The sequence below is a fragment of the Erythrolamprus reginae genome, chromosome 2, assembly GCF_031021105.1.
Source record: "Erythrolamprus reginae isolate rEryReg1 chromosome 2, rEryReg1.hap1, whole genome shotgun sequence".
NCBI classification, from domain to species: domain Eukaryota; kingdom Metazoa; phylum Chordata; class Lepidosauria; order Squamata; family Dipsadidae; genus Erythrolamprus; species Erythrolamprus reginae.
Genome location: NC_091951.1, coordinates 56,578,731 through 56,650,819, shown reverse-complemented (window position 1 = coordinate 56,650,819; position 72,089 = coordinate 56,578,731). Strand labels below are relative to the sequence as shown.

The 72,089-nt window shown below is 39.0% G+C and overlaps 1 protein-coding gene across 1 annotated transcript; it reads right to left on the bottom strand.

Moving 5' to 3' along the window:
- Nucleotides 1–32,342: 32,342 nt before the first annotated feature.
- On the bottom strand, nt 32,343–60,302 carry KBTBD8 (kelch repeat and BTB domain containing 8). The gene is made up of 4 exons (XM_070738183.1): nt 60,104–60,302; nt 52,473–52,728; nt 48,185–49,299; nt 32,343–36,937 (listed from the first exon to the last, which is right to left on the bottom strand). The coding sequence occupies exons 1-4, from the start codon at nt 60,117–60,119 to the stop codon at nt 36,474–36,476; spliced, it is 1,851 nt and encodes a 616-aa protein (XP_070594284.1). The 5' UTR covers nt 60,120–60,302; the 3' UTR covers nt 32,343–36,473.
- Nucleotides 60,303–72,089: the final 11,787 nt, after the last annotated feature.

Sequence of the window (72,089 nt, the reverse complement as noted above, 5' to 3'; positions counted from 1 at the left end):
TAATCAGAGTTGTGTATGCCTCTTCCCTTGGTGGTGGCATTGTCTTTTGTTTCTTCATCCATCAGATTGATTACTAGTCCTAGCAGACCTTCTTCAAGTTCTGTGTAATATAGAATTGTTTACCCATTTGAACCTTGCACTTGAAAAACTCCCTTTTTCCTGTCTCCCTAAGAGGATTAACTCCTAGGACAGGAAAAACAAAAGGCCTGGGATCAAGTTTAACCCAAGAAAACAGGAAAACAAAACCCAGGGCAATCAGAATCACATCAAAACCCATCAAGCTGCAGGAGCTTCAAAGGGAAATTAAGCGTAAAAAGCTCAGAGTCAGATCACAAATCTGCTTGCAAGCCAGGAACGCTCCAGCTGTGTCACTACTTTTCTTGCCTTCCCGAATTAAAGGATCCCTTTTTTTGGTAGCTGGCTTCTGTGTGTATTTCTTCTCAGCATAGGTGACTGCTTCCCAGCTGGAAAATGAACCAGGGGAATTTTCTCCTAACATACATTTCGTAATTTGGTTTAACTTAGTGGCTCTTTGTTTCTTGGACAGTTAAATGCATATTTGCTTGTGCTGATCATTGAATTATTTGATAGCTGACTTTTTTAAAAAAATAAACTTTATTGATTTTCTTAAAATTGACAAACATACAAGCACACATTTAACATAAAATTGGGGTTGCAGATACCCCGCTTGTTCAAGAAGTCAAATTGCATTACAGAAAAAAGAATACTGTACATTATTAATATGTTAAGTCAACCTATTACTTTAAGTGAAAAGAAGAAATTTTATATTACCTTATTATGAAAAACAAAACAAAACATAAACTTCATATCTAAGCAAAGTACAAACACAAAAATTAAATCCTAACCATACTACTAATATGCATTTTTAATTCTTCTTTTTGTCTATCCATGATAGCTGACTTTTCAATAGTCTTTGTTCATTGTGGCTTCGTCAAAGATAATTTTAGAATATAATTTTTTTTTTAAAAAACCCAAACTTACAAGTACTTACTGATTTTGAATGTAACAATTTGGATCTTGCTGATTTTATCTGTGTTTGTTTCTTTTTCCTAAATTGATAAATTAAAGCATTTCCCAGTTAATTTGCACATTCAAAATTCTTCTGTTTGGCAGACTTTATTCTCTACTGTAATTCTTCAGTTTCTATTATGTTGAATTCTTGTAGAGTTTCTTGCAATTCTATCCCTAATTCTTTGTTTGGGTTAGTTTCACGCTTTTCTTCCTGTTCTCTCTTTTTGGCACTTAGTCCTTCTTTTTATTTGTTCATTTTTGCCTCTAATTGCAGTCATTAAAATGAATGTATTACCAAAGATAAACTATTTGTTCTAGGTAATGCTAGTTAATAGTTTCCAAAAGAGTTTTATAAGAATGGCAAGAATTTTTCAGCAATTTTATGTGAAATGGTAAAAAGTAAAAAATTAAATTAAAAACCCCCCTACCTGATTCAAAAGACAGAGGTGGTGTGGCTCATCCAAATTTTAAATTTTTATTATAAAACAAGTTGCTTGTAATGCATAATAGAGTGGATGATATTCCAAAATATTAGAATGTCAGTATTGAAAGGACCTGGCCTAGCAATGGACTTCACAGAAATTTATGTTACAGAGATACAAGAAGAGGGGGGGGGGAATTAAAAGAATATACTATCAGACCACTCTTGATAAGAGCATGGAATCTCTAAGGAAAAGAGGTCAGTTTCACAATCAGCTGCGTTAGAGAAATTTTATTTGTTTGTTTGTTTGTTTGTTTGTTTATTTATTTATCAGATTTATAAGCCTACATACAACAATAAAATAACTACAAAAGTTAAAAATATCCCAAAATACATTATTAAAAAAGACTACAAAATTTAAAATCTGATATAAACAAACATGCAACCATCCGTCCTTTATACTACAGGTCAGAATGGTATACACATCGTTCAAGGGCCCCAGGTCTGCTGGCATAAGTATGTTTTCAAAGCCTTTCAGAAATTCCAGTAAGAAAAATATTATTATATATGCAGACATAGGGCCTACTCAAATTTAATGAAATGATTAAAGATACAGCAAAAATAATTCAGTGAAGTCTGGAACAGACCATGGAAGGATGTGACTGAGATGTTTACTTAGTATGGGAAGTTGGAAAATATATGAATACTATCTATATAAACTCCTTATTTAGACATGACCCAAAGAGAAAACTAACTTAAAAACTGTATTACAACTATATTGTTGTAAGCTGCCCTGAGTCCCATTTGGATTGGGCGGCATAGAACAGTGTTTTTCAACCTTTTTTGAGCTGCGTCACATTATTCACATTTACAAAATCCTGGGGAACATTGGGGGGGGGCTAAAAAGCATTTGGACCAAAAAAACCTCTATCTTCCTTCCTTTCACTCTATTTCTCTCCCTCTCCCTCTTTCTCTCTCTTCCTTCCTCTTTCTTTCCCTCTCTCTCTCCATCGCTCTTTGTTCTCCCTTCCTTCCTCTCTCTTTTGCTCTCTTTCTCTCTCTCTCCCTCCTTCCATCCCTCTATGTCTTTCCCTCACCCTCCTTCCCCCCTCTTGCTTTCTCTCTCTCTCTTGCTGTCTTTCTCTCTCTTTCTCTCTCCCTCTCTCTTTCTCTCTCTCTCTTTCTTGCTATCTCTCTCTCTCTTTTGCTTTCTCTCTCTTTCTCTCTCCCCCCTCTCTCTCCCTCTCTCTTTCTCTCTCTCCCTCTCTTGCTGGATGGATGGATGGATGGACGGACGGACAGACAGACAAAAACGTTGATATAAAATGGATGCATTTTTTGGAAAAACTAAGGACCAAATCTATAAAATGTACTCCAAACTGCAATATAAAAGAAAATGGGTACAAAATGTTTTACAGATGGCACACAACAGTAACCTACAGGATATTAAGTCATACAGTAATAAATGTTGGAAATGCCATGAAACAGAGAGGTTGTGGGTTTTTTACCTCAGGTGGTGAATATGCAAAAAACTTCAAAGGTACTGGAAAAAATATACATAGTACAATACATAGTACAGAAAGTTTTGGAAGTTAAACTTGAAATTGAATCACAAGAGGGTTTTTTTACTACCGTAGGTATAATACTAGAATAACCAAATGCTTTATTGCTCACGCCCAGCGGCGGGTTCCACTTACCCCCATACCAGTGTGCTGTGCACAAGTCCTGCTGATTCGGGTAGCTTCTGTGCCTGTGTCCGCATCCCCTCACATAATTTGCTTCTGCGCATGTGCAAAAACATGCCAAAATCTGCATGCGCAGAAGCAAAAAATTGCCAAAGTTGCATGAGCATCCCCTCGCAAGAGTTTGTTTCTGTGCATGTGCAGGAAGCAAAAAAAGGCCCCAAAATTCAGGAAAAAAGATGACACCGCCCAACAGACCAGTGAAGACGGTACCGGTGCGGTCGTACACAAATTGTGCAGCGTGGCGGCTGCTACCGGAATAGAGCTCTGGGGCGTACCAGTAGCAACCCACCACTACTCACTGCAATTTCTGTGTTGTCTTTGCGACTATACTGTAGTAAGATCTGTGTGTTCAAGTGATGGTTTATGTATTTGTAAGCTAGAGAAGTAAGCTTATAATATTATATAAGAGATTAGAACTGCCCCCACCCTCCCTGTCTTTCGTAAACTACTCAAGACTCATTTATGCCGCCAGGCATGGGGGAGTCAAGATATTCCTTCCCCATAGGCCATTACAAGTTATGCATGGTATGTTTGTGTGTATGTTTGGTTTTATTATAAGGGTTTTTAGTTGTTTTATTAATTGGATTTCTACATGCTGTTTTTATCATTGTTGTTAGCCCCCCCGAGTCTGCGGAGAGGGGCGGCATACAAATCCAATAAATAATAATAATAAAATAATATATCTATTGAGATATAATGACTGATTTAACTGAGTAGGACTGCTTCTTGACTAAGATATTTGCTAAAGTAAATTATATTTTATACAATTCATGTATCTGTATTGTATTACTGTATTATTACTCGTATATCTGGGCTACCAGCTGGATATCTGCAAGACTGCCATGTTTCCTCTGTGTACATGTATCTTTGACCATTCAGAGATAACTCTGCACACACCTTAACAACCCCAATATACACAAGAATCTAATCATCTAAAGTTCAGTATTAAATTGACATCAGATAAGTGTCAGGGGAAATCAAGAGTTAGATCATTTGTAGAAATGTAATGACTCTAAACTGATGATGTGCTTAACAGCTCTGCCTATTCTGCTACATTTACTGAGATATATGCTCTGACCAGTGAGAGCAAATTTTGATCAATAGTAGAAGACAAATTCAATCATGATGCTATTGGGAACTTAAACTTGGAAAACATGAAGGAATGGCAAAGTTAACATCATTAATCACAATCCTTTATATACAATATTTTTGTTTCTTTTTTTAATATGCATAAACAATGACAAGTAGACACAGTGCAGTGGAAACTATAATGTTAAATATTAGCCTTCAGACAGAAACCTTTACTACATAACAAATAATTTAAAATATATTGCTGCATCTGATGTAAAATTAAAACAACTTTATGTTTAACAACATTAATATTTTAGAAATTATAGCTAAGATTGATATAAAGTTATTGTTTTTCTTTAGCATTGAATATTTGAATTACCCAAGCATTAAAGTGTTAATAATCTCCAGTAAACATTTTATAAATAGCACAGGATTCAAAGAATCTAATTTATTTCTCTACATACAATTTTAAAACTAGGAAAAACAAGATTTTTGTTTTTCAGTTTGCTGTGTTGAATTGAGAAATTTTGTTTTACAAAATGAGATTGTTTTATTTTGGAAAACCCAAAAAGGTAGACAATAGTTGCGTCTCACTCACCTCCTCCATATGTCGTGGAACACATAATAGATGATACCCATGCGACTTGACTATAGGATATATTAAAAACCGCCTGGAGTTCTTTGTAGTAGATTGTCAAAGCTTTAGGGAAAGAGTAAGCAAATCCAGCTGAAATGAAAGCTCCAAAAACGACCACCCATCCATATCCACCATCAGGAGGGATATAGCTCAAGTCTTTAACTGGAGAAGACATGGCCAGATTATCGTTGACAGTTGAAGACAACTAGGAAGAGAAGTGAACAAAATGAATGTTTTTCTCCTGAACATGATCTCACTCTTTATAAAACATTTAAACAAACTAGATAAAAAAGGATATTTTACACATCATAAATATGCAATCACGCTCTCTAAAGATAAGAACCAAAGTGGACAACATGCTTCAGAGTTTACTTCTATTTTTGCTATTTTAACAGACTCTAGAAGATTCCATAAATATTTTAGATCAATATTTTTTCTCCCTTTTGTGACATTTTAGCTAATACTGTACATTATTTTCTACATATATATAATGAGGACCTGGATTGTGGGGGCAATGTGCTGGCTCTGTTAAAAAGTGCTATTGCTAACATGTTGTAAGCCGCCCTGAGTCTAAGGAGAAGGGTGGCATAAAAAAATTGAATAAATAAATAAATAAATTACGTAATATAACATTCATGGCTGAATAGAAAAGCTGGGCAATTTATGAAAGTATTTTGGATTCGCATTCAAGACATTCAGACGACATACATAATTCTGGAGGTACAAGATATACAGTACATCTCTTCAACTCACCTCAATATATTCTTTTGCAGTAGTGTACTAAGCTGGATAATTTTGTCCCTCCTTCATGAAAATCACTGCTTTCGCTTAGAGGAAACCAAATGTACCCAAATCATAAAAGCCAGAACTATAAATCACACAGATTTATCTACAAGCTTCCGGTTAAGAATTCTCATCACCTTTCTGCTAACTCCCCCATCCCCATCAACCAACAAAGTAGAAATTTCTACTTAAGTTTCTCATTCCCAGTCTCCTGCTGGCACGTATGCTTTTACCTGTTTAAAACTATGAAAATTAAGATTCAAAGCAAACACAGTTAGGACAAGGGGCTTCTGCTTCATTCACATACCTAATGGGACTGTCACCATATCTCCTACCTTGAAATGCTCTTCCACTGAAGTGTCCTGGAATCTCTCTTCTTCTGCTTTCACCTCTTAATATGACTTTCTCTTTAAGGGCAAATGCCTTTGTCGAGTTTTCGAACAGCAGTAAAAATGTCTTGTGGGTCTGTATGATCCTGGCTTAAAAGGATAAGCCCATTGCATAAACAGCAGGTGATCAACCCTACAAAACTTCAGATCTTAGGACTGAGCACTTAAAATTACAGGAGTCTGGAGGAGGGTATCGAACAATCTCCAGAAACAACAGCAGAAAGTTCCTAAAAAGTTCCCGAGAAAGTAAGTCAGCAATTCTTATAAGGTTTGAGAGACGTTCTTCATAACCTGGTGCCAAGATCTTGAGTTGGATCCGGAAGCCATAGATGCTGTTACAAAACTAATATTTTTTTTTATTAGGTGGTTGAAGTTTTAAATGGAACTTCTTAGGAGCAAGTGCAGGTTCTTCCTCCCAAGTGATAAAGATGACAAACTGAAAGGGATGGTCACTTTTGCTTCAACTATAAAGTACAAAACCCCCCAAAATAAATAGGGCATGTATTAGGGTGGTGGTCTTCTTGTCAGTTTTACATTGTAAAAAAAATTGTGGTGTTTTAATTCAACTTTGAATCTTTATGAACTAAAGAATCGCCTTTAGCAAATACGATATTTGTTTAAGAGAGCAAAGGAGTTTAAAGATCAGTGCTTTGTCTCATATCTTTGCCAATCTTTTTATTGCACTATTGTATGTAGAATAGCAATTAAACAATTTTATAGTATGCAAAATGTGAACGAACTCACCAGCCAGAGTTTATACTGTAATGGGAAGTAGAATAAGACAGAGGTTTGATTTTGTATAATAAAACAGTTTTGCGGGAGGGAGGGAAACAAAGAGTTTTTGTGTCTGATATTAAGAGGGGTGGGACCCTAACAAATGGAATCAGAATTAGAGAAGTCCTGTGGCTGTACCTAGATTAAAGTTCAGGGTGATAAAAAGGGGTTTTATAAATGTGGTAAACCTGGGTACTTAACTGAGAATTGTGAGATGTAAGTGCCCAAGACCTGTCTGAAAAGTTCCAGCTTATCTGTTTTACGAGAACCTCTAGGAAAGTAAATGATCATTCCAGGAAGAGTAAATAGGAGTAATGTGAATTATTTAGTTTGCCTTTGTTGGTAAAGGCAGTCCCTATAGTGGGTGAAGAGGTAGGCAAGGAAGAGCTCAAAAAGTTGCTATAGAGTAGAAATGTCAAACTCAAGGTCCACGGGCTGAACCTGGCCTGTGGGGTGCTTAAATCTGGCCTGTGGGGCCAGCCTGGAATATCAAATGACTGGCCCACAGTGCTTCCACCGGTCAAAATAGGCCACTGGGGGGGGGGGGGGAAGGGATCACGTGCAGTCCCCATGTGACACGTTTTTGGCTTCCAGCAGTATTTCTGGACTCTGGGGAGTTCATTTAGTTTAGTTTAGTTTAGTTTATTTAGATTTGTATGCCGCCCCTCTCCGAAGACTCGGGGCGGCTAACAACAATAAAAAACAATGTAACAAATCTAATATTAAAAAGTAATCTAAAAAACCCCAATTTAAGAGACCAATCATACCAACAAACATACCATGTATAAATTCTATAAGCCTAGGAGGAAGGGAGAAAAATTTTTCAATTCCCCCATGCCTGACAACAGAGGTGGGTTTTAAGGAGCTTGCGAAAGGCAAGGAGGGTGGGGGCAACTCTGATATCTGGGGGGAGCTGGTTCCAGAGGGTCGGGGCTGCCACAGAGAAGGCTCTTCTCCTTGGTCCCGCCAAATGACATTGTTTAGTCGACGGGACCCGGAGAAGGCCAACTCTGTGGGACCTAACCGGTCGTTGCCTCTCCAGTGTCAGGTAGGCCAAAAACGGGTTGTGTTGGGGCCTTCCCAGGAACTGTGGGAAAAAAAGAAGGGGAAAAATGCATCTTGAGCCTGTCTCAAATGTTTACCATGACCACGCCCATCTGGCCATGCCCCCCATGACCACATTCATCCCTGGCCACCCACCCACCCATTGGCCCTCCGAGGTCAAATACAACCCTGATCTCAATGAAATTGATTTTGACACCTCTGCTATGAGATTTTTAAAAACTTTTTGATTGGTTTATCAGAATACCAAATACAAAGAGAAATTCAAAAAAGTAAGGTAAAACTAGGGAGGGAAGGAGAGAGAAAATATGGTGTAAGGAGGGAAATTTATTTATTTTATTTATTTGTTTTGTCAAGTACGTATTGGTGGCATAGTTCCCTCTAAGCTGAGCAGTGAGCAATCGCTCACTTAAAAATCATCATCAACTCAGAGTTTTTCAAACCTGCCCAGAAGCCGAGAGGGAAAGAGTGAGAGGGAAGGAGAGAGAGAGGAAGAGAGGAAGAGAGAGAAACAGATAGGAAAAAGAGAGGAAGGAAAAGAGAAAGAAAAAGAATGGGAGTAAGGAAGAGAGAAAGAAAATCAAAATCTAGTTTGAAACTAGCTCAACTATTTAAGTGGCATTTTGATATTGATAGAGTTGCCCTATTATGAGCTCACTGTTATAGACACACAGTACAGTATTTTATTTTGAAATTCTCTGAGGCAAAACAGGGTGGGTTTTTAATTTGTTTGTTTGTTTGTTTGTTTGTTTGTTTATTTATTTATTATTTCTGTGCCACCCAGTCCCGAAGGGACTGCCGCTCAGACACTATACTTTTCCGCCCACCCCCCAAAAAAATTAGAGGGAACACTGATTGGTGGTATGCAAAGATATAATAATATTTATGTAGATGATACTAGTAAAAAAACCCATTAGAACAGGGGATGGAAGGCACACTGGTGCACTTATGCACATGCCTGACTGACCTCTTAGGAAAGAAATGGAAAGAAAAAGGCAACAGTTTCCAATTCAGTTTAACACAACAGTATGTACAAGTCATTTCTATAACAATAAAGCTAATTAGCAAAAATAAAATTAAAGTTCCATTTTTTTCCATTTCAAGCACCAAATCCGGAAGCAATTTCAAAATAGAAACAAGGTTAGATATATTATCTTCTTTGGATAAAAGAATCAATTTGACCATCTCTCTTTCTCTTTGTTGTGGAGAATAATATATGCTTCTGTTAACTCATTAAACTTTATCATAATTCATATTAAGAGAATCCTCTATATTATTTCATTTTTTTTTACCCAAAAGGGGAAAAATTCAAATCTCTCCTTCAAGTTTATTCTCATGGAATAGATCTTTTTCTTCTCTTGTTTTCAAATTTAATCAATAGTACTTTAGAAACTTTGGAAATTATTCAGCATTATTACATAAAAAGACAGAAGACATGAATTTACAAACTCATTTTATACCTACAAAAGTTATCTTAGAACTTTCTTTCGATACATGTATCAAACTTATAAAAATCCATCCTAACTAATTAAGTCATTAAATTTAAGTCACTCCCTCCAGTTTATCTTCACAGGATGAAATCTTTGTCAGTGTTCCAAGTAACATCCGAGAAATAAATAAGAGTCCAAGGTTTCACCTTCTTCAAAGTTCCAATTTATTATCAGGGCCATGTTAACACAACTGGGGAAACCAAATCTAAAATCATGAGAATATCTCCACCCAAGTTAGAGTTCATTTTCTTGCATCTCCCGCAAGCCCATCCCATGAACTATACATCTTCTGCCAGTGTATCCTGTAACATCCAGCAGCTTCCGGCAAGGTGCTGAACAAAAGCTGACCTTAAGGACATACAAGGAATATGTCATGGCACGCAGCCACACACACACATATCCAGGGGTAGGCTACTGCCCAGACCAGGGGGGGGTATGCAGTGGGGTAGTGAAAATGGAGCTCTACTCAAGAGCATCCAATTTGCACTGAAAGATGTTGAAAGAAAATGTAGGGTAGGGCGTCCTGCATAAGCCACGCCCACAGTATAGTAGTAAAAATTTTGGTAGCCCTTCTCTGCACAAATCCCATGTTCCCACATCAAGAAACATTCCAAAAGAGCATAGCATGATGTGGCAGGCCAAAACCTCCAAGCATTCTGACTTCAGCCTGACAATCTTTTTACAGTAGTACCTCTAGATACGAGCTGCTCCACATGCGAGTATTCCAAGTTACGAGCCGAGACGCGAGCGAAATTTCTGTTCGACACCCGAGCTCAAATTCGGGATACAAGCTGAGCTTCCACTAGGTGGCGTAAGAATCCCTTGCTTCCAGTTATCTCGGCGCGAAAAACAAAGTCTAAAGGCATTCGTTCGAGATGTGAGTTGATCGACATACGAGCTCGGGTCTGGAACGAATTAGACTCGTATATCAAGGTACCACTGTACTCTGATTATCAAATCTCTTCTCTTCTCAGCTTTATTTATTTCCATGAAAAAAATGTCCCAAAGTTGTTGTAGATTAACCTGGAGCAAATCCTCATCAAGGGTGGGTTCCTCATGGTTCGGACTAATACGCCCGAACTGGTAGAGATCCGCTGGTGATGTAACGATGACATCCCTGAACCAGATTGATTGGTTCATGGTTACTACCATCCATTTTTTAAATTTAAAAAAATCGATTATTTTTTTTCTTCTGCGCATACACAAAAGATAAGTTTCCAGCACTGAGCATGCATCATTATTTTGCTTTTGGCATAGTTTTAAAAAATGGGGGGGCGGGGGGGCGTTTGTAATGTGCATGCATGTGAGTGAAAAGCATGTATGTATGTGCCCACAAGATCCCCGAATACAGCTCATCTGTTTGGAACTCATACCGCATCTCAGACATTAACATCCTTGAAAATGTCCAAAGATACTTCACCAGAAGAGCCCTTCACTCCTCCACTCGAAATAGAATACCCTACGAGACTAGACTTTCAATCCTGGGCCTAGAAAATTTAGAACTAAGACACCTTAAACAAGATCTAAGTATTGCCCACAAGATCATATGCTGCAATGTCCTGCCTGTCGGCGACTACTTCAGCTTCAACCACAACAACACAAGAGCACACAACAGATTTAAACTTAATATTAACCGCTCCAAACTTGACTGTAAAAAATATGACTTCAGTAACCAAGTTGTCGAAGCGTGGAACTCATTACCGGACTCCAGAGTGTCAGCCCCAAACCCCCAACACTTTACCCTAAGATTATCCACGGTTGACCTATCCAGATTCCTAAGAGGTCAGTAAGGGGCAAGTACAAGTGCACGAGAGTGCCTTCCGTCCCCTGTCCTATTGCTCTCCTATATCTCCTATACCTTTCTTCTATTCCTATATCCCTTCTTATATTCTTTCATTGATATGTTCTATTACTATATCTTCTTTTCTATTCTTTCTTAGATATATTTTACTATGATATCTCCTCTATAACCTTCATCATGTATTTTACTATGTGTACCCACTAAAACCCTGATTGCGTATTGGACAAAATAAATAAATAAAAATAAAATAAATAAATAAATGATGCGGACACACGGCATGAAGGAAGTGAACTGGCAGCGAGGTACGTTGGAACCCACCCCAATCCTCATAAAGTTTTCTTCTCTAAGATGACTATTCTATCTTTTTTTTCTCAAAGAATTTTCAATCTTGTTAATAACCACGAAAGAAAAGTCCCAAACTTGACTTCTTGAAAATTGTGAATTTACTTGGCCCCTTTTTTTTCAGTTGCACTGGGAAGATTATATTCAAACCATTATCATAATAAAAGCTGGTGTAAGATTTATTTTAGAAAAGTTCAGTTAGGTTAGTTGCATTATCCAGCATTTGTAGAGTCGACACAGTGGGTTGATAATTTTCTACCCCTAGTTATGTCACATGTTCTTTTATTTCTATCTCTCTCTCTATCTCTACATCTACATAGACATGGATAGGACATTATAGCATTTAGCAATAGCATTCAGACTTATATATCACTTCATAGTGCTTTTACAGCCCTCTTTAAGTGGTTTACAGAATCAGCATATTGCTCCCAACAATCTGGGTCCTCATTTTACCCACCTTGGAAAGATGGGAAGGATGGAAAGCTGAGTCAACCTTGAGCCAGTGGTGAGATTTGAACTGTCAAATTACAGCTAGCACTTAGCTGAAGTAGCCTGCAGTGCTACACTCTAACCACTGCACCAACCCAGCTCTTATATAGGATGCTAGAGAGAGTCTAAGACCAGGGATTGACAGAGATATCAATTACCACTATAAATCATAGTGCCAACTAGTCTGGCAAAAAGGACCACAAGATTAACACCACTACTGAGAACCCCGGTAGGACCAATACCATTTTAAAAAGTGGCAATGGATAATGTGGATTCAGTCCCTAAGACCAGCCAAGGACATCAGTATAGCCTTGTCCCATGTGATTATGCAACCTGATACCTTGAAGTACTTCTCTGGACAACCACAGCCAGAAGGATTGTTGAAAAGTTAGTTAAACTTTTCAGTTTTTAACAGACTGGAGTGCAAATTTCCATGAGAAACCAAGTACCACACCATTGAAAAGGAGGCATTAGCTTCGAGGGTCATAGATATCCTTGAAGTATATTTATCAGCCCAAAATTTACAGTTGTACCCATAGAAAAGAATATTTATAGCTCAAGGTTGAACTGAGGCAGGGTGTAGGGATTGCAGAGGCCAAGACAAACAATGAGAAGACCAAGACAAACAATGAGAAGACCAAGACAAACATTGAGAGACCAAGACAAACAATGAGACAGTAAACTAGCTAGGCTTAGGATGAGAAGTGAAGCTTATCTGGACAAGCTTAGTGGAAGTTCACTGGAAAAGGACATTTCCTGTATGACTCATGAGATAGCCATGCATTCAATAAGACTATGGACAAATAGAAATTCCCCAACACCTCACGGCAGGAGTATAATTGGTCAGCAGCTCAGCCCCTGATTGGAGCATTAAGTAGCTAGAATATAACCAATTAGAAGTTTAGGATATGTAACAAGTACCAATTAGAAACTTAAGATATATAACCAATAGGATGACAGTGTTTATGGAATTGAGCCAATAAAATGATGCTTTTGTAAACCTGTAAACCCCTCACTTTGCATATGAGAAGGTATAAAAGAAGCTTGTCTGTACAATAAAACTTTGTCACTTTACCCAGACCATTGACTCCGTGTCTCATTGGCGCTCACGGGTAATGGTCTCAGGATCAGGCTTCGTAAGGTGAACCACCACAGGGTTGTCGGGACCCTCGTTTAGCGGGGATCGCGTCTCGTCAAGTGGTGACCCCGACGTGATGGACAATCGGCTTTAAACGCATCACCGAGGGAGCAACGCTCAGATTACGCATCTCAGCGCACTCAACCTCCCATCGCTTACCCAGCACAAATACGTAAGTATGGGGGCAGGATTGTCGGTAGAGCAGGTAGCTCATGTTCGGGAATTGGGGCAGATTGTTGAAGCTAACAAAATTAGTTTAAAAAAGAAAGAGCATTACCCCACAAAAAAAGGGCTAGCCAAATTATTGTCATATATCTGGCAGGAATGTCCAAACTATCCTTATAAGGGGACATTACAGACTGAAACGTGGGTAAAAATAGGTGAATATTTGCACAAAGAACCTAGGGCGCCACCACCTATTTTACTAACATGGAAAACTGTTCTAACGGCCCTGAGGCTTCATTATCCCAAACGATAGCCACAAAGACACCGTTAGATAAGAAGCGAGCGCACCTCCTAAATACGAGGAAGTAAATATTAATAAGGCAGATAGATCTAAAGAAGCTACAGATACCCTATACCCTGTAATAACACGCAGAGCAGAACTGGGAGCACTAATGACTGGGATAGAACTGGATGTCCACCGGTCAATCCTGTAGTTTTGTAATTCCAATTCTTGTTTAGTTTTGAGTTCTCCATTTGGGTGTAAAATATATTTGTATTTTATAGTCTTGGTTGGGTCTATCAAATTCGGGTATACTATGGTTTCCATAGTAGATAGCCATCTAGGAATTTTATTGTAAAATTTTCTTTTAGTCTCATACCAGATTTTAAGGAGAGATTTTCTTATCATGTGTTTATTGAAGGTAGTTTGTTTTTGTTTTTCATCTCTCCATAAATAGGCGTGCCACCCCATCTGTAGATCGTGGCCTTCAAGTACCAGTATTCTTTTATTTGTGAGATTGATCCACTCTTTTATCCATGTTAGGCATGATGCAGTGTAATATTGTTTTAAATCAGGGAGTCCTAATCCTCCTCTGCTTTTAGTATCTTGGAGGTATCTAAATTGGATTCTAGTTTTGTTTTTGTTTTTTTGCCAAATGAATTTTGAGAAAATTTTATTAATCTCCTTAAAAAAAATTTGTTCAATATTGATAGGGGCAATTTGAAAAAGGTAGAGAAATTTAGGTAAGATGTCCATTTTTATCACGGCAATTCTGCCTAACTTGGATAGTTGCAGATCCTTCCATTTTTCTAGGTTTTTATTAGTTTCTTGTAAGACTTTATTGTAGTTGTCTTTTTTAGATGTAATTTTATTTGATAATATTAGTCCTAAGTATCTAGGTTTTTTTGTAGTTTGTAGATTTGTGATTTCTTCCAATTTCTTAATTTGTTTTATAGTCATAAGCATCGTTTTTTTGCTTATTAATTTTTAGTCCTGAGAGTTCCCCACATATTTCTATTTCTTTAATTAGTTCTGGACCTGATCTTATAGGGTCTTCTAGAAAAAATACAATATCGTCTGCGTATGCCTGTAATTTGTCCTCTTCATCTTTTATCTTAATTCCTTTTATATTATTCTTGTTTATATGTTTGACAATTTTTGTGCTTTCTACTAATTCCTCTTTGTATAAATTTTGGTAATAATCTTTCACTATTTCTTTTTTCTGCTGTTCATCGTATTGTAATATTCCATTTTTATCTTCTAACTGATAGATTAGTTTATCGCTTCTCGCTTTTTTAATTTTTTGCGAAAGCCATCTGCCCGGTTTATTGGCCAATTCAAAGTGTTTTTGTTTTAAGTATTTTATGTTTTTGGCAAGTTCTTGTTGTTCTATAGTATTTATTTTATATTTAGCTTCTCTTAGTAAGTTTATTGTTTGATTATTTGTGGGGTCTTGTTGGAGAATTTTTTCCAAGTTGACTATTCTGTTTGTGTCGTAATTGTGTTCTGCTTTTTCTTCCTTTAATTTTTTGGCTGCATATGATATTGTTATTCCTTTCATGTATGCCTTTAGTGTGTCCCACAGTATTTGTGTTGTAGTGGGTTGTTTCCCATTTTTCTCTAAAAATAATTTTATTTCTCTATTAATCATCTTTATATATTTCTCATCGTGTAGTAAATTTGTGTTCAATGACCATCTCCTATATTCCTTTTTTGTTCCTTGCCAGGTTATTGTAATCGGATTATGGTCCGCCCACGTATTAGGTTCTATTTCTAGGGATTTTATTAATTTATGTAATCTTTTGCTTAACCAAGCCATATCTATTCTTGATAGTGAGTTATGTGGTCCAGAGTGGAAAGTGAATTGTTTGTCTTTTGGGTGTCTCAGTCTCCACATATCTGTTAAATCTAATTCTTCAGTCATTTTGTTAAACGTATTTGGTAATGTAGGTCTTTTCAGTTTGCTTTTTTTTCCTGCTTTGTGGTCCATTTTTGGGTCTACAATTCCACTGTAATCTCCTACCATGCAAATGTTCGTATAGTTAGTTTGAAGCAAAATTTGATGTATATTTTTGTAAAATTGTTTTAACTCTTGGTTCGGGGCGTATATGTTCACCAGTAATATTTTTTCCCCTAATATTTCAATTTCTGTCATTGTATATCTTCCTTTGGGATCTGTTTTTTTTTTGGTTTTAGTTCTTTCTTCACATATGTGGCCACTCCTCTTTTTTTTCCCTTTTCGTCTAATGAAGCATGTAATTCCCCTAATTTGGTATATTCTAAAAATTTCTTATGTGCTAATTTGATATGCACTTCTTGCAAACATATTATTTGTAGTTTCTGGTTTAGGAGTTTGGAAAAGACCTTTTTTTCTCTTACAATTGTTATTAAGGCCATTTATATTTATTGAAATCAGTTTGATACCTGAAAGCATTTAGTTAAGTGTTCCTCCTAGGGAGGAAAAGAGTTAAAGAAAGAAAGCTAGTTTTGTTTATCTGCTGCCGCTGCCGTTTGTGATCTAGTCTTAGTCCCTTCTTCCTTCCCTTTTCTCTCTCTGTTTCCTCTGATCCTTGCTTCCTGTTTGTAATAATTAAGGACTTAAAGCATGCTGTACAAAATTACGGGTTGGGATCCCCTTACGTAAGTGGCCTACTGGGAAATTTAAGAACCAGTTATTCGCTTTTGCCGATGGAATGGGTTACTTTGGCAAAAGCACTGTTAAATTTAACCCAATTTATGATGTGGAAAGTGGTTTTCAAGGAGGAAGCAGCAAAAAAGGCCCAAGCACACGGGGTTCCTGAAAATCAGGTGAAGGGCGGGGGTCACTTTCATAACCCAACTACAGCCGCTCAACGGCTGTTGCAGCCTAGCGTAGTTTCTCCCCACCCCCTTGTCTATTACAGAGAACTTCCTGATCCGGAGTGGAAGGGACCCGCCCAGCTGGTCACTTGGGGACGCGGCTACGCTGCTGTGCAACTCCAAGACACCGATCGAGTTCTGTGGGTGCCAGGCCGCTGCGTTCGCCCGTATCAGGTGGCCCAGAAGAAACCTGCCACGTCTCCCGAGGAGGATATTCATCTTCTGTTCCGGTAGATGTGTTGGTTTTGCTCTTGCCCCTGCGCAGCCTGTTGCTGCTCACACTGCCCATCTTGTGTCCTATGCACTACTTGCCCAGTGCCTTGTGACGTCGTCGTGATTGACCAGCTCTTGGAAAACTATATTTCTCTGGCATCGCACGAACGCTGTACCACCTTGACTCTCACACCCACGGTATTGTACTCTTTGCTTCACCCCTTTCGGAACCCCTATCATTCTGAATGAAGATTTTCTCCACCCAATCTAACGTTTGCCCTATGGGCTGCCACATTTGTGAACCCCGTCCCGTTTCTCCTCCCCGATGTCCGATATTTAGGGGGCCCGCACCGGGGCACCGCCTTACCTTCTGGGATTTTTGGATGCACCCGATGTCTTTTAAACACTTGATATATCACCTTTTGCCTTTGATTGTATGTATGTTTGTTGTAGCATTGGGAGTGCACCTAGCCTCTCGTCAGCAGGGGTAGGCAAAGTTGGCTCATATATTGTGGACTTCAACTCCCAGAATTCCTGAGCCAATCATGCTAGCTTGGGAATTCTGGGAATTCTGGGAGTTGAAGTCTACATGTCATAGAAGACCCAACTTTGCCTACCCCTGAACTGGGGGATCCTTCGTGCTCTCTGGGCTTGGTGATTTTCTTGCAGACATTTCATTACCCAAGTAGGTAACATCATCAGGGCTAGGGTTAGCCCTGATGATATCACCAAACATCGATGGTGTTTTTTAGTTGGATAATGAATCATTTGCAAGAAGCCAAGCACAGTGGGCACCAAGAATCCCGTATTTAAAGTTGTAACAGACTGCCAACCATTGATATGGATACAACAGTTGAAAGACTAATCCATGGATTAGACAGTGGTATCTATCACTGCAATCCTACAAGTTCACTCTCCAGAACAGAACAAGGAAAAATATCCTTGCAAATCTTGTGTCACATCAAGAACAGAAACAAATAAATGACTAAAGAGCTGATAGATAAATTAGTGAAGATTGGACTTAATCCCTTGATAGTTCAATGGATTTGCAGCTGGCTGAAGCGTAGACATCAGAGAGTTATTGTTAATGGCGAGTATTCTGAGCAGAGTCAGGTTACAAGCGGTGTGCCACAAGGGTCTGTTCTGGGTCCTATTCTTTTTAATATGTTTGTGAGTGACATAGGGGAAGGTTTGGTAGGGAAGGTTTGCCTATTTGCCGATGACTCTAAAGTGTGCAATAGGGTTGATATTCCTGGAGGCGTCTGTAATATGGTAAATGATTTAGCTTTACTAGATAAATGGTCAAAGCAATGGAAACTGCAGTTTAATGTTTCCAAATGTAAAATAATGCACTTGGGGAAAAGGAATCCTCAATCTGAGTATTGTATTGGCAGTTCTGTGTTAGCAAATACTTCAAAAGAAAAGGATTTAGGGGTAGTGATTTCTGACAGTCTCAAAATGGGTGAACAGTGCAGTCAGGTGGTAGGGAAAGCAAGTAGGATGCTTGGCTGCATAGATAGAGGTATAACAAGCAGGAAGAGGGAGATTATGATCCCGCTATATAGAATGCTGGTGAGACCACATTTGGAATACTGTGTTCAGTTCTGGAGACCTCACCTACAAAAAGATATTGACAAAATTGAACGGGTCCAAAGACAGGCTACAAGAATGGTGGAAGGTCTTAAGCATAAAACGTATCAGGAAAGACTTAATGAACTCAATCTGTATAGTCTGGAGGACAGAAGGAAAAGGGGGGACATGATCGAAACATTTAAATATGTTAAAGGGTTAAATAAGTTCCAGGAGGGAAGTGTTTTTAATAGGAAATTGAACACAAGAAAAGGGGACACAATCTGAAGTTAGTTGGGGGAAAGATCAAAAGCAACATGAGAAAATATTATTTTACTGAAAGAGTAGTAGATCCTTGGAACAAACTTCCAGCAGACGTGGTAGATAAATCCACAGTAACTGAATTTAAACATGCCTGGGATAAACATATATCCATCCTAAGATAAAATACAGAAAATAGTATAAGGGCAGACTAGATGGACCAGGAGGTCTTTTTCTGCCATCAGACTTCTATGTTTCTATGTTTCTTTTTTTTTTCCCTTTTATTTATTTTAACATTGGAAATAATGTTTCTATGTTTCTAAATAAATGACTAATGGAAGTTATATAGATGATGAAAGTCCCAAGAAAAGGTCTTGTTACTTAAAAGAAATGAATATTTCCCTCTCTCCTGGGAGCAGAGTTCGGTAGAAGGCTTAAAACAGCCCCACCCTCTCTAAAATTGGAGAGGTTTTTTTTATAAAAAGGGAACCAAAAGCACTCATGTATGTTGGTATGTCAAGAAAGTTTAATTTTGTACAAACCAGTTTGAGGAAAACAATTACGGTCTTTGTGTCTTGTTACATACCATAGTAAGAAAAACCCTTAACAGAAAACAAGCGGATTTTTCCTCAAAATAAACATAATAAAATGCTTCGCTTGTTTGCTGCATCCCCCTGGCTGCTTATATAAAACAGAAAAATAATGGGATGTTTTCCATTACTCTGAAATACAGGCCAATGGGGGTTTATCATCCCCAAACAGTTGCATCAGATAAGATCTGTGATTCAGTTTAAACAAGAATACAGACCCTTGATGATTATATTCTGGAGTTTGGACATAATCTTTTTTAATATAAAGATATACTTATTTCTAATGAGCAGAATCCTAGAGTTTTGTTCCAGATTCCTGACAAGTGTTTTAAAATTACTTTTACATCTAGATGTGGGTTTTTTCCCCCTCTATCCTGATTTGACTTGCAGAAAGGGGTGTTACATATTATATTTACAAAAATGAGCTCCAACAAGTTTATGGAAATTTTTCACAGCAAGCTTTCCTGGTTCAGAAAGGATATTTTATGCGTATCACACTACCACCTCCTAAGGCAGTTTGTTCTATTCTTGGGAAGCCAACTTTCCAGATTATTTTCATGGTACCTAACCAAAATATATTTCCTTTTAATTTGTATGACATATTTTGTGACAGCTCTTGTTTTCTAAATGACAGCCTTTCCTACGATAGCTGTTCTTCCATAATCGTTTTTCAAGGCTGAACATACTCAGTTCCTCCAAAGTTTCCTTGTACTTTTTCCCTTCCAAGTTCCTTACCATCTTGACTTCTTTCCTCCGAACATATCCCAGTTTCATAAGGCAGTAATACAGTGTTCCCTTGCTTTTCGCGGGGGATGCGTTCTGAGACTGCCCGCGAAAGTTGAATTTCCGCGAAGTAGAGATGCGGAAGTAAATACACTATTTTTGGCTATGAACAGTATCACAAGCCTTCCCTTAACACTTTAAACCCCTAAATTGCAATTTCCCATTCCCTTAGCAACCATTCAGATTATTACTCACCATGTTTATTTATTAAAGTTTATTAAAAAAAATATTTATTAAAGGCAGACGAAAGTATTTTTTAATTAATATTTTTGAAAAACCATGGTATAGACTTTCCGTGAAGTTCGAACCCGCGAAAATCGAGGGAACACTGTATTCTTATATTCATTGGCCTGACTAATCCACAATATAGAAGAATGAGGATTTATCTCTTGACATTATACTTTAGGTGTATTGTAGACATCTATTGATGTCAGGTTGTGCATAGAAGAATAATGATGCCAACATATTCTTGAAAGTAAAGTAATTTGGCAGATGCTTTCTTCCACTGAGACCTTGTGAAGCTTAAAGGCATTGCAATTAATGATGTAATGCCACAGTTTTGTGCTTTCATTTTCAAGATGGACAAATGGATGGATGGGAGATAGGTAGGTAGGTAGATGGGTAAGAAGTAGATGAGAAAGAAAGAAAAAAAGGAAGAGAGAGAGGGGGGGGAGGGATAGAAAGAAATAAAAGAAAAGAAAAGAAAGAAAGAAAGAAAGAAAGAAAGAAAGAAAGAAAGAGTAGGTAGATGATGGATCTGATGGATGATAAATATGATAAACAGTAAGAGGTAGGTAGGCAGGTTAGGTAAATTAGATGAGAGAGAAAGAAGGCAGGTCGGTAGGTAAATACAAAGATGATAGATATGAGGTAGGTCACTAGGTAAGTAAGTACACAGGAAAAAGAGAGAAAAAGTAGGTAGATGATAGATAGATTAGATAGATGATAGAAAGATAGGGAAGGCAGACAGGCAGCCAAGCAGGCAGACAAACAGACAGACAATAGAAATAAAGAGAGGAGAGAGAGAGGGATTTTTAAAAGGACATAAACTCTAACACAATTAAGGGAAACTCTGTGGGCAGGTATTATATGGCTTATCCTTGTACTTGAGACAAGACTTAAACATTGGTAATATTTTTTCATCTCCACATTTCATTGCCCAGATTTTAATGATTTTGCCTCATGAGGAGTTCTTGGAACTGCAAAAGATAACTGCTTTTAAAGTACAATTGGCTTAATAGAGATAATGTCCCAGCAGGGAATTTGGATTATAAATGGTATTGAAAGCCATGGATTTTAGAAGGTCATTCAGAAAGACTCTTTATAAAGAATCACAGAAATCAGCATGCTTTCGAAAGATCCCAGCAGAGAAAAAGAAAGAAGGAGCTTCAGTTTTATGTAGGTATACAAAAGATGATTTAGATCAGGAACAATTGCAACTGAAGACCATGGAAGGTATAAAGAAGAAACAGCATCTTGACTCTCAGGAAATAGACCAAGCAAGAAAATATTTGGATTCAGCTGCAAGAGCTATCATGGGCCTTCCTAAATATGCCCATGTCACACCAACACTCCGCAGTCTGCATTGGTTGCCGATCGGTTTCCGGTCACAATTCAAATTGTTGGTTATGACCTATAAAGCCCTTCATGGCATCGGACCAGAATATCTCTGGGACCGTCTTCTGTCGCAAGAATCCCAGCGACCAGTTAGGTCCCATAGAGTTGGCCTTCTCCGGGTCTCGTCGACTAAACAATGTCGTTTGGCGGGACCCAGGGGAAGAGCCTTCTCTGTGGCGGCCCTGATCCTCTGGAACCAACTCCCCCCAGATATCAGATATCACCCTCCTTGCCTTTCGTAAGCTCCTTAAACCCACCTCTGTGGTCAGGCATGGGGGAATTGAGATATTCCCTTCCCCCTAGGCTTATAAAATGTATGCATGGTATGTCTGTATGTATGATTGGTTTCTTAAATTGGGGGTTTTTTACATTACTTTTAATATTAGATTTGTTCATATTGTCTTTTTACTGTTGTTAGCTGCCCCCAGTCTACGGAGAGGGGCGGCATAAAAATCAAATAAATGAATAAATGAATAAATGAATAAATGAATAAATGAATAAATGAATAAATGAATAAATGAATAAATGAATAAATGAATAAATGAATAAATGAATAAATGAATAAATGAATAAATAAACAAATAAACAAATAAACAAATAAATAAATAAACTGTTTGTTTATTGGTTGGTTGGTTGGTTTCCTTGTTAGATTTATAGGCCACTCTTCTCCTCGCGGACTCAGGGCAGCTTATAAGAATAAAATATAAACAAGGATAAAAATAGTACAAACAATTAAAAAGTTAAGAATTTTTTTTAAAAAACCGGGTATTAAACCAATCTCATTCACACAGGGGTGGGCTGTTAGCCGGAACGCTAAATTGGGGTAGCCGCTGTGGCTTGTGAGTGCTAGCAGGGCCAGTGTGATTTTGCTTCTGCACCTGTGGAGGTAGCAAAATCGCACAGGGAGTTGCGGGTGTGCCCATTTTGGCATGCGCAGAAGCAAAAAAACCTCACCAAAACACGGGTGCACCTGTGGCTCCATGCGCAATTTTGCTACCTCCACAGGTGCAGAAGCAAAATCGTGCTGGCCCCGTTAGTACTCATGAGCCATGGTGGCGAGACCAATTTAGCGTTCCGGCTAGCAGCCCACCCCTGCATTCACACTACTGCAAACTCATCTTTGTCACCAGGCCTAAGGTTATTAGATTTTTCCCCCTGACCAACGAGTGTTTTTAGTGTGTTTTATGGAATGAATGATTATGAATGGTTTAAATTATTTTAGGGTTTTTAGGGTTTTTAATTATATTAATTCGATTAGATGTACCACTATATTTATATATATATATGTTGGGAGCCACCCCAAGTCCTCGGAGAGGAGCGGCATAAAAATCCAATTAATAAATAAAATAAATTATTATTATTATTATTATTATTATTATTATTATTATTATTATTATTATTATTATTAATCATCATCATCATCATCGTCATCATCATGTGATCAAAACAAGTTCACTCTTGATTCTATCTCTGTTAATGCAGCCTAGGACTGTATTGGCTTTTTTGGCTACTGCTGCACCCTGCTGACTCATATTTAAGTGATTGTCCATTAGGGCTCCAGAAGGAGATGGAGCCCAGTGGGGTGGGAAGCAGATCCAAGCCCTGTGGGGACCCAGCGTAGAGAATGGGGGCAGAAGAAAGGCAGGGGTAGGCACTGCAGCACCCCTGTGGCCAGTTGTAAGGGGAAAACAACAATGAGGCTCTGCAATACCTATAACTTCCGGCCCGGGTTCAAAATTCCAGGAGTCCATTGTAACTTCATGCAATACAAGGACTACTTGTATTAGATTTCCAATCTATACTGTAGGAGTTGTCTTGAATAAATAGTTTACTTGGCCACTCATCTTACAGATTCCAAGTCTGGACTCTGGATGGCTAGCAAACTGCGTAGTAAAAACATCAATATAAATATAATAAAACAACAACAAAAACAACAACAGGACAAGAAAGAATAAAACAGAAAGGCAAATAAGAGCCCATTACAGAAACCTCCCATTTGCAAAATATGAATCTGTAATATTTGTGGCGTAAAATGAAATGGGGATAAATCATTTGATCCAGAATAAAAGAAACTGTGAAAAAATGGAATGGTACAAGACCTTGAAGATTTGGTTCATTGTCCAGGCCCTTTGTTCTTTTTTTTAATTTATGTCTACCTGGTCCAGAAGACCTTTTACTGTATTTTCAAAACTTTTCTCCTTCCGATTAGGAGGAAAATTCTTTCATATTCCCAGTTGAGAAATTCCCACAATATATAACCCCCAAATCTAACTATCTGACTAGCTATTTATGAGCAAGAAGGTTGTAAAGGATATCTGAGAACTTTGAGTGTTTGCCTACTGTGAATTTTTGACTAAAAGCTCGAAGGGCAAAATCTAACCTGCTGCTTCTGTGTTTTCTAAACATCATAAGAAGTAGGAGTTTGCGCCCCTTTACATTGGGAAAAAGCCATTATAAGCACCTTTTGTTCTTTCCTTTTTGAATCTATTTGATTAATCAATTAATATCCACTATCATTCATGTCAAAAGAATTGCCTTCAATTTTTTATTCACCAAACACAATTTTTTTCCAATCATTTTGTTTGATTGGGATGGAAGCTAAGCAGCATGGTGGCCTAGTGGTAAAGATGCTCAGCTCCCACTCGGAAGGTTGATAGTTCAATCCCAGACAGTGGCAGATGTTTCTCTCTTAGGGCACAAAGAAAAAATATGTTGTGAACTCCATGTGGTGTCAGGAAAGACATCTGGTCAGTAAATGCTCACTTCATCCAGTTGTCCTGACTCTACCACGAATTAAGTGATTACAAGGTCCTAAAAAAGGAGGGTTTTTAAAAATTGGGATGGAGGTTATAATAAACGAACGCTTAAAATACATTTGTCTGTCTTTTTCATCAAAATTAAACTGTAGTGCATTTAAACACAATAATCAGATGAGAGAGCAATCTTAGACTTGGCTCCACTGTTTAGCTGTGTATATGATGATACAGGAGAAATTGCATTGGGGAGGTGCGGAATTTTCCCCCCAGAGATTTCCAGTGGTGTAGATCAACTGTTGATAATCATGATGTAGAAGAATATTCTAACAGCAGCCTGAATTTATGGACCTACTGGATCTACGTTCTTCTATCTATTGGGCTGCAAAATCAGGATGTTTGCATAGGTTTGGACAGAAATGATAACCAGAGAAAGAAAATGGACAGGTGCAAACGCAGGAACATAGACATACATACGAACACATCTGGACAATATAAACCAAGAGGCTTTGGAAGTGGTGTAAATCTTTTACTATAATTCCCCCTCCACTGCCATACCATGACATGTGTATGTTTTAAGATAACACTGTTTTTTTCCAATTATAGTTAGAGCTGCAACTATAGATTTTTTTTAAAAAATTGCTACTTTTAACTTTATTTCTACTGCCGATGGCCACAAATATATATGATCTGCACGCTCTAATAATACAAGTCAAGAAGCACAGAGTAAAAATAAGACTACGATTAAATAGGAAGAAGGCTAAAACTGATAACAACTGTTATACAACTAGCTTTAAAATTGACAGCAAATATTGTTGTGGATTAAGTCTGAAGAAGCTACTTGGATAAGCAGGGAACCGTTTCCAACCCACGAGAAAAGATGTCCAGTTTTTAAGCAAGATGGTGTCCTAAGAGAGGGACTTCCTCTAAATTAGGAGAATCCCAATGGACTTCAGAATACAGGATTGATTGTGTCATTTGGATCAGTCACTACCTGCTATTATATATGTGATTGGAGAGAGTTAGAATGCAGTACTGCTGGATGCCTGCAATTTGGCAGTTCAAATCTCACCAGGCTCAAGATTGACTCAGCCTTCCATCCTTCCGAACTGAATACACTCAAAACTGTAGAAATTGTGGTAGACTTTAGGAGAAACCCATCCATACTTCCACCTCTACTTAGTACTCACTACGTAGTAACTTAGTACTACTGAGTAGTAAGTAGTAAGTACTTAGTACTTACAATATTAGTCAACACATTATCAACAGTAGAGACCTCGAAATTTTTAGTTTTTACCATATTACAAGATCTCAAATGGACACCTAACATCAAAAACGTCATCAAAAAAGCACAACAAGGAATGTTCTTTCTGTGTCAACTCGGTAACCTCAAACTGTCCAGGAAGCCGATGATAAAGTTCTACAGAGGAATTATTATTGAGTCTGTCATCTGCACCTCTGTAACTGGTTGGTTTGTTTCTGCAATCCAACAAAGCAGACAGAGACTTCATAGTATAATTAGAACTGCAAAAAATACAATTGCTACCAACCTTCCATTGAGGACTTGTATACTGCACGAGTCAAAAAGAGGGCTGTGAAAATATTTATAGAAACCTCACATCCTGGACACAAACTGTTTCAACTCCTACCCTCAAAAGACCACCAGAACAACTAGACACAAGAACAGTTCTTTCCCGAATGCCATCACTCTGCTTAACAAATAATTCCGTCAACCAGTGTTCCCTCTAATTTTTTTTTTTTGGGGGGGGGGGGGGCGGAAAAGTATAGTGTCTGAGCAGCAGTCCCTTCGGGACTGGGCAGCACAGAAATGATAAATAAATAAACAAACAAACAAACAAAAAACCCACCCTGTTTTGCCTCAGAGAATTTCAAAATAAAATACTGTACTGTGTGTCTATAACAATGAGCTCATAATAGGGCAACTCTATCAATATCAAAATGCCACTTAAATAGTTGAGCTAGTTTCAAACTAGATTTTGATTTTCTTTCTCTCTTCCTTACTCCCATTCTTTTTCTTTCTCTTTTCCTTCCTCTCTTTTTTCTATCTGTTTCTCTCTCTTCCTATCTCTCTCCTTCCCTCTCACTCTTTCCCTCTCGGCTTCTGGGCAGGTTTGGAAAACTCTGAGTTGATGATGATTTTTAAGTGAGCGATTGCTCACTGCTCAGCTTAGAGGGAACTATGCCGTCAACACTGTCAAACTATTTACTAAGTCTGCACTTCTATTAATCTTCTCATTGTTCCCATCACTTATCTCTTCCCACTAATGACTGTATGACTGTAACTTTGTACATTTTATATTGACAGGTTCCTAATATGATTGGATTGCTTATTTGTACCCGGACTATCATTAAGTGTTGTACCTTATGATTCTTGACGAACTTATCTTTTAGGTACAATGAGAGCAAGACAAATTCCTCTTTGACAGGGGGAGGGTTAGCTATTCATAGCTAACTATTTATAGCTACCTATTCATGGCTAATAAGTAATAGCTACCTATTCATAGGTATACTTCTCATTGAGCTGTTCAATGTTTATTAATTACAAAATCTATGTTCACTTGCTTATCTTTTGTTTGGTAAAATCATTTGAAATGGTTGTGTTGCAGTTGCTTTTTATTTGTTTTTGTTGTGAGCCACTCTGAGTCTTCGGAGAGGGGTGGCATACAAATCTAATAAATTATTATTGTTGTTGTTGTTGTTGTTGTTGGGCTTTGTTTTTTGCTTTATTGGTGGAAGACTTTACAAAAATAAAAATGTTTCTTCTTCTGTATCTTCTCCCTCCATAACCCATTCTATCACTCCCTGCTCTGCACAAATAATTTGGTTTTGGTATCTTTTAGCCTTGAAAATGTCTGTTGACAACATGTTATCTCTGATGGATTAATAGAGTTATAAATACCTCTTCTACAATTCACTCCCATGGTCAAAGTTTTTCAAGATTCAGAAACAGGTAAACTTTATTTAAAAACTCAAAAAATGTTATTCAAAATGGCACTAAGAACTTTTTCAACATTATCCTTATTAAAGCAGCTTATTTAAAATTAACAATTTCTTGTTTTTATTATGATGGGCAGCAGAAACATTGATTAAGACAATAATCATTGCTTGCTGTTTGCGCCTCTGTCATTACTAATTTCATTTGCAGCAATAGTAATACAGTACATTGTAAATACACAGATATTTATTTACAGATTTGGAGTACTGGCTTCAAAGGAGTGGACTGAAGAGAAAGAATTAACTTTAACTTCTGTTTCTTCTTTGTTCCAAATCTGTTTTTAATACCTCTCCACCACCCAATTTGGATCATTGTTCTCTCTTTCTCTAATATTCATTTATCTTTCTTCTTGTAACATTAATAGTATCTTTCTCAAAAAGAATATTACTTTGGCCCTTATTATTAGCAGTCACTGAGCATAAACTGAGATTAGGCTGTTAGCAAACAGGTTTCACCTATTAAATCCAAATCAGAATCCACATGGAGTTATATTGCCTTCCTTTTAATTGACAGAGATCATTATAAATGTTTCTGTGAAAATATTGTCTACAACACTCCTCTAACCCTGATAGCTTTTCTTTATCCCCATCTATCTCAGCATATATCAGATGACAGAAAAGTCAGAAAACTCACTTGTTGGCTTTTGATGAGATCGTTCCTCTATTTTGAATGGTGTTAAGAGCATCTGAAATTTGTCCGCAGTTCTCATGTCTTCCTGAAATGCTTCTTTGGCTTCTTCTTAACTTCAATGCTTTTCTTTGTGCTCTGGTTATTTGTGCAGCCTAATTCTTTCTGTATTTTACAGCAGTAAAAATAATAAGTGTGCTATCTCTATAATAAGCAGCATTGAGTCTATAGAAAGAGGCAATAAGTAGATGGACGATAACAGCTAGTTTTCCCAAGATCCAATAGACACAATACAGACCCTGAAAATGGTACACTTTATTTTTCAAAAAGTTGCATCCAATTTGGAAAACATTCACTGTTATCTTTAAGCCAGTCCCATTAAGTGATAATTTGAAACTGATAGGAACAAAAGTCTGCCTTACAAATCAATGCTTTTATTGCGAAATGGAGGAATTGCTAGGACTCGGTTGACTGCTTGGTAGCTAAAAATCTGTCAATGTAGAGAATTTCTCAAAACAAGGCAGTCCCACAAGTTAATTTAATCAAAGCCAAGATAACAAGCCAGGTTTACTTCATCAACAAGGGTGTGAAGTGTGAATACATAAAAGAGATCAAGCTATTACCAACTTGGTGGAGTTAGACAAGTATGGTTAACCTTTATCCTAAAACTTGTATCATTTTTAATGATTCCAATTTAAAGTGTTATAAAACAACAAAGGAAGTCTGTAGCAATTCTTAAAACAAGAAGACATTCCCCAGCTCTAATGCTTCGTACATAAATTCAAATTCCCAACAAAATTAACTGCTATTGGCTGGAAAAGCATGAGATAGCAAATAGCATTTAGAATTACGCTGCTCAAAAAAATAAAGGGAACACTTAAACAACACAATATAACTCCAAGTAAATCAAACTTCTGTAAAATCAAACTTTCCACTTAGGAAGCAACACTGATTGACAATCAATTTCACATGCTGTTGTGCACATTCAACTTTGTACAGAACAAAGTATTCAATGAGAATATTTCATTCATTCAGATCTAGGATGTGTTATTTGAGTGTTCCCTTTATTTATTTATTTTGAGCAGTATATACATATACTGCTTCACAGTGCTCTATAGCCCTCTCTAATTGGTTTAAAGAGTTGGCCCCAACAATCTGGGTCCTCATTTTATTGACCTTAGAAGGATGGAAGGATGAATCAACCTTGAGCTTGGTGGGATTTGAACTGCCAAATTGCATGCAGCCAGCAGTCAGCAGAAGTAGCCTACAATACTGCATTCTAACCACTGTGCCACCGAGGCTCAAATAGTTGAACCATAAATTGACCACAATTGAACTCACAATTGAACCCAAAATTTCTGTTGTTAAGAGTTAAGTGAATTTTGCCCCATTTTATGACCTTTCTTGACTCAGTTGTTAAGTGAATAACTGCAGTGGATAAGTTAGTAACCCAGTTGTTAAGTGGATCTGGCTTCCCCATTGACTTTGCTTGTCAGAAGCTCGCAGAACAGGATCACATGACTTTGGGACACAGCAACAGTCATAAATAACAACCACTTGCCAAGTGTCTGAATGTTGATCACATCAGTAGTGGGTTTGTGTACTTGCTTGCGCACATATGACGCTTCTGCACATGAACAGAAATATCTTGGGCGGGTGGGCGGAGCCTCCCACCGCTAGCGCTACCGCTTCTTAGAATTGGGCCGAAGCAGGAGCAACCCACCACTGCATCACATGATCATGGAGACGTTGCAATGATGGTGTGAAAAACAGTCATAGATCACTTTTTTTTAGAATGTGCACTATTCTAAGCCGATGATTATCTGCAACACCAAAGATGATGAAAAGTATGTACTCCAAATTTCACCGAGGCCCATGTGAAGTGGTTACCAAGCAGTATTCAGAGTTGGATACAGTGAAGATGCATATGAAAAGAGGATAAATCAGCATCTAAAAACCAATAACTTATTGGACACAAACCAGCATGGCTTTACTGAGGGCAAATCATGTCAGACTAATGTCATTGATTTCTTTGACTATGTCACAAAGGTGTTGGATGAAGGTGGTGCCATGGATATTGCCTATCTGGACTTCAGCAAAGCCTTTGATACGGTTCCACATAAAGATCTGATAGATAATTTAGTGAACATTGAAACTTAATCCCCGGATAGTTCAGTGGATTTGCAGCTGGCTGAAGTGTAGATATCAGAGAGTTGTTGTTAATGGCGAGTATTCTGAGCAGAGCCTGCTTACAAGCAGTGTGCCACAAGGGTCTGTTCTGGGTCCTATTCTTTTTAATATCTTTGTGAGTGACATAGGGGAAGGTTTGGTAAGGAAGGTTTGCCTATTTGCCGATGACTCTAAAGTGTGCAATAAGGTTGATATTCCTGGAGGTGTCTGCAATATGGCAAATGATTTAGCTTTACTAGATAACTGGTCAAAGCAATGGAAACTGCAGTTTAATGTTTCCAAATGTAAAATAATGCACTTGGGGAAAAGGAATCCTCAATCTGAGTATTGTATTGGCATTTCGGTGCTAGCAAAAACTTCAGAAGAGAAGGATTTAGGGGTAGTGATTTCTGACAGTCTCAAAATGGATGAACAGTGCAGTCAGGTGGTAGGGAAAGCAAGTAGGATGCTGGGCTGCATAGCTAGAGGTATAACAAGCAGGAAGAGGGAGATTGGAATCCCGCTGTATAGAGTGCTGGTGAGACCACATTTGGAATACTGTGTTCAGATCTGGAGACCTCACCTACAAAAAGATATTGATAAAATTGAACGGGTCCAAAGACGGGCTACAAAAATGGTGGAAGGTCTTAAGCATAATGAGGACCCAGATTGTGGGGGCAATAGCCTAGCTCTGTTAAAAAGTGCTATTGCTAACATGTTGTAAGCCGCCCTGAGTCTAAGGAGAAGGGCGGCATAAAAATTGAATAAATAAATAAAATAAATAAATAAAAGTTATCAGGAAAGACTTAATGAACTCAATCTGTATAGTCTGGAGGACAGAAGGGAAAGGAAGGAATGATCAAAACATTTAAATATGTTAAAGGGTTAAATAAGGTTCAGGAGAAAAGTATTTTTAATAGGAAAGTGAACACATGAACAAGGGGGCACAATCTGAGGTTAGTTGGGGGAAAGATTAGAAGTAACGTGAGTAAAATATTATTTTACTGAAATAGTAGATGCTTGGAACAAACTTCCAGCAGACGTGGTAGATAAATCCACAGTAACTGAATTTAAACATGCCTGGGATAAACATATATCCATCCTAAGATAAAATACAGGAAATAGTATAAGGGCAGACTAGATGGACCATGAGGCATTTTTCTGCCGTCAATGTTCTGTTTCTATGAAGCTCAACTTCGTGGCTGATTTTCTTTATTTGCACTCTTTCCTTTCAGAAGCTTGGCAACTGACTTGTACTTATAACCATTGCTGTATCCCAAGGTCATGTGATCACCTTTGCAGCCCTCCGGTAAGCAAAAATCAATGGGGAAGCCAGATTCATGTAACAATCGTGCTGCTAACTTATCAACTGTGATAATTCAGTTAACAATTGTGGCAAGAAAGGTAGTGAAATGGGACAGAACTCTTTAAACAAATGTCTCACTTAAGAAATCTTGGGCTGGTTTGTGGTCATAAGCTGAGGATTACTTGAATTTATAAAACTTCTCTAACATTTTTCTTCCAAATGAATTCAAAGGGGGTAATCTCTGAAGCTCTTGATTCCATGAACAATTGAAAGGCCATTACATTTTTCAGATTTGCAAACCTTAGGCACTGGGTCTTCCAAAAGGGAGGGGGGCAGCAAAATTTTTTTTTGCTGCAATACTTACTGCTTTTCCTCAGAAGTTAGTCATGGGTTGAGGAAGAACAGGGTGATTTACAGCAAAGATGACGGTCAACAGTGGGTTCAACAATTCCTCTCTGAGAAATGATGAGTACATTTGCATTTGAATATTACAAGTCTCCAAGGTAGGAAAGAGAAGATCTAGAAAAAGCACAATTTTGGGGTGGATGACATGGGCCAAGTCATATGAATCCAATTCTAGCCAACCATTTCCCCTCAGAACATCACTTTGAACAATCCCCAAATGAACTGAGGAATGCTTTTGATTAAAAAAAAAATAGAAATATTCTTCAGAGTCTGAAAACTGAAGAAAAGGGAAGAAGACGGATTGTTAGTAACCCGTTTCCCCCAAAATGAGACTCTTAACTTATATTTTTTGAACCTTGTTGGGTCAAATTGCCATGTACTCAAAAGCCCAATTGGGTTTATTATCAGGGGTTGTCTTATTTTGGGGGAAGTAGCAGGATAATTATATGAGACAGATCTCAAGAAATGCAGTCCATGGACCTTAGCCAATGCAGATGTTTTACAAACCTAAGAAAAAAGCAAGCAAGAGCAATAAATCTACTGGAAACAACTGCATTTGAACAACAGGTTTATTATAAGAAAATTAACATGACATTACATAAAATTGCAAAATTGTGCAATTATGGCAAAATGTTTAAAAATCCACACATTTGCCCTCAGAGGACTACAGTACTTCTTTACTAGCATACCTGAGCACTGAACATCTGATACCATTTCTACGCAGATTTGGGAGTGTTCACAAACCACACACACTGCCTACAGAGGAGAGCCGGTTTGGCAGATTGGGAAACAATCCACCAGGTGGTAGTCCAGCTACACAGCCTCCTTCCACTTCCATGGGGCAAGTGCAAGGTTATGATAAACATGCAACAAATGTGCTTGGTGGATTCTGCCTTGAAAACAACAAATTGTGGAATTAACTGAGAATGTTTTCCATGTCTGTTTTTAAAACGTATGTTAAGTGTAAGAGTGATGTACCAGAAAATAAGCTAAATAAACAAAAAGAACAACAGAGAATATAAGTAGAAATATCAAATGCAACAAATGAACCGCTTAGCACAATTATGGGGACTTATGTCCATCTGGTCTCACACACTGTGCAAGGTTCTTTCAGAATTAGATTACTCAGAAAACAAGTTTATACAGGAAATTTCCTATTAGATAAGTTAGAAGCATGTAAACAACTAAATTCCTCAGTTAATATTACTGCTTAAATAATTATACATGCGTAAGAACAAAGGTATTTCACCCCCTGGTAAAAATTTCAAGATTTAATTCTCAAGCACTGTAGTCCCCAGCCTCTCCCCTTCCCCCTCTGAATGGTTAGACAAAGATTTTTATTTAGTGCAGATTTAAAAAAAATTAAGAGCAAACCTACTGCAGAATTAGCCACAGCATATTCTATTCATCACATGACAGGTTCATTTGCTAACAAGCTAAAATCCTAAATTTCAAGTCTGATTGACACTTCTAAATAAATACAGAAGATTGTCAACAAGCAGCAATGTGTTTTGTAAGCTTTTTGAAAATGACGTAACACTTTTTTTTTTGCAAAAAATAATGCAACATTAAGGGGAGGGTGCTTCAGAAAGTTTGCAGCTAAGAGGCTTACAACAGCGCAAATACAGGCAAGTAAATGATAAAAACAATTGCATGTATGATAACTAAACAGTTTTATACAAATGCCAAAGAAACCATAACTTATTTGAAAATTCAGTCTTGGCAAATACACTTAAGACATCAAAGCCTTAATCACCCATGTACAGAAAACCTAAACCCACTTCCAAAGTGGCAGGTTTGTGACCTACCATGTTGAACTGTAGCTTGAACACACTTAATTCAGCTTGGAAATTAATCCTACAGCATCCAAAGAGCATTTGCTACTCTTCAATCATTTTCCATTATTACTTTCCAATTATAAGGGTAAACTATTCAGCCTTATATTCCTGAATGAAAACAATATGGAGACAACCATAATATGTAGCACCAGTTCCCATCGCTAGTTGGCGACAAATAGGCCAGGGGTCAAGATTATATACTGTAGACTATGCAGTTTTGCATTACTGGAGTTTCCCAACCTGAGCACTATTGAGACAAGTGTTTAAAATGAAGTTATCACCTTTCATAACGCTAAGTAATGTACCAACTACAAATATCTAGCATGTATTCTTGGTATCTTAATGTGCTGAAGCAATAATAATGCAAGAAAACGCACACACACACACACACACACACTTGCATACATCAATGTCTAGAGTCTAGACTAATGTACCTCCAGCATGGTATATGAAAAAGCCCAAAGAAAAAGCTGCTTGCTAAATCTCTGGAAAATGAGGTATGTAACAGAATGAGGCTTTTTCATCCATCTAGTTTCACAGTCATGTTTTCTACATATTATATTGTGCAAGACTGAAAAGATACAAAATCAAGTGAGATAATATTTATCTACTGGGGAGTATGAACCATAGTTATCAATCTGTGGTTTTACATTTTCTCTCTTAACTAAAGGTTGATTGATCTGACTCAGTCAAAAGTAGAGACCCACCGTAGAAAAAGGACAATTTATCATTTAAAACAAGCCTTAAGCTGAACCAAGATGAAAGTCAAGTATATTTCTTTCTTGAGGATCAATGTTACTCTATGAATTGCCAGTTAGCAAATGTATTATCAGATGCCTCAATACTAATTAGGGATGAAAAACAACAATAATCAGAATTCTAAATTACTTCAAATATGAAAGCAGAAATGTAATATATAAAGTTTCTGGATTCTATTTTTCAATTCCACACATGTTTTTATGGTAGATTTACAAAAATAACCATCCTACCATCAGTAGTGCAAACTTTCACATTACTCCAGAAACAAATGGAGCTGGACATGCTTTTACCTTGTTGAATTGGAGTGTACAAATATATATTTTGAGTAACAACTCACCAACAACTCGTGCCAAATTAGCAATAGTGGAAACAATAAATACATTAGTTTGCTCTACTGTTATAAGAAGGCCCAATATTACGTACTCCCAACAGCGACCTACAGCAATTCATTCCAATACATTAACTAGACGTTTATGGTCAACTACGTAGAACTGTTTTAAGCTATGCTGTCAAAATTATTGGAGTGGACAAAACAAAGTGCCTTTAGCGCTTAATTTTCAAAGATGGAACTATTTCCAAAAGGCCATTAAGATTATCTATATGTTATATAGAAACCAGAAACATATAAGATATTTAAATAAAATAAGTGTCCACGTACAAAGCAGCAAGTGTGTTTAAGACTCAAGACATTAATACTACCCGCTGCCTTGCATAGCAGCTCCCCATTTGACCTATTTTGGACTTACAAATATGAAAATTGTACTAGCACCAATGGGTTTGAGCCCTTTATGGAGTGACCAACATATTCAGCTGCTTTTGAACCTCTACATTTAATTGGCAAAATAGCTTTCCTAATACTAATGGAAGATTAAGGAACCACACTTAAAATTAAAATTAAATCTACAGAAGAGAAGCAATGTAGCTATCTGAAGTAGGGCAGCTCTAACTCAAAAGGGAATTTGTATTCTTCTGTGACTTTAAATCCATTTCTTTAAAGTTGCACATAAGATTTTAGACAATCAACAAACTTCAGGTTTCAATGAAGCCCTATGTGAGAAGGTGACACAATCTCCATATGATATAAAACTCACAATTTCTCCCTGCAAATTTGAATGCACACTATTTATGTGCAGCTGTTTATCAATTCAGATTTTTTTTAAAATAAAAAATAGCAAGCTAGAGAAATTCTGCAATGAAATAATGGGGTTAAAAAAAATCCAAAAGCACGAATAGAAACTCAAATAGCTGACAAAAGAAAATATTTGCAATCTGTTGTTTCTGCCAAAGGAAATGTTACAATGCACTTGGTTAAAGGAGCATCCATGCCCGCCATATTCACAATAATCTTACTTTGAATCTATAAACAACTACACATAAATAGTAACTATACATTCAAATTTCCAGAAACATCTTGTGAGTTTTATACTATGCAGAGATTATGTCATCTTTTCTTCATTTAGGGACTCATAGAAATACGTTAGTTGCCTAAACTTTCACAACTAACCAAAGTATATAAACTTCAAATATTTCAGTACCAATTCAATAAATGGGAGAGAGCTGGGTATTTTATTATTAGTATTATTTACTATCACCAAATCGAAAATCGTAACCCATCGGTATTGCCTCAGGTTTTACCCGTATTTAAACAAAAAGTCACTTCAAGCTTGGTCTCTTCACCTTTCCTATTCATATTCAATTTGTTCTCGTTATAGTGCATAGTTACCCAAGCCATCTCCACTTTCTTTTAGTCAAACTGTCATTCTAGATAGATAGATAGAATATGATCAAATGAGAAAATGTTGATAATTGCACTTTGTAACCCATTCCATACTCTGCAGGAAAACATCCACTAAAAACATAAAACTAATACCCTCTCCCCACTGCAACCTTTAAAGAGCACCCATTCCCACATATATGTAGATATATATTTATATATTTATATATGTATAAAAAACCCCAAAAGCTATCTATTTCCGTTCACATTAAATACTGACAGAAGTGGATTTTTCTTAAAAACAGATGTGTCTGATAGGATGGAACACCAAAGTCACTAAGGCCTTTTACCAATGAAAGGGAGAGGAGAGAGGAGTCAAATAACTTTCTGAAGACACTGTGGATACAATTTAGCAACAACACATTCAAAATGACGCCCAAGGTCCCAAAGCTTATCTGGAGTTTCATATACTTTCTGCCACTGGTCATTAGCTTCGTCATATTGATAAAGAGAATTTTTCCTGCTGGTTCTGAAGACGTGTTCTTCAACTGTGACTTGAGTAGCTCGAACAAACAAATTAAGTTTATTTTTCAAGATGACAAGTTTAATATATGGATTAATGGACTGATCACATGGAAAATCTTTCTTTCTAGTCCACTTGTTCAATTCAATGTCATAAGCCTCCACGGTAAACATACGTTGGTGGTTTCCACAGATTCCAGCAATGTAGTAGATAGAGTTATTGTAGATAGCTGCCAAACCCTGGATCCTAGGCACAGTCATCGGAGTCAAGAAACCCCAATAATCTTTTCGAGGATCATAGCAGAGGAAGAATTCTCCTAAGGGACAGAAAGGAAGGGAAACTAAAATGTAAAGAACCTGCCTTTAAGACACTATTAAGCAACATCCAAAACAAATGGATTAAGGTTTCTACTTTCCTCCAAGCAACTGTCCCAACAATATTAAGAACAATTTCTAATGAGTCATCAGATACTTGTGTATCATACAGAAAATTAAAGACATATCCTAAAATATTTCTGCAAAACGATATGCCATATCAGAAAATATTTACTTACCGTACTTACTTACTCATTAACTTCGTATTCTACCAAATCTTGTGACTCAGAAGCTCAAAGGTTATAGGGTTGTAAACCACATCTATAATTTTGAGACATTATGGACACCCCTGCAATTGTGGGCAAAACCAATTATACTACATTCATCCACTAGAAGAAAAGCTATTTTATTTTAATACAGTTTCAACGAGAGCAAAGTAGAACCTTTTTTCAAACAAAGGAAAAGGTCTAAACTACAATCATGATAAATCAAAATTAAACAGTAATGTTTAAAAACAATTTTAAATACTCAAAAATGTAATAATGTTAAATAATTTTTTTAATAGTAACGTTCTTTCTCATTAAACAAACTGGTCCCAAAATGGTTACTGCATAAAGGACTGGGCAGACAGCTCTGTGTGTGTGTGTGTGTGTGTGTGTGTGTGTGTGTGTGTGAGCGCACCTTCACACCTCCTAAGACTGGGCCACTATAACTACAAAGGCCTTACTTCTGGCTACCAAATGTGAGCCAAATTCACCAGTGGGTCCACAAGTAGAGTCTCCCAGCTGATTTTTATACATGGGTTTGATAATACAGAGGGAGATCATATTTTAATTAACTGAGTCCTAGGCAAAACTGGAATTGTAGCTCACATGAAACCAATTCAGAGCCTTTCAGACCTTCTGATATGGACCACTTCTTTAGTTATATATTCTCTTTACACCGTTCTTTGTCATTTTCAAGTATCTCCACATGACAAGTGCATTGTCGTAATAACCAATCATATGGTTGTTAAGGAACGGACCACTAAAAATAGGCTATCTGTGTTCAAAAAATATTACAGCTGATGTATAAGCTGAAGATAAGCATCAGCCCTTCTTGCTATTAAGGTTACCTATGCCTCCAATGACAAGCTGGAATGAAAGACAAGCTATATACCAATTTGTTCAGGTTGCACTACCTCATCCATTACTGACCATCTTCCCATCTCTGGACCTGAGCATCAGTACTTCCATTTTATCTAGATTCAGCTGCAGTTTGTTATTCCTCGTCCTAACTGCAGGCAACACTCAAGTGCCAGTTCAACCTCTTCTGATTCATGTGGGTGGGTGGGAGACAGAGCTGAATGCCATTAGCATAATGATAACTCCAAATCTCTATAAACACCACCTCTGGCAGCTGTACGCATTAAAAAGGAGCCAAACAGCTACTCTCTGGTGATAGTCCTACGTATAGGAATGTTACCAAAGTACCTTCAGTTTGAAACCCACTGAGCCACTCCAATGATGTGCCATAACCAGTGGTTGAGCGATTCAAGAGAACCAACATAGTAACATTCCCATGTCTATCTTCTGAAATCAGAGCAACCAAATCTATGGCTATGTTATTCAGGCACGATGACGTAAAATGGATCAGAAAAATGTAGCTGAATAGGCATCCTCTTCAGCAACTTACCGAAGAACGGAGCATTTGTAACTGGGTGATTTGATTAAACTTTCAAGGTTCAGGGACAAGGCATTATTCAACCCTTAGGTTAAAAGGCAATGATTCCTCCCTGGAGGCATGCAATCATACGCTTCCTCCTGGAACTTAGCAATCACATTGAATAAGGGCACAATCCCTCTAAGTATCTGGTTGTAGCAAAAAACCCAACAATCTGATGTTACAATCTCCTAGTAGATGCAGTGCCAAAACTCATAGGAACAGAAGTCATTGTGGCAACAAATTTAAAGCAGATAGTTGTATGAAATGACTTTTCCATTTTGGCTTTCTTTTTGTAAAATAAATGATGACATGGTGTAATATGTCATGTGCTGTTGTTCATTGAGGTTGTACACCTTTTAAAAAAACTGCTAAGGGCCAGATGATTTTTTTTAAACTGTCCTGATACATAAAACCATAGAGAGTGTGCTTTCTTTTTCCTATGTTCAATTCTTTTCTCTAAATGCTTGACAAATCTATCCCAGTTGGCTATTGAATGGTCAGTCAAAACCTTTTTAAGGGCAAAACTTGAATAGCCTGGTCATAAAATGAGAAAACCCTGCTGGGGACAATGTGAATGCAATGATGATGGAGAAGCAAGAACTCTTCACCACTACAGGCAAGTTGAAATGCTGACCTGAATTCACTATAAGATCCGTGCTTTAACACCCAAAATTAGTCAGTAAAGTGAGGAGAATGAACCGTTGTCTCCTTACCTGAATGGTCAGTCTCTTAGATGAGGAGATAGCAGCCATGAGTTAATTCATCCATCAGCCAATGAGGACTAAGCCTGTTTTTCAAAGACATTTTCTGCCCGGTAGCTATTTCCCTGCTTTTGCTGAAGCCTGAACCACAGGCTTGTAATGTGGTCAACACATATGAATCGTGGCAGAAAAAGGAGATACGTACAGGAGAAAAACACTAACAAGAATACCATAGTTAGTAAGGTCGAGATTAAAGAACAAACCACACTGCAATAACGCTAGTCGAGGAACCCTCACATTCAAGAATGTAAAATTAATGGGAGGGCGCTGGCTGCTATCTCCTCATCTAAGAGAATGACGGTTCAGGTAAGGAGACAATGGTTCATTTTCCTTAGTGGGAGGAGATAGCAGCCAGAGTGGGACTTGCCATAGCTTATGTCCTGAGGGACAGAGTTAGGTCTCTTTGACACAGAGGGCACCACCTTTTGGAGCATTCTACGGCCGAATGTGGCCAATGTGAAAACGTCAATTTTATAATGTTTATGAAGGAGGAAGGGTAGGCCCAGGTGGCAGCCTACAAACTTCCTCAAGGGAAGCTTGGGTGGACCAATCTGCAGAGGCAGCTGCACTCCTAGTTGAATGAGCGGTGATACCCAACGGACAGGTAGAGGAAGACATGTCATAGCCTCTAGCTATTACTGCCCTAATCCACCTCCCCACCGCAGCTGCAGATACTTTCTGTCCCATGGAGGCAGGAAAATAGGAGAGGAATAAGGCCTCCGATTTACACCATCCTTTGGAGCGCTTTAGATAAGTAGGGAGCACCCTTCTAATCTCTAGGGTGTGCCACATGATCCAGAGGATGGGAGGGGCGGGAACAAAAGGAGGGAAGTGTTAGTTGCTGGGCTCTATGACAGCGGGAGTTGACCTTTGTAAGGAAGGTGGGTTCCGGGCAGAGTACCACTTTATCTGAAAAAATTAAACATAGATCTTTGCGGGTAGAGAGCGCTACGAGTTCTGATATTCTACGGGCAGATGTAATCGCCACCAGGAAGGCCACCTTCTGCGTGAGGTAAGGGATAGGACACTCCCGGAGGGGCTCATAGGGAGATTTGGTCAATGAATCCAAAACTTTGGCCAAGTCCCATGTAGAGTAACGGTGCACTACAGGGGGAGCTTGGAGGGACACTCCCTGGAGGAGTTGTTTGATGAGGGGATGCTGAGATAGAGGTGAGTGGTCCCCACAATCTAAGACTGATGATAGGGCAGCTACCTCTCTCTTGAGAGTGCTAAGAGCCAGACCCTTGTCAAACCCCTCCCTGAGGAACCCCAATAGTTGACCCATTGTCAAGTCTGTGGGTGAGCATGGCACTCCTTTGCACCAGTTACAGAAGGATCACCAAGTGGAGGCTTAAAGGTGTTGTGTGGATGGACACCTGCTGTTGAGAATAAGGTCCACGGCCCCTGGGGGCACTTGATGGTCAGGGTGATCCACTCAGGTGCCAGGTGGTCAGTTTCATCCACTGGGGGTCAGAGTGGAAGATTGTTCCCTGGGAGAGGGATGATTCTGACATGGAGGGGAGACAATGTCATTAAGTCCGCAAACCAAGCCCTGCGGGAACAATGAGGAACCAATAGAATTATTTCTGCCCTCTCAATGATTAGTTTGTGGATCACTCTTGGGATCAGGATGAGTGGAGGAAATGCATATAGTAGCCCCGCCAGCCACGTCATGTGAAGGGCATCCATCCCCTCTGTCCCCAAACAGTGGAATTGGGAGAAAAACCAGGGCAGCTGTGTGTTCTGCTGGTTGGCAAAGAGATCCACCAAGGTCATGCCAAATCTGTTGCAGATCTGGCGGAAGAGATCAGGATGCAACTTCCACTCCGTCTGATCGAGGGAGGTACGACTCAGCCAGTCTGTCTGGATGTTAGATTCCCCCATGATGTACTCCGCTGAGATGGATAAAAGGTGGTGTTTTGCTCATGTGCAGAGCGCTCTGGCTTCTTCCATAAGAGCCAGGAATCAGGTGCCCCCTTGACTGTTGATATGAGTCTTGGCTCTGATGTTGTCGGTGAGGACTAAGATGTGCTTCCCCAATGTCAGCTGGCCCAATTCCTGGAGCACATTGTGGACTGCACGAAGCTCCAGAAGGTTTATAGGAAGAGAAGCTTCCTGCTCTGACCACAATCCCTGAGCCACTGCTGACTCGATGTGCGTTCCCCAACCAGAGATGCTGGCATCAGTTGTTAGGGTAAGTCGGGACAGCTCAGTGAAGGGGGACCCTTGGCACAGGGAAAACAGAGTCCACCAGAAGAGTGATTGGCAGACCTTCTGAAGAAGCAGGACCTTTGCAGGAGAGGAACCCAGGCCAGATTTCTGGAAAGGTAAGAGGAATCATTGCAAGTCCCTGGAGTGTAGGCATGCCCAAGGAACAATACTGGTGATCAAGATTAGTTTTCCCAGGAGTGTTGAGAGAAGTTGCAGGGAAACCCTGCAATTCCGCAGTACCACAGAAATTAGCTCCAAAATGCTGTCTTGCCATTCCTGGGATAAGAACACTCTACACTCCAGGGAATCAACAGCTCCCAGGTGGGAGATACAAATAGAGGAGGAAAGGTGACTTTTCTCCTCATTAATAGAAAATCCATGGTGTCTTGAGGTGTTGACGGTTACCTGGATGTCATGAATGGCTTAAGTCCTGGAGGAAGCCAGAAAGAGGATATCGTCCAGTGTCCTCAGGTGGGCCACCAAGACTGCCAGCACCTTAGTGAACGAGTCCAAAGGGCAGTGCCCTATACTGGTACTGAATGCCCCCATAACAAAACCTAAAGTATTGCTGGAAATCAGGGTGGATGGGAATATGAAGGTAGGCCTCCATTAAGTCTATAGAAGCTAGGCGGTCGCCCCTCTAAACGCACACCAAGTGAGTGCATCTTGAACCATCAGTATTGAATATGATGGTTCAGCCTTTTAAGGTTAAGAATGGCTTTCCATTCCCCCGAAGAATTCAGAACTAAAAAGGGATAGAATAGAAGCATTGCCTGACTTGAGATCCCGGCACCTGCTGGATTGCTCGAATCTCCAGCAGGTGGTCAATTGCCTTTTTCAGGAGATGCCTTTCTGTAGGATTGTTCGATGCCGGGCATCGGAGGAAGAAATTCGGAGGAGTGGAGAGAAATTCTAGGGAGTGGCCAAATTTCACTGTCTCCCTGACCCATGCATCAGACGTGATCTCCCCCCCATTGATCAGCAAATGGAGAAAGGTGACCGCCGATGGGAGGATCTCCATCTTCTGCATGCTCACTTTGTGCGTTGGAATGGATGGCCTCCTCTCCCTTGTAAGGGCCATTTGTTTGTTTTACGCCTGTAGTAACAATCTTGATAAAACCATTGCCTCTCCCTATACTGAAATTGGGGCCTGGGCTTGGTCGGTGCCCATACAGGTGGACAAAAGGGGTGTCTGGGCAGGAGGAAGGGTGGGTGTTTCCTCTGCAAGTAGTCGCTGGAAGAATCTTATGCTTGTCCTTATCCTCGATAAGGAGATGATCCAGTGAAGCGCTGAAGAGGTGCTGACCATCAAATGGAGATGAGGCCAGTTACCACTTGTGGCAGATATCGGCCTGCCAGGACCGCAGCCAGTGGAGCCTTCGACCCACCACTGATTTGCCCATTGGGCGAGAAACAAAATGAGTGGCTTGTAATGAAGCGTCTGCTGTATAACGAGCTGCAGCCAGCATTTTATTAATGTCTTGTCGGAGTCTAACATCCGTAGATGGAACACGTTCCTGAAGCTCCTTGAGCCAGGTAAGATTTGCTCTCATGAAGAAGGATGCCGAGGTGGCAGCTTTTACGGGCCAGGCAGCTGCTTGTTGGTTAAGGAGAATCTGTTCTAACTTCTTCTCTTCCAGGCGCAGGAGCTTGGATGCATCCCCCAGAAGGTTGGTGAGGGGGTGAAGAGCCGTGACTGGTGGATCAACCATGGGCGGATTAAGGAATTTTGCTAGCTCGGGGTCTATGTTGAACAGATTTCTGTCATTGGTGGAAGGTAAGGGACCTGCACCTGGGTTCTGCCACTGGCCCAGTACTGCCTCCACAAACAGAGGAGGGCAAGGGACAACCTGAGCTTCTGGGGTAAGCTGAGAGAAAAGCGGGTTCACAGGATTTCCAGCTGAGACAGAAGGGGTAGTAGCCCTATATTGGCTGAATTATGCTTGTACAAAAGTGAACGGAAGAGAGAAGGGTGAAAGAGCGCTGCAGTTACAGGTGGTTCAGGAGGGATTCCCTCATCATCCGAGATGTTTAAATCTGGCCTTCCCTGCTCTTCCAGTTGAGCACCTCTGATATCTGCCTCATAGGCTGGCTGAAGTGCAGCTTGCCAGGCTAGGCCTTGCCCTTGGACCCCTGCAGCTTGTATCGGGTTAATCTGGGGAAGAGGCTGGTTTGGAAAGGCTTGTCCCCTCGTAGTTTGAATGCACTCCAATACCCCTGGTTTAATAGCAGCAGATATCATGGTTTGCATGCCACTAGGGTCCTGCATATATGCCCCAGCTGGAAAAGCCTGAGGGGGACCTGGCAGAGCAATGGGAACTTGAGGAGCCATAGAAGTAAGGAGGAAAAGGGTAGGGGAGGACACAACAGAAGGTTGAGAAAGGACGGCAGCCGAGGAGGTGGGGGCATATATCAGTGTTAGGCAGGGGTTCATTAGAGGCTCGTAATAAGGTGTTATCAGCTAGATCAGGTGTTTGGAGAGGGACAGTCACTTCGCTAGTTATAGCCTGGGACATAGAAGCCTTATCACACAGCTTGGTTAAAGCCTTGTGATGCCTGGACTCATCTTTCTTGGCTGCCTTGGTCATTTTAGGCCTGGCGTCCCTGGACTTCATTGCTCTTTTATCAGAGTGGGCATAAGAATAGCCCAAGGCAGTAGATGTTGGCTCCCCCTTGTCAATAAGTGATTGAGAGGTCTTCCCTGGGTGCTGGTCGTGAGGTGATAATGCATCCATAGAGGCAAGAACCCCTAAGACCCACTTAAAATGGTGGCACAGAAAGATAGGCCTCTTCAGGGAAAAAAATGGCTGCCACTATTAGGCCCAATGAAAAGAGTGCGAAACTTGCTTTAAAGATTCTCTGAAATTTTGCCAGACAAAGCTCTTGGGTGAGAGCCCTCCTGGGCGAGCAGGCACCCTGGAAGAAATAGTGCTGTTAATCAGTTTAAATTCCTTCTTTGAGTCACTTAGGGAGAAGAGTGTGATCGCTGTTTATATTTGCGCCCAATTCTAGCGCCAAACAGCTGAGAGGCTCTGATTGACAGCCGCCGGCTTGGGGAGAGGTGCGTGATTGCTCTCCGTACTTCTAAGCCGAAGTGCTAAGGAAACTGAGTCTGAGGGCTTAACAATAGCAGCCGGATGCTAGTGGATGGGGCAGGAAGGCTCAACCGCCCTGCGAATTCTCTCACACCTAATCAAGAAAAGCTCTGGCGTTGGGAAGCTATCCCTTCCAGCTGCTCCCTAGAAATGCTTGGCCCCTGCACTTTTCTTAAGTAGCTGGCGAGATCGGCCTGGGGCTGGAGCAAGCTCCTGTGCCCTGTGTTTCTCCCTGTGAGCCATCTTTCCTGTCAATGGCAATTTGACTTTAGGGGAATTTTTTTTAAAAAGGGAAATAACAGGATCAAGGGAAACTTACAGGTTGGAGAAAAGGAAGTAGGGAAATGCTGAAGCAGATAAGTAGAGAAGATAACTTCCAGAGAAGTTGACCACACGTCTTAACTGAAGCGAGGACTGAGCCAAAAGCGGGAAAATAGCTACCGGGCAGAAAAAGTCTTTGAAAAACAGGCTCAGTCCTCATTGGCTGATGGATGAGTCAACTCACTCTGGCTGCTATCTCCTCCCACTAAGGAGAAAAAATATCAGAGTTTCACAAAATTTGATCTATAATTTATCTACATATAAGTTAATAAAACACAAGTATCTATGCCTTGTTCATCAAAACAAAATAGCAATAGCACTTAGACTTAGTATACTGCTTTACAGTGCTTTACAGCCTTCTCTAAATGGTTTAATATGCTAACAATATCAGCACATTACCCGCAACAATCTGGCTCCTCCTTTTACCAACCTTGGAAGGATGGAAGGCTGAGTCAACCTTGGGTCGATCCAGATCAAACTTCTGGTAGTGGGCAGTCAGCCTGCAATACTGCATTCTAATGACCGTGACACCACAGCTCATCAAAATAAATACTATATTCATAAGCTTTTAAAATTCCAGTCCACTGGAAACATCAAGCAGTTTTATTAAAAAGCAGTTCCCAACTGAAAATGGTGCAAAATCCTTATATAATCCTGCTTATAGATCTAAAATTTAATTTTAAAATTAGTGCAAGCTGTATATTTAAAAACCTATTTTAGGTATTTTATATAACATCAATGCATTTCACACTGTATTGAGCCATATTTTTTTAAAAAAAATAATTAAGATACTTATGCATATTCACAGGAAAATTAGCTTTATTTTTTCTATATTTACCTTACATCGCCACATTAAATCTCTTATAGCCTGTTCCACTAACATTTAATCAAAGATAGTAAATATTCACTTCTCTACGAAGAATATATTGGCTTCAGACATGCAACTGCTAATCCAGAACCCATACTATTCAGCAGACCCAAGCTTTAAGTCTATTTTTTTGCACCTCTACAAAAAACTGGCACATGTACATGAGCCAACTATCACCTATTCAACACACCTGGATGTTAATAATTTGGGGAGGATGAGTAAGAAAGCATTCAGCCAAAACCTTTCCATTTATTGTGCAAACAGCATTTAAATGTTTGGTACAAATAACAGAAAACAAAATAATAATTCAACTGTAGAAATAAACTTTTATCTCATTTGGTTTACTGACTTCATGAAGGCTGAGTATATTATCACATCAACTTCAATTTTTATATTGTGTCTTTTAAGATACAAATCAAGTAGTTTAAAGCAATATTTTAGAATGTTTCCTACACCTTAATTAATAGTAATGACCATGTGAGGAGAAAAGGAGTCCAGTAGAAGCAAGCTTCTAAGATGTCTTTAGATTCAGACGTTCACGTGAAAGGTTTGCAAACCAAATATGCAAGTTAAACAAAAACAATTTGAATACTGTTGGACAAGGTCAACTAGGAATGTGATACGAGGATGAGGACATTTATCTATCTTCACTATAGTTCCATCTGAATTCAATCCTGACTGCTATTCACAATTGAAGGAAATATTAACTAGTGCCAAATAGGAGTTTCCTTTCTATGCCAATAGGCGGCATGTATATGTAGATGTGATGGGAATGGGATGATGATAGTACTGTAATTCAGATTAGGTTTGTGCTGAGAGCACGGGTTTGTATCAGAATCCTGAAATTGTATGAGCTTCTTGCTAATTACTAAATATATCTGACCTTCAATAGTCCAAACCATGGATTATTGGCTCAAGGGGAATTCTAAAAGTTGCCTAAAGTAATTTAAGTTGCTATGACTGAGAAACTCTGGTCCAAACATTAAGAAATTTAAAAAGAAAAGGTAAGACGAATGATAGCATATCACTTTCAGAAGTACTGTAGAACTATATATAATACCTTTAAATAGCATTCAATTGTACTTTTGTCAGTGGCTCTCCCTATTCACCTACAGAGTTACTGTATTTTGGGAGTATAAGACGCACCTTAGTTTTTGGGGAGGAAAATAGGGAAAAGAATCTGCTTATCAGATATTCATCTGGCTAGCATCCTTAGTCTGGTAGCTTCAGCACATTATTTTATCCCCTGATTAGGTCTTTTAAAAAACCTTATTTGGCAAGAGTAACAATGAAAGAGGTTGCAAAAGCCAGTAAGAGCTGGGAACATTGTTACAACCTGGTTAGCGCTAGAAAGAAAAATTCCGAGCAAGTAGAACAATAAAAAGCCTACAAAGACAGGGTTTGGAAAACATTATTCACAGAGAGTAACAGTGGAAGAGCTTGCAAGCAGGTAAGAGCTGGGAACATCATTAGCAAATGGTTAGGTCTGGAAGTAAACATTTGGAGCAAGTTAGAGCAATGAAAAAACCCTGCAAAGACAGGGTTTGGAAAACATTCTTAGCTGAGAGTAACAATGAAAGAGCTTGCAAGCCGGTAAGAGCTGGGAACATTGTTAGCACCTAGTTAGGGCTGGAAAGAAACTTACTTGGAGCAAGTTAGAGTAATGGAAAAAAACTCTGCAAAGACTTAGAGCTTGGAAAACATTCTTCACAGACAGTAACCGTGAAAGAACTTGCAAGATAAGAGCTGGGAAGATAGAAACATAGAAACATAGAAGTCTGACGGCAGAAAAAGACCTCATGGTCCATCTAGTCTGCCCTTATACTATTTTCTGTATTTTATCTTAGGATGGATATATGTTTATCCCAGGCATGTTTAAATTCAGTTAGATTGTGAGCACCTAGTTAAGGCTGGGGGGGGAAAGCTTTGAAAAAAACTGCATTCAGAGTATAAGATGCAGCTGAATTTTCCGCCTCTTTTAGGGAGGAAAAAGGTGCTTCTTATACTCAAAAAAATATGGTAAGAATTCCTATTGTAGGCTACATAAAAACATGTCAACAGCAAGCCAAAATATTATCATGTACAAAAACAAGTGATAGGCACCATAGCATAATTTACCTCTGCCTCTACTGTAGGATATGAATAGGATTGTCCATCCTGTATGGTACAATTAGCAGAGAAAGTACTGGCAATGATCAATATCTAATGAAATTACTCTCTTCTTCCAATACTTCAATTGTCAGTGCTAACTTCATATATCATCATAACCCGCCACACAAATCATCTTACCCTGTAAAACATAGATATTGTCTTTATATTCCACAGCATTATGAAACTCCATTGCTACAGGCATTGGACAAACAGCTGTCCAGCAGTTCTCTCGACCATCGTAACATTCCACGGATTTCAGGGAGTTGCGCCCATCTCCTTCATAAACTCGACCACCTATTGCGTACAGTTTACCACAGCAATGAACCATTTTGCAACCTATCCGGGCACGAAGCAGCGGAGATTTAGGGATCCATTTATTGCTGGCGTGATCATACAGAAAAAAATCACTTTCTGCTCTGTGGTCTATGGAAACCTCACTGCTGCTTGGTTTGTATCCTCCAGCAATGTAAATGTCATTGTCAGGTGAGACGAGAATTCCAACTTCTCTTAAATCATTAGGAGGTTTGCATAGTTTGAACACTCTCCCTGTAATGGAGTCTAAACAAGGCACTGTTTGTTTCTTTCCTGAGTGTTTGTGGGCAGCATCAAAGCAGATGATCATTTCTGAAGCAGTCATTCCAAGCCTCTGGGTATAACCATTGGCATCGCTTTCTTCTTTCTGTACACAGTTTTGGGCTATAGCCTGTGCAAACATGGGAGGAATTTCCCCTATGAATGCTTCATCGAGTAGGGGCATACGGATGCATTTGGCAAAAATTTCTGGCAGATGGTCTTCTCTTTTACTAGGCTCATGCTCAAACCACCTTATAATGCTTTCATAGACATGCTCTTCTTTGTCAACATTTAAATCATTGCTGTCCAATATACTTACAAGTTGGTCTTTCCTCAAGTGGAGAAACTCTTGTTCTTTGGTGACACTCAGGAACTTTTTACGAATGTAATCTTGTGATCTGATTTTCAATTCCTGATGTCCGTAGTGATCAGCAAAAATAAACACCCCAATGGAGTTCTGTGGGTCCAAGTGACTGATCATATATTTAGCACACTGATCCTGAATGGAAGGGATCTGGAAGATACTAGCTGCAGTGAACAAAGCTTGGACGTTGGCCTCTGTCAATGTTATTTTGGAGGTATATGCGTAGTTCAGTACTAAATGCATGGATTCTGCTTCAACACCAACAATACGAACTTCTTTCTGGGTACTCTCAGTAAGGCCACTGGTGAACATAGATCTATAAAATGAGGATATGCATGCAATTAATAAAAAGTACATTTAATGTATCATCAATCATTTCAACTGTTATTAATACTCAGACTTATTTTTCTTTGCAAAACACATTACACTTTAAATCAGTCAGCAGAATCCTGACCGTGTTAAGATCTTATCATTAGATTTTCAACACATTTAGAGTAGTTGAGAGTTACAGAACATTTGCTTATATGCATGCTATTGCTAGAAATAAGGATTGCAACATGGATAATCTAAATGCCTTTTGAAATCACTAAGAGAGAACTGCCTATGCTGTCTGGACTTTCTATGTATCTGTTCCCAACAATCCAAACTAAAACGTTTGCGGCTCTTGTCTCAATAAATTCAGTGTTTTCTTATATTTTGCATACCATGGAAACAAAACTTTAGAACAGCTACATCATGATTATCTGAAGAGTTGTTATTAGCAACTGGCTTATCTATACCACAAAGCACAGGTTTGGCTTGGTAAAAGTCATGAGAGTATTCAAACACGGAAGTATCTTTTTAACCCTGAAGTATTAAGCCACAACCTTAGAAAGAAAGTGCCACTGAATTCTATAAAGGCTTTTAATGAGATATGTATAGGATTATAATACAGGTGTTGAAATAAACAAACATTATTAGTTGTAGCAGGTTGGGATGAGTTTTGATGTGTAATACAAAATAATTTCTGTTATTTAAAAACAGCTGTTTTTCTTTCTTGAAGTGACTCAAACTGGGCAGTTTTGGGGTTTAGTAATTGTGGTCTGAAAGATTTTCTGGTATTTTGCTGGTTACTATGGCAGTCACCTTCAGAAGAAATTGGCTATCTCGACCACGGTCACTAAACTCTGCAGCTCAACATTGCACAATAAATACAAGTGTGAAATCTTATTTCAGGATAGACTTCCAATTGCTTTGGACTCAGAAGTATGTGGGATTAAATTACTGGAAACAGATTATATCCACATTAATATTCCTTGTAAAAATAGCACTTGTAGGAGGTGCTATAATAGATGATTCAGACTTTAAAATTTTCCAACATCACATTATTTAACAGAATAATAGAATTAGAAGAGACCTTGGAGGTCAAGCAGAAGATCTCAAGCAGATCTTATTCCATTTCAGACAAATGGTTGTCCAGTCTCTTCCTAAAAACCTCTAGTGTTGGAGCACCCATAACTTCTGGAAGCAAGTTGTTCCAATTGTTCTATCAGGAAATTTCTCCTTAGTTCTAGATTGGTTCTCTGTTTGATTAGTTCTCATCCATTGCTTCTTGTTTTGCCTTCAGGTGCTTTGGTAAGATAAACTATGTGAAATGGTTTATCTTGCTTTAGAATAATATTTTTTGGCATCAAACCAAAGAAGGGCATCCATTCACAAGAACATTACCCAGGCATTTCATACGCACTGTAGCAACTGTTTAGATTATTTTATGGATTTTATTATTCTTACAGTGTTCAATGCATATCTGCACTTAGTATAGAAACATAACTAACAAAGGAGAATATTTGTAGCTCAGAGTTGACATGTGGAGTCCTTGGGGCTCTCTGAGCTTGCTTGTTTTCTTGTAGATGTTCAGTTCACCCGACTGATCATGTTACCTAGTTTGAGTAATAAAACGTCTGCAAGAAAACAAGCAAGCTCAGAGAGCACCAATGACTCCTCAGAAATGTGACTTCTTATCTCTCCCCTTATGGGGAGAAGAGTAATTTGGATAAAAATTATTTTGCTAAGTTACGCAGTCATAAAGCATGACGTCACATAACTGTGTAGTGAAGGCAATGCCAGAACTTCCTGCTGTTGTCATTAACCAAATTCCACCAGTCGTTAACTGAAGATCCACCCCACACAAACCATTCTAGGCTTGGTTCCGCCCAACCCCAGCCTCAGTTCCTCCAAGGTAAGGGACTGTTCAACTGCCTGCAACAATTATTCCCCACCCCCTGCAGGTTCTGCTTAATATGCTGAGGGTCAGGGACATGCCCGTTTTGCTGGCACAGATGGTGTAGACCAGAGGTAGCCAAAGTTGGCTCTTCTATGACATGTGGACTTCAACTCCCAGAATTCCTGGGCTAGCATGAATGGCTCAGGAATTTTGGGAGTTGAAGTCCACAAGTCATAGAAGAGCCAACTTTGGCTATTCCTGATATTTATTTATTTATTTATTTGATTTTTATGCCGCCCTTCTCCTTAGACTCAGGTCGTCATACAACATGTTAGCAATAGCACTTTTTAACAGAGCCAGCATATTGCCCCCACAATCCAGGTCCTCATCATGATATAGACCAATTCTATCAGGGTGAGTCAGTTCCATATACAGTATTTAGATTTCCAAATATATTTATAAGTGTACAACAATTATTTTAGAAGACAAGCTTGCATTTCCACTTTTCCAGCTCCAGGTACCTGCCAGCTCTACTTTGGCTCAGTCCTTTCTTTTCTCTATAGCAAAGGAGGCATAATTCACATTAACTTTTGCTATTCCCGGCCTTTTCCAATGATGGGGTCTATAAGTGCCAAAGTAATGGTCCCACAGACCTGATTAATGTACTGGATCAGATCTGAAGAAAAGGTACTTTAAACTCAATAACCAACTGTACGGAAAGAAGTTCAAATTAATCTCAAAAACTCTTTCCTGTGGCTGCATTAGGAAACCTAAGCAATGCTATTCTTTATTTATCTGTTATATTTGAGTTTTAAACAGTCAATTGTAATTTCTAATAACTTTCTAAGCTAGGAGCTTATTATATAAAATTCTGTCATGTTATAAAACATGTGAAAAGCACATTACAATACATGTGATCCAACTTCTACAAGTTGTCACAAATATCCAAGATGGCCTGCAAATAAGTTTGGAAAAATACTTATTTATTATTTGAATTTATAGGCCACCCTTCTCCAATGGACTCAGATGTATGCAATAAACCGTAAACATTCAGAAGTCAAGAAATGAAGCAGTTAAAAATAGCCAAACTTCTCTAACAGCTTTAATTCCTACGTTAATGTTGTAAATAAAAGAATGCTAGTACTATATATGTTAGAGAAAAACAGGCTGTTCAAATAAATTAATCTGTTGCCCATTCTGTCTCTCACAAACACACATATAAATACCAGAACAAAAATACATTACTTGCAATACAAATAATACACTAAAAATAAAATATTATATACCTAAAGTAAGGACTGATTGCAGCAAGGACATTTCGATGACAGGAAAATGCTTTCCCATGATCCACTTCTACCACAATATCTGTCAGCTGTCCTTCATCGTACATCATTTTGAGCTGTTGGAGAATGCTACAAGCATGAAAGGGATCCATCCCACCAATGGTTATGCTTGAAGGAGTTCCATACAATGTTTGGGAAGGAATTCCATACAATGTTTGGGAAGGAGTTCCATACAATGCTTGGATAAATTTGCTTTGTTCTGGTGAAAAATTGAAATAAATGAATTTGAGAAAAAATGGCACATATTATGATCAATTCCCATGGATCAAGACGTGAACCATATTTCATTACATGTGAATGCTGGAAAATATTTTCTTCAGCAACAAAAGTAGAGATATCTTTCCAAAGTTTGCCAAACAGCACCTCACACCCTAAGCATTTATTTTAAAAAATTATCTGCACAATTCAGATTTTTGAATGTTGAAAAAGAGCAAACCTCAGTACAATGCTAGGATATCTCTTCAAGATTATACATTGAAAATATTATTTTTATCATTCTGCAAACAAAAAACAAGAATATATATTAGAGGACATTGCATTATTATTATTATTATTATTATTATTATTATTATTATTATTATTATTATTATATCTAATCATTTTAGATTGTATCTTTCTATACTTTATATTCCCTTGCTCTTGTGTTCTGATTTACAATTTTTTTGCATACCAGAGTAGCAGAATAACTGAGTTGGCATTATGAATCCTTCTTGTGGTGTTGCTGTTTAACCCACATTTTTCTATCTTATCAAGTATATGTTGTGGTCTACTTTATCAAATTACTTAATGAAGGCCAAGTAAATCATATACACAGCATTTCACTGCTCCACTAATTTTGTTACATTGTCAAGGAGTGCAATAAATTCACCAATTTTATAAGAGTATCTTATTGAAGCTGTACTTTCAAAAACATGAAATAGGCGTAAAACAATAAGATGCATATGAGAGAGCTAGTAAAAATAGTGAATTTTAAAATCTTTTGTTGATAAAATATCTGAATCTGCATCAACTTTATACTTGAGCTTTGAGATTTGCGTATGTCTTTAAAGCAACTACAGTATTTCTATAATTATGCAGGGTTGTGTGTGGGAAGGATGTTTGATTTTCTTCTGTTCCCATGCAAGAATGAGAAAGTATTGTTTATTTGGTTAATTCTGGCTGATAAGAGCTACCAGAGGAAGTCTTAACAAATTAGTTGACAAATATTGTTACAGTAATTGAAAGATTACATTCTTTTCTAGAACAGTGTTATAAAACATTTGCTAAAGAAATCAGCATTAAACCCCACTATCGCAGATAACTAATGTATTATTTACAGTCTTCCTTTTTTCAATAGGATTTTAGAACTAGTAATAACAACTCAACTCCTTCAGTGAAGCAGATTGCAAGAAGCACTCCAAGTTGGGTTTGCACCTGGTTTGACAATAGGACTTCATTTATATTTCACACGTTTGGATCACCAATAGAGTAAGAAGACTTACTCTAGAATTAGCCAAAGGAAAGAACATTTTATATACCTCATGTTATCTCACTGAAATGCTATTTAGGATCTAATTCTACAATTATTATTTGTCTGATTGCTCTTGGGGGTGTATACTCAGACTTATCACCATAAACCTATTAATAGGTTAAATGTTTCTATATTTACAGTACTATACTGGTTTGCATTTCCTGGTCTGATCCAGCATTCAGGGCACAGTCATCAGCAAAGAGGAAGTCATGTAGCACAGTCTCTAGTGTGGATAATTTTGCAGTAGCATGCAACAACTTTGGTCTTCTTATCAACATAAGGAAAACCAAAGTGATGCATTAGAATATCTGCGAGACCGCCTTCTGCCACACGAATCCCAGCGGCCGGTTAAGTCCCACAGAGTTGGCCTTCTCAGGGTCCCGTACACTAAACAATGTCGTCTGACGGGACCCAGGGGAAGAGCCTTCTCTGTGGCAGCCCCGACCCTCTGAAACCAGCTCCCCCCAGGGATCAGGACTGCCCCCACACTCCTTGCATTTTGTAAACTTCTTAAAACCCACCTCTGCCGTCAGGCATGGGGGAACTGAGACACCACAACCCCCTTGCCTATGTAGCTGTATGCATGATATGTTTGTGTGTATGCTATTTTATTTACTGGAGTTTTTAGGCTTCTTAATGTAAAATTGTTATTTTAAACTTTAATATTAGATTTATTACTGTATATTGTTTTTATCATTGCTGTGAGCCGCCCCGAGTTTGCGGAGGGGGCGGCATACAAATCTAATTAATAATAATAATAATAATAATAATAATAATAATAATAATAACAACAACAACAACAACAATAATAATAATTAATTGGATTTAGGATATTTTGTATTGTTCTTTAGATGCTGTAAGCTGCCCCCAAACCCCAGAGAGGGGCAGCATGTAAATCAAATCAAATCAAATCAAATCAACCAATCAATAAATAAATCAGCCAGCTCCAAAAGCCAAGTACCAAGAGCCCACCATCACAGTAAAGGGATAAAAGCTGCAAGCAATGGACCAATTTACACACCTTGGCAGCACCCTCTCCCATGCAGTGACAACTGACATTGAGGTCAACTGCAGAATCACCAAGGCAAGCTCTACATTTGGCAGACTATTGACCAACGTGTGGAACCGATGTGGAATAAGCCTTGCTACAAAGCTCAAAGTCTACTGAACAGCAGTGCTAACTACTGAACATGGACAAACATCATCATCATTTACAGTAGTACTTATTTGTTCACTGAAATAATCAACATGCCTTATGAATCCTCAGAAATCAAGGTATTAATTTTCAGTGGAGTCAAGACTAATTGGAAGAGGAAGTAGGATACTGATGTTGGGAGATAAATAAATAAATCTCCCTTTGTCTTAATGTAAAATGAAGCACATTCAAAAAGCACCTAGAAACAAGAATCTGGAACTCATTATACTGCGCTTTCATTTGATGGTCTAGCTTTACCAAGATTCCTTTAAAATACTGTGATCTTTCTCTATTCGCTCATCTATTACTCAATGTAAAAGGATTTCCAAATGGCTTTAAAATCAACAATACACCACATCATAATGACTTGAGACAAAAACAAAGAAAATGCTGATTCTCAGGGGTAACTTATTACTATTAGGGGCTAACAATTATTAATCTATATTTATTTATAATAAATTTTATATACCACTACTTCCTAAGACACAAAGTACTCTTAGGAAAGAGGTGGTAAATAATAACTGAAGTAATATAGAAAGTATAACATATAATATATAAATAACATGGAAATTCAAATAAAAATGCAAACTTAATGAAAAGTAATCATGACACCATTAGCACCCAAATATTTTGTAAAGTAATAGGTTCTTAATTGCCCTCCTAAAAGTCAAGAAGTCAGTCACACTCTATACTCTGAAATACAATTGTTTCAGAGTTTGGAGGTAACTACAGAGGAAGTGCATCACTAAAAACCCCAGACTCCTTAATAGCACCCTCAAAATGTCCTTATATATTAATTTATCGATGCTTTCTTGTCTTGCTCTTTAGGAGCTCAAGAGAAACATTTGCTGGAAATTGCAAGATAATTATCCTGTTTCCCCCCAAATAAGACATCCCCTGATAATAAGGGGCTTTTGAGTGCATGGCGATAAGGCCAAGGGCTTATTTCAGGGTTCAAAAAAATATAAGACAGGGTCTTATTTTCGGAAAAACACGATAGATGGCCACTTGGTCTAATTCAACAGGGTTTCCTTAATTCTCTAAAGTTCAGCTTTAATTTTTTTTTCAAAATAAATATTTCCATGCAAACTTTTTTTATCAGTGCTTGTGAAGATACTGAAGTGGTGGGTACATTCAGCTTTTTAGAATCAATGATCAACAGTAAAGTAACCAGTAGTTCAGTAATATGCTACAAAGTAGCAATGAAGACCTTGTGAAAGTCTTGTCTACACCTACAAAAATCAAAATCATGCAATCATTCTTTTTCTCTGAAACATTATGGATATGAAAGTTGAAGGGTATGGAATAAAGAGTATGTTGAACTTTGGCGTGGGAGAAGATTCCCAAGAACGGATGGATGTCCTGTCCCACTAAATTCAAACAAATAGATCCTAGAGTTCTCACTTGAGCACAAATGGCCAGTTGAAACCATCTTATTTGGGGCACTTCATCTGCTTTTCTGAAAAGTCTGTATCTGAGAAAAGGGGAAGAAAACATGGATAACTACTGACAAGGTGGATGGACTTAGTTACAATGATGATGAGTGCACTGTTGAGAGACTTGAAGGGTCAGGTTTTGAACAGATTATCCTGGAGAAAACCAGTGTTTATGGTTACTAAAAGTCAACATCAACCTGACTGTACATAATGTATGAATTACAAACCATACATTTTCTATGTTCCTTGACAATATGCTATTAACTCATCTAAAGGACATCTCTGGCTGATGCAGAGATGCGAAAGAGAGCCTATTCTGTGTACACAGAACATAACAAGATTGCTGAAGGTCACCCGGTAAGAATTTACAAAATGCCAAGATCTTGTATTTGACAATGATTAACATTCCTTTATTGAAGAAGGATAGAGAAATTCATTTATGTCAAAAGAAGGACTTAAAATCTGTCTTCTGTCCCATATTTAAAACCAAGTCACAGCTGTCTGTGATCCAAAAAATGCTCAAATCCACATATTCAATTTTCTAAAATAAGAACAGGGCTGTACTCCTAAAAGAAGCAACCTAGCATTTTGGGTATGCTGTTGATCCTCATCTATTAGTCAACTTGTAAGGGTAGTTTTAACAAGAATCATGTATGATGGGAATTGGTAAAATATGTAAGCATTATCTATGCAGTATGCTCTATAAAACCCTATACCAGGAAAATCTCCCAAATATGTAATTTGCAAACAATGCAGCAACTAGGCTGCAACATACAAGGGATCATATACCTATATGGAAAGAACTGTACAGGCTGTCAAATATTTCTTGGCATCATTTAAAACAATTGATACTAACCTGTAAGGGCTTATGTGAGTCAAGAGGACTTAACTTGCTTTACTCAGAGGATATGAAATGCTTTCATTTGGGAGTTGTGTCTGGCATTGTGTTCTCAAAATTTAGAAAATATTTTTGCCAACTGATAAAGGGTTAATTGATTTTGGTGTGAATTTTATGTCTTTGGCTTTTTGTTAGCAGACGTGAACATGCAACATAGATGTTGAAATAACAACAGAGTAATACACCGACTCTTAGCACTTCACCAGAAAGAACATCAAGTTTAGAAATATTTCAAAATATCTGGCAAAGTGACAACCAAGCCGTATTTCAATATAAAACCTGGTTTTGTGGTAAAGAAATGAAAGAAGCCAGTATTTCAAGAGAAGATAGGTAACGCGCTTGGGGATTTTACAAATCAGGTTCTGCTGCTTTTTTAATCTAGAACATACATTCTGGTAGTAATAAAGGCAAGATACTCTCAGGCAAAGCTTAATTCCTGGTAACTGTAATTTTTGTAGCAATTTTATGTTATGGAAATGTTTTACTTTCTTACTGAAAAAAAGAAGAAGAAAAAACAGAAAAAGTCAAATACTAACCTACTTGTTACAACAAGGAAGGCTAGAATGGCACTTTAGTGGGAGTATTTTATACTTTGCTGGTTTGTCTTTTGGAATTGCATAGAATGCCTAAGAAATGTGTGAATTATTAAGTATTTTATACTCTGACATCCCATTTTTGGCATTCTCTAGATATCCTAAGCATACTACAAAATGCCTAGCTTAGATGGTAACAGAAAAACCTCTATACATATTAGCTATAAATGTATCTTCTTCTAGGGGTTCATACTTAGAAAGACATGTAGATAGGCAGGGATACTCTCTCAATCCCAGGTCTACCTTGGCTAAACCACCGAATCTGAAAGGGAGCTGTAGCTTGCACATGTAGATTTGTTCAGTACAGGGAAGTCTGGGATTGAAGATACAGGGTGTGGGATAGAAAATGAAGCACAATATCTACTCTTTTTACCTACCCCTCTCCCCCTCCCCACCATTTATTTGTCAAACATGTACAGGGTATTAGTTTTTGTATAAACATAAGCAAAAAAAAAGTAGGGATAAATGAGGACAATAGCCGCTCCGAGTCCTCGGAGAGGGGCAGCATACAAATATAATAAATAGAAATAGAATAGGTATGGTAGGCAAAGTGGTGTGCTTATGCACGCCCCTTACAGAACTTTTAGAAACAGGGAGAGGTTGACTGTAGACAACCTAAGGTTAAACTTGTTAATTTAAAAATGATGGAGGATGATTTTCTGCCTTTCCTCATACCTAGAGCGTTGCAGCTTGGATCATGGAAAACCACCACTTGCTCATTCCACTCTGCTGTCACAAACCTACCTATTGGTTAGGATGGATAAACCATCAGGCAGTTGAGTGGGTTGGTACACGACATGCTACTCTAGTTCCTGTAGGGTTCAGATAGATTTTAACCACGTTGACGCAACTATCTATTATGAAACTTCTCAATGCCCCTTACAGATCTTTTAGAAATGGGGAGAGGTTGACTGTTCCTTCAGAACAAAATCCAAGTTTGCTCTCAACTCCTCTACTATTTGTAAATTGTGAGATTAAAAAAGTGTGTGTGTGTGAGAGAGAGAGTCTGCCTGGATCTCTCATTAACTTCCTGGTTTCAAACAGGATCTAATTAGCCCTCTTGAAACTCCCATCGGAGAACGTGGCTTCTAAACTCCTATTTTAACTTCTCCCATATCTCTGAGAAGGTTCCACTCCAAAAACAACAAAAAAAGGCTTCTTCTTTCAAAATTACTGTATTTTAATTCCTAGGGAGAGGAAACCTGTGGCTTGTCCCCCTGCGTTTACTGAGCTACTGACTTCTGGCAACCATTTAAACCATGCTGACAACAGGTACTCCTTCCACTGGCGGTTTTATTTTATTTTTTATTTTTTTGCCTTTAACCCAAATTGAACTGAACTAATTTGGGTTAGAGGGAGAAATGGGACTCATGGCAGGGGAAATGGTGCTAATGGGACTAAAAAATAAAAACCGGAAGCCACCCGCTTTTCTTTCAGCTCCTCTTCAAGATGAATTGCCACATAAAACAAGGCTCCCGATTCGGAAGATTTAAAAGGTTTCTAGTCCTCATTGACCGATGAAAAGTCTGTCAGAAAAACGCCCGGTTACTTCTGAAAGAAACACCCACCACCACCCAAATTGTAGCAGGGGATGACAGCAGGGGTTACACTCGCCTAAAATACCCCCACCCACCCAAAAGTATTATCATAAAAGGCGACCACCACCTCTATATTTGGGATGCGGGGGTTTGTCATTAACAAGAGTTTGAAAGAAAAGAGCAAACGCCCGGCCTCCCTCAGTCGAGCCACCCACCTACCCACTCTCTTTGTGGGACACCTCACAAAGAGGGTCCGTCAGCATCCCACGAGAGGCATCCCGCCCGGCTCTCCTCCACCTCCTCCTCCCCCCGAGGGCCCACCGGGCAAGGCCTCGAAAAAAGCCCCTCGCCCGCCCTCCCCCCCTTCCCCAAACCGCCCTGAAGGCTCCAACCCGCGAGCCCACCTCCTGTGGCAGCCATACTGCAGGGGAGGGGGAGGCGGGCCTCAAAGGAGTCTGCCGCTAAACCGGAGGAGAACCGCCGCGGCTCCCGCCTTTCCACCTCCGTCGGCCGCAAGGGGGGGTTGGGGGGAACGCTGCCGCCGCCTCCGCCTCAGTGATGCTCGCCGCCTCTGTCGGCTCGGTAAGGAACGCCCCAACCAGCGCTAGCCGAGCCGGGATTGGCCAGCGGGCGGCTGCGGAGAGGATACCGAGAGTTGTAGTTTTCTTTCCTCCCTCCATTAGCGCCCTCCGAAGGTCCAGATGTCAAAGTCCCGCGAATTGCACACTGGGAGTTGTAGTCCTCTTTTAGGGCAAGCCTCTGTCAAGGAATCTGTTTCACAAGGCTGTGATTTCTCTGCTGCTGCTGAAATCTCCATTTATTTTATTTATTTCTTTGTTTTGTCAAGTACATATTGGTGGTATACAAAGATATAATAATATTCATATACATGATACTAGTAAAAAAAGAAACACTAGGACAAGGGATGGAAGGCACGCTGGTGCACTTATGCACGCCCCTTACTGATCTCTTAGGAATTGAGAGAGGTCTACAGTGGATAGTCTAAGAGTAAAGTTTTGGGGGTTAGGTTTTCCTTTTAAAAAAAAAAAAGTTTTTATTTGAGATATTTACATATATATGACATATACACAACAATACACACACAAGACTTAAGGGGCATGCATAAGCGCACCATTGTGCCTACCGTCCCTGTCCTATTGTCTACTTTTTATCATTACTTATCTAATGTTTTATATGTACAAATTATCACCCTATAATTGTTTGACAAACAAACAAACAAATAAATAAAATAAACAAGACTTTACATAAACCCCTCCCTCCCTCCCTGGCTGTCTCCCCGACAGCCTCATCCAATTCTCTTGTACAGTGGTGTTACCGGTGGTAGATTATTTGGTTTAAAGTATAACTATTTTACTTAATTACAAACTTTCAACATGCAAATATACATCTGATCCAGTAATAATACGATTCAAGTTTAGAGTAACATTCTTAACTTAAATGAAATTTTTAACTTTATTTGTTCCCTTTTCATGCAGCAATCTTTGTACTCATTCTTTGGTTCAACCATATATAGAAATCCTTCCACATAAGAAAAAAAATGGGAACTTTATTTTGCATGGGTGGAAAGGGATAAGGCCAATGAAGACATAGATTGTTTTTAATATTAGATTTGTTTACATTGTCTTTTTATATTGTTGTTAGCCGCCCGAGTCTTCGGAGAGGGGCGGCATACAAATCTAATAAATAATAATAATAATAATAATAATAATAATAATAATAATAATAATGAAATTGTCTAGAACTCTGACCTGACTGGGACTATGAATAAGAAAGAACTGAGGGAAGGGAGGGGAAGGGTTAAGGGTGAAAAGTATGAAAATAAAAATAAAAATATTTTTTTAAAAAAAGAGTTCCTTCCACATACAATCTCGTATCTTCCTGGTCTTTCAGCTCCAATGTCAATTTATCTGCTTCTGCACAGTCTTAACATTTTTAAAATCAAGTTTCTTTCATTTGGCAGTGCTTCATTTTTCCAAAACTGCTATACATATTCTTGTTGCAGTTATCAAGTGCTGTATCAGATAGTATTGTTCTTTTTTCATGGCTTTGTCAATGATACCAAGTAAAAATATTTTGGATTTCATTTCCAACGTTGTCTTCTGCGAAATCTATTTGGGTTAAGTCATTTTGAGTGTTGGGGTGCAATTAGTGAATTTGGGGATGAGCCATTGCTGTTTACAAAGACTGAGCCTTAAGTATAAAACGTATCAGGAAAGACTTAATGAACTCAATCTGTATAGTCTGGAAGACAGAAGGAAAAGGGGGGACATGATCGAAACATTTAAATATGTTAAAGGGTTAAATAGGGTTCAGGAGGGAAGTGTTTTTAACAGGAAAGTGAACACAAGAACAAGGGGACACAATCTGAAGTTAGTTGGGGAAAAGATCAAAGGCAACATGAGAAAATATTATTTTACTGAAAGAGTAGTAGATCCTTGGAACAAACTTCCAGCAGACGTGGTTGGTAAATCCACAGTAACCGAATTTAAACATGCCTGGGATAAACATATATCCATTGTAAGATAAAATACAGGAAATAGTATAAGGGCAGACTAGATGGACCATGAGGTCTTTTTCTGCCGTCAGTCTTCTATGTTTCTATGTTTCTATGAGCCAAAGAATGTGTTGAAGAGGTTAGCTTTGGTTGATTCATCATAGCATTCTTTGTTGCTGGGTCCCTTTAGTGATGTATGGTAGTACAGTTTGGTCCTAAATGTTTGAAGTGGAGGAAACATGTCTCTTAATGTCTACGGAGATTCTCAGTCATCCAGGTCATGGGTTGTCCCAAAGATATTTACTTGCAATACTGTGATTAGGCAATTTACAATTACCTCGCCTCCGATCTGATCTAACAGTAGTTCAAAAAGTCATATACCAAAATGTCCTTCCTGTTAGTGATTACTTCACCTTCGACCGCAACAACACCCGAGAATGTAATACAGTACATTCAAACATCACATAAACCGCTCCATACTAGATTGCAGAAAACACAACAATATAGTTATCAACACCTGGAACCTGACTCTGTGGTTTCTTCTCTAAATCCCCAAATCTTTAACCTCAGATTATCTACAGTTGACCTCTCCCCCCTTCCTAATAGGTTTATGAGGGGCATGCATAAGCGCACCATTGTGCCTACCGTCCCTGTCCTACTGTTCTATTGTTTTCTTTTATCATTATTTACTACTTATGTTATGCTTACACAAACTACAATCCTATACTTGTTCAACTAATTAACAAACTAGCTAAATAAATAAGTAAGTAAGGTGTTTCTTATTTATTTATTTATTTATTTATTTCATGTTTATGTAGTATATATTGTGTTCTGTCGGGCTCTCTGGTAGACTCCTCCCAAAAATTCACAGGTACAAATTTCAGACACACACACGTTTGAAAATTCAAAACAATGTTCTGTATAATGAAAATTCACTCAAACTAAGCCCTCTTTTGGTATAGCAAAGAGCACTCGTCTCCAACCAAACTGGTAATTTGTGCAAGTCCCTTATCAGTTCTGTGATACTTAGCTTGCAGCTGTGAGGCAATTCACAGTCCTTCTTCTTTCACAAAGTGAAACACACTTTGCTCTGGTTTAGTTTCAAAGCGGGGAAAAATCAGCACACAAAAAGTCAAAGTCAGTAAAGCAGTCACGAAACACAACGATCAGATAATCCTCCACAATGGCCAAACCCACAGGCTGCTATATATAGCAGCCTCACTAATTGCCACAGCCCCACCAACCACAGGTGGCCTCATTTTTTTTTTATAATAATCTCTCAGTTGTTGTTGCCTATGCATCACTCTCCGCATGCGTGGCTGTATCATTAACTCTTGTTCTGAATCCAAGGAGGAGCTAGATAATTGATCTCCTTCTGAGCTGTCTGCCACACTCTCCTCCTCCCTGTCACTCATGTCTTCTTGGTCAGAGGAGCCTTCATCATCAGATTCCACCGGGGACAAAACAGTCCTGCGGCATGTGGATGTCTTCTCCACATCCACAGTCCTTGGGGCAGGAGCTGGGCCAGAGCTAACCACAACATATTGGAGGTGGTGACCCTTTGAGAGCTGTATGCAACAAAATTTCATTTTAGTGTTTGCTGATTAGTGTACATTAAAAGTGACAGTTTCTATTCTGTTCTGTTCTGTTCTGTTCCGTTCCGTTCCGTTCCGTTCCGTTCCGTTCCGTTCCATTCCATCCCATTCCATCAGGCAGGTTTAATGAGCTTTGAAAACTCCCACCCTTGCTATTTTATTTCCATTCTATCAAACAATGGAACTGCTGAAGGCATTTGAGGTTTGCCCAGTAAAGCCTATGCATGTATTCTTTTTTTCCTTCCTAAAACTGAATCTGAAATTGCATATTCAAGAGACCAGATTGAATTACTTTGCCCTGGAACCACACAGAGTCAGAATAAGTCAAGCTCCCCTCTGGCTCAAGTTGAATCGGGGCTGATTCGCATAGCTTTATTAAGCATTTCTAACATGCTTTGTTCATCCATTAATGGTTAACTACAACACACTATGTAATTGAAGAGAGAAATCTTTGTCGGTCCCATTCTGGGTAGTTACCCCATTTTAAAAATTAAGCACTGAGCCTTCCAAGTATGATCAACAGCTGCACGAAACATGCCAGTCTTCTGAGCATGACAACAGGGCCCTCTTTCCGCTCTGAATATAACTCCAGTCTTTCTTACCAATTACTAGTAGCAGCCAGGCTGCTTTCGATTATAATACCCCCTAACACGGGAATGATAGCAACTCTGATGAGAGAGCTGTAAGAGAAAATAGACCCTCACTTCTGCAAATCGATTCTGCAGGTTTCCAATTTCCCCATTCAGTATTGCTAGGGGCTGTGAAATTGACCAGAGCTGTATAAAAATGATAGTAGAGAAAGAGGAGGAGGAATGGTGGGGCTCCCGCCTAGTAACAAATGACATTCTAGACCGTTCGTCCCCGCCAGCCAGTGGATGCTTCTTCCTAAAAGCTTTCATGATGTCAAAGCTCCAGAGACAGGGGCCAGCTAGATTAGGGGATAAAATGAAGCAGTGGAATGGCAAATGGCATCTACTAGAGATATAACTGTTCTAATATTCTATTTCAGAAAGAGAACTTTTTTTCCAGCACTGCTGGGGGTTGTTTTGTAAACTTTTCTTTGTGGATAAGAAGAAATGCTGAGGATAATCTAATTACCATGCCTGATAGATTAGGAACAATGATAAAAGCACAAAAAACATACATTGGCTCCATAGAAGCACACAGATGCTCATTTAGAAGCATATTCATTATCTTTGGCCGGGGGTGGGGGGAGGATTACTGCACAGATAAATGGAAATTCAAATGTTCGAATTCATATTTCAATACAATACAATGCAATACAAAAAACAACCTCAACCTCAAATTCAATTACCACTACCTCAATCACATGCACAACCACAACAACTACTACACCAATCACATATACAATTTCAAACATCTACTAACCATCCAAGCAATTTATCCTTATTCATCAAAGACACCCTTCAACACGAACAAAAATGTTTGTGTTTTATTCTATTTGGACTATTCTATTTGGGCTCGATGTCATAGATGAATCTGATATTACAAGGTTTTGCAACTTCATTGCACCAAACATCCTCCAAGATATCATGGAATTCTCCAACCCCAAAAATGACTTCAACCTCAAAAAACTTCATTCACAGCCTGACTTATCCATTCTACAATGAATTCGCTCCCACAAACTCCAGACAGAACTCAAAAAACATTAAGACCAAAGACATACTGACCTATACAATGACTATGGTGCTGACTGCATCAAACTAACCCGGCAATCCATCTTTCAACATTCAACCGCCCCATCACCCAAAACCATCCCAGCATACAATCCACCATTAACCAAAACTAACCCCACATCAACCAAGACTAGGTATGCACACCCCTCACTTCCTCAATATCAACTACTACTTATCTTAAATGCAAACTAATGAATGCAAGAAGCATCGTCAACAAAATACAGTGGTACCTCTACCTAAGAACGCCTCGACTTACGAACTTTTCTAGATAAGAACCAGGTGTTCGATATTTTTTTGCCTCTTCTCAAGAACCATTTTCCACTTACAAACCCAAGGCTCCAAAACTGTAACTGGAAAAGGCAGGGAGAAGCCTCTGTGGAGCCTCTCTAGGAATCTCCTGGGAGGAAACAGGGCTGGAAAAGGTGGGGAGAAGCCTCTGTGGGGCCTCTCCTGGGAGGAAACAGAGCCTCCACCTTCCCTGTGGTTTCCCCAATCACACGCATTATTTGCTTTTACATTGATTCTTATGGGAAAAATCGCTTCTTCGTACAAACTTTTCTACTTAAGAACCTGGTCATGGAATGAATTAAGTTCATAAGTAGAGGTACCACTGTACCGAACTCTTTCTCTTACTAAAAACTGGTAATTTTGACCTTATATTTGTCTGTGAAATATGGCATCCCTCCCCGACTCCATTATCACAGTAAGAGACTATCATGTTTACCAGTCTGATCATGAAACCTGTAGAGGAGGGGGAGTTGCCATCTTGCCATGAGAAAATATTATTTTACTGAAAGAGTAGTAGATCCTTGGAACAAACTTCCAGCAGACGTGGTAGATAAATCCACAGTAACTGAATTTAAACATGCCTGGGATAAACATATATCCATCCTAAGATAAAATACAGAAAATAGTATAAGGGCAGACTAGATGGACCATGGGGTCTTTTTCTGCCGTCAGACTTCTATGTTTCTATGTTTCTATAAAAAATAACTAACCTAAAAAATATCCAAATTAGACATGACATCAATCTTCAAGAAACCATCATCTGTGAACTGACCCTAAATACCACACCTCACTATGTTATAGAGCCCCTGATTACATCACACATGCGAACAAGTTAACCTCACTACTAACATGGGCAACATCTTACTCTCTCATTTCTTTTGGTGACCTCAACCTATCTCATATCAACTGGACCCTAAATGAATGTTCAACTGAACTCATATACTCAATTCTTTACAATGCTATTACCAACATAGGACACGAACAACTAGTAACAAACAATACTAGACTCCGCAATTGTCTTGATCTCATCTTCTGCAACAGTTCACACTCAATTTATGGGCTACAAATAAAAGAGATCTTTTCCAACAGTGACCACAGTATGATTGATTTTTGTCTCAATATACGTCCTTATAAAAATCACCATAATTATAGGACAACCAATTACAACTTTAAAAAAGCCAACAATGATATCATAGATGCTGACCTTGATTGGCAGACATTATTCTCTGGCTGTAATACTGCTGAAGACTACTACAATATTTTTTTGCTATTCTTCAAAGCACCTGAAGGCAGGAGAAGAAGCAATGGGTGGAAACCAAGCAAGGAAAAAAGCAACTTAGAACTATTGGTAAGGAGAAATTTCCTGACAGTTAGAACAGTTAATCAGTGGAACAACTTGCCTCCAGAAGTTGTAAATGATCCAACACAGGAAGTTTTTAAGAAGATGTTGGATAACCATTTGTCTGATGTAGCGGAGGGATTCCTGCCTATGCAGGGGTTTGGACTAGAAGAACCCCAAGCAGGAGTGGGTTCTTTCCAGTTTGGACCAGTTAGCCCTAACAGGTAGCAACCCATTGGTGATGTCACAATGACATCACCGAATCAGATTGGTTGGTGCTGATCTGTGGGTGTTGCCATCTTTTTTTTAAAAAGAAATCAGATTTTTCCCCCCTGAGAAATAGCCGAGTTTCTGGCACTGCATATGCATCGCCATTTTGTTTTATAAGAACATTAGAAGAGCCATGCTGAATTGGACCAAACCCCATTGAGTCCAGCATTCTGTGTCACACAGTGGCCCACCAATTGTACATGGGGGTCTTGAGTAGAAAGAAAAGGCAAAGCCCTCCCTTTCCCTTGACCCCCAACAAATGGTACTCAAGGGAATCCTGCCTGCCTCAACCAACATAGAGGCGACACTTGGACATCCGTTTCAATAACCACAGATACACTTTTTTGGCAGGGTTTTTCATTTTTATTTGGGGGGGGTTACACAGTGTACACATGCTTGAAGCATGTGCGCAGCCATGAAGCGTGGCTATGTGGCATGGGAGGAAGCGAACTGGCAGCGAGGTAAATTGGAACCCACCCGTGCTTCCAAAGTCCCTCCCAACTCTGTTGTTCTATTCTATTCTACTGGCTTCTATTTAGTTTTATGAGCAAATGGCTTCTCCTTTTGACTCAGTGACCTACCGCTCATAAGAACCACATTGTATAATTCCTTCTCTCTGTCTTGATCTATTTGCTGTAACTTTTCCATAGTGCATTATTTATTTATTTTTATTTTTTTGAAACCACAATGGAAACGTAGAGATCAAATGGTGAGGTCTTGTAGATGTTGGAATTGGCCCAAGAGCCCCAGATTCAAATCATACTCCTCTGCAAACCTAGCTTGGTGACGTTAAACTAATTGTTCAACTAGACAGAAGAATTGTAATTTTATATGGCTTGGAAAAGAATATTTGTCAGTTACCCCGCAAGTCGGTTAAAAATCTATCAAATAAACTGTGCCCTCAATTTGCAAAAGAGAACATCTATAAGGTATCCTTTTACAGACACAATGCCTTTTCATAATACTGTTTGTCTTTCATCTCTATGGAATGTTCATTTGATGATAGGTCAAAAAAACCCAACCTTGGCAATAGTTTCATGTTTCTGCTTCAGTAAATTATAATAACAAAGTGGAACTCTTTGGTTACTGGTTCCTCAGACTCAGGATGTCTTTCTGGCTGATAGAAGTCAAGCATTTATTCATGCAAAACAATGCCCTGGAAACTATATCCATGATTTGTGAAATGGTAACATTTACTAATAGCTAATTTTCTTGCAGCCTATAAAGGCCAAAGATAAGCTACAAAGAGATCTGGCTATGCCAAGAGGTCTAGACCAGGCCAAGTTCAAAAATGCCAGGGAATTTCTAGAAGCCTGGCCCTCTGACAAATCAGCCATCAATTGACACGTAGACATTAACAACATCTATAGATTTTGCAAAATAGACAATCAACCAGCCTAAAAGACAGCAAAAAGACTCCAGCACCTCTCCACCAGGAATCACCATCTACTGTACATCAGTAGAGATTAACTCCAAGGTTAATTTAAGATAAGGTGACCAAACATCCCGATTTTGGTGGGATGGTCCCAATTTTGGATGGTTTGTCCCATGTCCCTGGCGTTCTGGAGAAGTCCTGATTTTTCGAGGAAATGCTGATTGGTGGCTTGGATGCCAGCTGGGGATTGCATTGGGGCCGGAGGGGCCATCTCTTCATCCTTTGATGCTGGGCGATCACATGACTTGGGGGGATTGCCCGATGGACAGTTCAGATTCCACACTGTCAGAGAATAATGTCTGCCAATCAAGGTCAGCGGGGCTGGACTTCCTTCTTCGTGATTCTGCTTGCTGGTGCCAGGAGGGAGCTTGGAGACCACGGGGAAGGGTGGGCTGAGCTGCGGCTGACAGGGGGAGGTTTTCTTCAGCCCAGGGACACTGGAGGAGGGGAAAGGGGGATGGCTGGGTAGGGAGGGGGGAGGGAGGCAGCTGGGGCAATGGCCCAGGGTTTTGCACTTTGCGGGTGCCTGGCAGTGAGGGGGAGGGAGGGAGTCAGGGGATAGGGGGATAGGTTGGGCGTGTGCTTCTCTGGCAGGATTTCAGGTGGCTGTGGAGCACAGTGGGATTTTGGAGCTCTGTGTGCACTGCAGCGAGAGAGGGAGAGCCTGGATCTGGGGAGCACGGGTGGCCAGGACTTTGGGGGGCAGCCTGGTGCAGTGTTGGAGGGGGAGGGGAAGGAGGGGCATGGAGCAGGGAGGGGGTGGGGAATGGGGAACACAGGGCCTTCTCCCTCTTGCTGTCTTTGTGTGGCACCCCCGCATGCGCATGCGCCCTCCCTTGTTCCCTGCGTTGGAGCATCCAGGAGCACAGATGGGGGCTCCCAGGTCTGTAGAGATTTTTCAGTCTTCTGTCCCCCCCCATCCGCCCACCTTGTCAAAGGTGTTTCGCTTTACCAAAGTTAAAATCTGGTCACCTGACCAACAATAAAGCAAATAATACCCCAATCAGGGCACTGCCAAAGAGCCATCAGTAAACAGCCCAAACCAAACAATGTCTAAAGCCACACTTACCCACCCAGAAAAGTCATCAGAATATAACAAACAGCAAACAGCATTCCTTACCAGTACTGATGATGTTACTGTACCTAGTTAGGGTAATGAAACATCTGCAAGAAGACAAGCAAGGTCAGAGAGCACCAAGGATCCCACATTTCAACCCCGAGTTACAAATATTCACCATTATTGGTATTGTGTATTTTGTATTAGAATGTTTTGAATACAAATGTTTTGTATTAGAATGTTTTTAGTAGAAATTTATCCTGGGCTACAGGACTCTGTCTGGGTAAATGCATCATAATAAGCAATTTTTAAAAACACATCTTCCTAATCCATCCCCTTGCCCAGGGGTGGGCAGCAGGCAGGACAGGGTGAAACACAGTTCCACTGGCAGAAATGAAGCTGTGTGACCAGCTCCAGCTGACCAGCAGCAGTCACTTCCGAGACTACCGGTCTTGGCTCAGCTCTCCTTATTTTCCCTGCTGCTGCGCTCATCGCTTTTTTTCTCTTTCGTCCTTCCTGGCCTCGGACAAGTTTCCCTCTCTCCTGCCCGGCTCCGCTCCAGCCTCACGTGGTCACCTCCTGAGACCAGGAAAGAGGAAAGAGGAAAAAAGCAAGGAGCGCACAGCAGCAGGGGGAAAAATGAGAGCTAAGCCTAGCCGAGCCAAAGTGGTCTGAGCTGAAGTCTTTTTTCCCTCGCAAAGCCCTTGCTCCGCCTGCAGATGAGTTGAAAAGGCATCGTGTGGCAATAATAACCATGTAACTCTCCCTCGGCTTTCTGATATTAAATCCCCCCTCTCCCATACTCCTCCTCCTCTTTGGAAAGTGGCAAGGAGAGCAGCACTTGTAGGAATTGCAGGGGGCCCTTTTCCTCCCTCCTCTTTTTTCAATAGCTGATCAGCACCCGTTCGCCTAGTAGGGACAGGGGGCAAGCCAGGAAGGAAAGTGTGGGAAACGCGAAGCAAATTGTCCCCCCTTACAACACTGGTGAGGTTGTAAGTTGAGGACTTAACAGTTCACTTGAACGATGATGATCGTTCAAACCACTCCCACCTGGTCACATGGCCAGCAAGCCACTCCTACCTAGTCACATGACCATCAAGCCATATCCACAAAATAAGCCACACCCACAGTGTGGCAGTAAAAATTTTGGCAGCCCATTACTGCCCTTTCCCCAGCTCCAATCAAAATCCTGGCACATCCCATTACTTTAAACTGTGAACTTTTTATTTCAGTACCCTTGAATTTTACTTTGGGAAACATTCTTTCATATCCTTTTCAGAAGAGCACTTTCATATTTGCTCAGCTCATACATTTTATGGTAACAAGCAATGGGGCTCCACACTATTCATTTTCTACTCAAAAGAGTAGCTTTCCAAATTTGAAACAGCAAAATAAAATAGCAATAAGCCAATGGATTCTGGAGGTTATAGTGCATCTTCTTTTGAAACAGTTTTAAAAACTAAAACCACAGTATCATCTATTTTTGTTAAAAAAAAGGAATCTAAATTTTGTATGAAAAATCCTGTTTTCAGTATAAATAAGAGGAGAAAAACATATAGAAATTATTTAAAATTGGTGGTTTGTGATATCATTCTACTCTATAAACCTTACAATAAAACTCTGGTTTTAGCTATTGTAACTGGAATTGTTTTAAAACCAAATATATATCCCCATCATAATATTATAATATCATAATATTATTCTCACTGAGACAAGTGATGTTTCAAATGCCTTTGAGCCTTCCCAGACAATTGTTTTGATCCAGAAATCTGAGTATACCTAATGGAGCAACATAATTCATGTAATTCTATCTGCTGAAATTAATTTAATTTTACTTATTAAATTTAGAAGGCTACCCAACTCCAAAAGACTCTGGCAGGTTACATGTAATGGAAACGAAAGGAGAAAGAAAAGAATAATGTACGTACCAAAGAAATCAACTAAAATAAAATAATTATAAATCAAATGCAGCAGAGAAAGCATGAATACATAGAGATGTATGTATTGTCATTTTATGAGTGTTTCTTCTATCTCATGAACCAGAAAAATAGAAGCATATTTTTCCCATTATAATAAGTAAGACAAACCATGGCTCATTTTTACCTGGAGGTTTTTGAAACCAGAGGTTCAATAATTTAGACTGATTAGTTCATTATGCTAAGTCTGATAACCAAGCTATCTTAACCCTATTGTA

Coding starts and splice junctions, on each gene's coding strand:
- KBTBD8 (XM_070738183.1), bottom strand. Junction 49,300..52,472: donor GCAATCAGTCCTTACTTTAG/GTATATAATATT, acceptor CTCATTTTATAG/ATCTATGTTCACCAGTGGCC. Junction 36,938..48,184: donor CAATATCTATGTTTTACAGG/GTAAGATGATTT, acceptor TCTGTCCCTTAG/GAGAATTCTTCCTCTGCTAT.